This window comes from Rhinoderma darwinii, chromosome 5, assembly GCF_050947455.1.
Source record: "Rhinoderma darwinii isolate aRhiDar2 chromosome 5, aRhiDar2.hap1, whole genome shotgun sequence".
Classification (NCBI taxonomy): Eukaryota; Metazoa; Chordata; class Amphibia; order Anura; family Rhinodermatidae; genus Rhinoderma; species Rhinoderma darwinii.
Genome location: NC_134691.1, coordinates 213222525 through 213281948, shown reverse-complemented (window position 1 = coordinate 213281948; position 59424 = coordinate 213222525). Strand labels below are relative to the sequence as shown.

Here is a 59424-nt window from a genome sequence, read left to right as displayed (position 1 = left end):
GGCTGGGAGATGAGGAATTTTTTTTATACCTGGCGGATGTCCAGGCTGTATCACAGCGCACATCCACTTATTTAATTTTGTTTTTCACTGTGTGTTTGTCACGTTTGTCACAAGGATTTTGGGATGCGGTGCCCTTTTGGGACCCTCCTGAGGTCTAGGGGGAAAATGTGTGGCCTTCTGGTTCCTTTTTCCCCTGCAACCCGGCCTCCCTTCTTCGGAGGGGAGGTGCAACTAGGATGCAGGCTCCTAGGTGGACACTGGGGTGGCAGCCCAGGTAGAAGCCTAGGAGTGTGTTTGGGTCTCCCTAAGCTTCGGCGAGGGGGGACCATCGATCCTTGATCCTCTAGGCCTATGGTTTGGAGGGTCAGGGAATGGTTATGCGGGGCCTCTCTCTTTTAAGAGAAGGGCTGCGATAGACCGCATCCTTGTGCACTTTTTGTGTGGCACCTCTGCACTTTTTATGCGCTTGGGTGATAGAAAGCACGACTCGGGCTTTAAAAAAAAAAAAAATCTGTTCTTATCAGTCCTTGTAAGGATAGATAGCTCGGAGAACCACTGGGGGCTATAAACACTAGCTTAGCGATCCAAGAGCGTTCCAGACGAAGCCGGCGACGAACTGCGGAGAAGAACCACCGAAGACGAAGATCCAGAAGGGAGAAGCCGCCATCGGGGAAGAAGCTCCGGGAGATCGCTGCCGGGAAGAAGGAGAACTGCGACAGAGACCTTCGGAGAAGAGCCGCTGCTGAAGGGGATCTTTGAAGAAGCTCGGCCGCAGAAGAAGCTCGACGAGGAACCGCTGCGGAAGAAATTTCGTGGAAGAACCTCGGCCAGCAAGGAGAAGATTTGCATAGCTCCGCCCCCTTCGGGAAAGAGCTATCGAAGATCCTCCCCAAGCGACAGGAACAGCTGGAAGAAGCCATGGCCTCAACCAGCAACCCTGCCACCCAGAAGAAGAAGGCTGATGGACCAGGTGAGCCGGCCCAGGCCAGGACATCTCCTCCTGAAGCCTCCTCAAGCGAACAGGCCACCAGGAAGCCGAACCAGGCTGCTCCAACCCTGGAGCCCTGGATGAAGCAGACGGTGGCCCTGAAGCTGAAGGAGGTGGACGGGAGAGTGCCGGACATGACGGAAGAAGTGTTCTGCCAGAAGATGCTCCTGGACCAGGGCTTCGCTAAGCCGGAGACCATCAGCATCCAGGCCTTCATGACCGGGATGTTCTTCGTGACCTTCGCTTCGATCAACATCTGCAGAAGGTACTGGGAGATGGTGAAAGCGGCGAGGCCTGAATCCCCTTTCTCTCGCTTTGTGGGCAACTGCCCTGTCCAAAGAGAGGAAAGGCGGGTGACGGTCTCAATGCGGAACCCACACACCCCCGGCAAAGACATCACCACGCTCCTGAAGCGGTTCTGCACAGTGGTGAGGGAACCCACCCACATCCTGAACGGACTCGGCTTCTGGACTGGCAAGTGGTCGGTAATCGTCCGACTGAACAAGGATTCGAGCGCGGAAGACGGCCTCCAGCACCTGCCCCAGTCATTCTCGCTGGGCAACTCCTACGGCCTCATCTATTACCCGGACATGCCGCAGATCTGCAGGAGATGCAGCAAGAAGGGTCATTCGGTGAAGGACTGCAAGGAGGACGCCTGCAAGAACTGCCGGGTAACAGGACACGAGACCAAAGACTGCCCGAAACGGACAATGTGCAACCTCTGCGGACAAGCAGCCCACTCTTACAAGGACTGCCCGAAGAGGGATCGATCCTGGGCAACTGTAGCAGCAAAAGCTCCAGCCAGAGGGAACCCCGCCCCAGCCAGAGCTCCAGCGGCACAGAAGACCGGGAAAAAGAAGGATGGTAAGAAGACGACAGTCCCTCCCCCCCCTCTCCCGGCCCTCCCTCGCCCTACCCTTCCCACCCTCCCTCGCCCGGCCCTCCCCACCCCCCCGTCCCCAACCCCTGTCACCCCCACTGAGGCTCTCACCTTCTCCTACCCACCCATCTCAGTGGTCCTGTCACCTGCACCTCTCCCAACCCAGCCTCCCTTCTCCCCAGCTCCAGCAGCACTAACATCTTCCCCTCCAGCTGCTGGAGTCCTCTCCCTGGAGGATTTTCCCCCTCTTGTCTCCTCAGGTGCCATCCAGAGGAAGAGAAAGGTGAGGGACAGCCCAGCTGCTGAGTCCTCAAAGCGACAAGTCGTGGAAATCTGCGAAGATTCCCTTGCGCAGCAGGAGGAAATGGAGCAGATGGTGGAGGAACTCGTGTCTGAACCTGAGGTCATCGACTTCACAACAGACATCCAGGTGGCTACAATCCTGGAACAATTTTTGTCAGAGGGCCTGCTGGATCTTCCGGACCCGCCAGGCTCCAGAGAGGAGGATCCGCCCGACCGGACTGGTAACTAAGGTGTATCGTTTGCACTAACCTTCTTTATTCTCCCCCATGGCTGCTGAACTTAACATCTTTAGCCTCAATGTGAGGAGTGTTAGAGATAGGACTAGATGTCAGATGGTGCTAACTTTTCTTTCCAAGCAGTCGAGTGATGTATTTATGCTGCAGGAATGTACTCTCCCCTCTTCCAGGTCATACCATCATCTGGCCAGGCAGTGGACCCATGGCCCGTCCTACTGGTCTGGTGGGGGCGACTGTAAGTCTGCAGGGGTTGCCATCCTGATTAGGGGAAGCGTATTTACTGTTGACTCTGTCCAGGAGCTCGTCTGCGGCCGCTTGTTGGTCGTAGACGGTTCCTGGGCGGGAGAGCCGATTAGGCTCATCAACGTGTACGCTCCCCCTATGAAGGCTGAGCGCCTGGAACTATTCCAGACCCTGCGGACCCAGCTCGCCACCACTAGGGCAGTGGTGATGGCCGGGGACTTCAACTGCCCCATCGAAGAGGATGGACGAAGTTCCGGCACTTCAATCAAGCTGGATGTCAGTTCCAAACTGCTTATCGAGATGGTAACCGAAGCATCCCTGCAGGACGTGGTGGGCTCCATGGGGATCGGCTCTGTGAACTATTCATGGAGCCGACCCGATGGCTCACTTCGTTCTCGGATTGACTTTGTGTTCACCTCCCGGGCAGTCAAGCAGCATGGGCACTCCATGATCCCCTGCTTCTTCTCTGACCACAGGGCCATTCTCTTCCAGGGTGCCATCGGCCACGGTTTTCCTCCCGGCCCTGGCTCCTGGAAGCTGAATTGTGCCCTGCTGGAAAGAGAGGAGGTACTGGCGGAACTTAGAGACGCCTATATTGTTTGGAGGAATGATAAAGTTTTCTTTGACAAAACCTGTGACTGGTGGGAATATGTTAAAGTTGAATTTCGTTGTTTCTTTCAGGCAAAAAGTCGTCAACAGGCGTGTGAGAGGAAGAGAGACTTCAGAGAGATGCAGCGTCAGCTGCGATCCCTGCAAGACCTCCTTCAATGCGGCTGGGACGTCAGGAAGGAGCTGGAGGAAGCCAAAAAGGGCCTGAAAAGGCACTTTGAGGAGGAATCCAAGCGAATTGTCTTTCGTTCCAAGGTGGAGAACCTGGAGAAGGGTGAGAAATGTAACTCGTTCTTTTTCAGGAAACTCCATGCCGGCCACACGCCCCTGAAGGAACTCCGAGATGAGACCGGAAACATGCATTCTGGGAAGAAGGAGGTGATGGGAGTCGTCACAGACTACTACCGAAGCCTCTACTCCCGGAAAACCACTGACCCCGAAGCCGCCGATAAATTCCTGTCAGGTATCACTAATCATCTTGATCCTGCAGGTACGGAGGCTATGGATGTACCCCTGACGGTGGAGGAACTGCTCTCTGCCGCTAAATCCTTCAGACCCGGCAGGACCCCGGGCAGTGATGGTCTCCCAGCAGAGCTCTATGTAGCGCTGGGGGACTTGATCTGTCCGGACCTGCTGGAGCTCTATGAGGAGATGGTGGTGGAGGGTAGAATGCCACCGTCCTTGAGAGAAGGCATGATCACGATCTTGTATAAGCGGAAGGGGGAGAGATGTGACCTGAAAAACTGGCGTCCCATCTCTCTCCTGAACGTGGACTACAAGATCCTCGCCAAAGTATTGACCAACAGACTGAAGGTTGTCATCGGACAGATCATCGGATCGGACCAAACCTGCGGCATTCCTGGCCGTAGGGTGGCCGACAGTCTTGCCCTGGTGAGGGACACGGTGCATTACATGCAAAGCCGCCGTACACACGCGGCCCTGGTCAGTCTGGATCAGGAGAAGGCTTTTGACCGGGTCTCTCACGAATTCATGGGTAAGGCTCTGCGTAGGCTGCGGCTTGGCAGGTTGTTCTGTTTGTATGTTAACCTGATGTATTGCGACATTTACAGCTCGGTGCTGGTGAACGGCTGGAAGACTGACCCCTTTCCTGTATCGTCGGGGGTTAGACAAGGCTGTCCTCTTTCACCTCTCCTTTTTGTTTGTGTTATAGAGCTCTTCGCAGAGGCTATCCGGCAGAATGGAGAGATCAGAGGGATCACCGCACCAGGTCCAGGACACTTCGAGGTCAAATGCTCGCTGTACATGGACGACGTGACCGTCTTCTGCGCTGACCAGAGTTCGGTGACTGCACTCGTCCAGACCTGTGAGGAGTTCGGACGCGCTTCAGGGGCAAAAGTCAACTGCGGGAAGTCGGAAGCCATGCTCTTCGGAAAGTGGTACCTGCCTTCTCCTGCCTCCTTCCCGTTTACTATCAAGCCGGACTTCATCAAAATTCTGGGAGTCTGGTTCGGTAAGGAAGGTGCAGCCCTAAAGTCGTGGGAAGAACGCTTGGCCAAAGTCAACCAAAGGATCGGACTGTGGAGCCTCAGACAACTCACTATTGAGGGCAAAGCAATGGTCCTGCGTAACGAAGTCTTGCCTGTGCTACAATACACTGCACAGGCATGGCCCCCTCTTGCCACCGTCTCGAGGGCCATTACCAGGACTGTGTTTCGCTTCATCTGGGGCTCGAAAATGGACAGAGTAAAGCGGACTGTTATGTACAAGGAGCCCCGCAAAGGTGGGAAGGGTATACCCGACATTCCCACTCTGCTGCGGATCGCTTTTGTATGTGACTGTGTTCGTAGGACTCTGAGGACAGCAAACGGCTCTGCGGGCAAGGCCATGTCCCGCTACTTCCTCCTTCCCCTCTGGCGAGGTTTTGGCTGGGACAAGTGGGACAGCTCCTTCCCTTACAACTGGCACGCTCCCTGGTTCTACGGAGATGTCGTCCGGTTCGTGAGGGAGCATCAACTGGAGGGTCTTAAGCCCGACTTGTGGAAACCTAAGACGATCCACAAGCACATCAGAGCAAAGGACTCACTGGAGTCTGTTCCAGGGCTTCATGCCGACACGTTGGAGACTGTTTGGACTAACGTGTCATCTGGCAGGTTGACCAACGGGCACAAGGACATTTCATGGATGGCCATCCAGGGAGGACTGCCTCTTAGGTCATTCATGCATGCCCGCAACCTGTGCAAGACCCGGTACTGCCCCAGGTGCCCCTTCACGGAGGAAACATCTTTGCACATTTTCTGGCAGTGCCCCTTTGCACAGGGTCTGTTGAAAGCCTTGGAACATGAACTCAAGGACTCAGTACCCAGGAACAGACTGTCGTACCGCTCGGTACTTTATGGACTATTTCCTGGGAATACCACGGATGGAGCAATCCAGGAAGCCTGGCGCCTTATGAACTGCTTTAAGGACGCTATATGGTTTGCCAGGAACCGTCTGATTTTGCGGAGAGAGAGTGTGTCCGTCCAGGACTGCCGCAGGCTGATCCACAGCCTGCTCAGAGACTATTCCACCTGGGACAGCCCGGACGTCGATGAGGAAGAGGACTGATACTCCCCTTCCCCCCACTCTCCCTTCTTGTGTGTTGTCTTTCAATAAAGCTTCGGGCCTGTGATTTCCCCCTTCCCTATCCCCTCCTACCCACTCCCCTATCCCATCACTTGTCTGTAATGCTTTGTTGTTTGGCTTTAGTGAATGCAAGAATGTTAGTGTAGCATGTGGTGTAATGTATAGCATAGGCTAGCCTGTACTGTGTATTATACTGTCATGTTATGTTTGACGACTGTTATTATTTATTATTTGCTGCTTCATGGCTTGCGCTGCGTCGCAGTAATGTTTGTATGATGACGATTGATTGTCAATAAAGCATTTTTCAATCAAAAAATCTGTTCTTATCAGTCCTTGTAAGGATAGATAGCTCGGAGAACCACTGGGGGCTATAAACACTAGCTTAGCGATCCAAGAGCGTTCCAGACGAAGCCGGCGACGAACTGCGGAGAAGAACCAGCGAAGACGACGATCCAGAAGGGAGAAGCCGCCATCGGGGAAGAAGCTCCGGGAGATCGCTGCCGGGAAGAAGAAGGAGAACTTCGGAGAAGAGCCGCTGCTGAAGGGGATCTTCGAAGAAGCTCGGCCGCAGAAGAAGAAGCTCGACGAGGAACCGCTGCGGAAGAAATTTCGTGGAAGAACCTCGGCCAGCAAGGAGAAGATTTGCATAGCTCCGCCCCCTTCGGGAAAGAGCTATCGAAGATCCTCCCCAAGCGACAGGAACAGCTGGAAGAAGCCATGGCCTCAACCAGCAACCCTGCCACCCAGAAGGAGAAGGCTGATGGACCAGGTGAGCCGGCCCAGGCCAGGACATCTCCTCCTGAAGCCTCCTCAAGCCAACAGGCCACCAGGAAGCCGAACCAGGCTGCTCCAACCCTGGAGCCCTGGATGAAGCAGACGGTGGCCCTGAAGCTGAAGGAGGTGGACGGGAGAGTGCCGGACATGACGAAAGAAGTGTTCTGCCAGAAGATGCTCCTGGACCAGGGCTTCGCTAAGCCGGAGACCATCAGCATCCAGGCCTTCATGACCGGGATGTTCTTCGTGACCTTCGCTTCGATCAACATCTGCAGAAGGTACTGGGAGATGGTGAAAGCGGCGAGGCCTGAATCCCCTTTCTCTCGCTTTGTGGGCAACTGCCCTGTCCAAAGAGAGGAAAGGCGGGTGACGGTCTCAATGCGGAACCCACACACCCCCGGCAAAGACATCACCACGCTCCTGAAGCGGTTCTGCACAGTGGTGAGGGAACCCACCCACATCCTGAACGGACTCGGCTTCTGGACTGGCAAGTGGTCGGTAATCGTCCGACTGAACAAGGATTCGAGCGCGGAAGACGGCCTCCAGCACCTGCCCCAGTCATTCTCGCTGGGCAACTCCTACGGCCTCATCTATTACCCGGACATGCCGCAGATCTGCAGGAGATGCAGCAAGAAGGGTCATTCGGTGAAGGACTGCAAGGAGGACGCCTGCAAGAACTGCCGGGTAACAGGACACGAGACCAAAGACTGCCCGAAACGGACAATGTGCAACCTCTGCGGACAAGCAGCCCACTCTTACAAGGACTGCCCGAAGAGGGATCGATCCTGGGCAACTGTAGCAGCAAAAGCTCCAGCCAGAGGGAACCCCGCCCCAGCCAGAGCTCCAGCGGCACAGAAGACCGGGAAAAAGAAGGATGGTAAGAAGACGACAGTCCCTCCCCCCCCTCTCCCGGCCCTCCCTCGCCCTACCCTTCCCACCCTCCCTCGCCCGGCCCTCCCCACCCCCCCGTCCCCAACCCCTGTCACCCCCACTGAGGCTCTCACCTTCTCCTACCCACCCATCTCAGTGGTCCTGTCACCTGCACCTCTCCCAACCCAGCCTCCCTTCTCCCCAGCTCCAGCAGCACTAACATCTTCCCCTCCAGCTGCTGGAGTCCTCTCCCTGGAGGATTTTCCCCCTCTTGTCTCCTCAGGTGCCATCCAGAGGAAGAGAAAGGTGAGGGACAGCCCAGCTGCTGAGTCCTCAAAGCGACAAGTCGTGGAAATCTGCGAAGATTCCCTTGCGCAGCAGGAGGAAATGGAGCAGATGGTGGAGGAACTCGTGTCTGAACCCGAGGTCATCGAATTCACAACAGACATCCAGGTGGCTACAATCCTGGAACAATTTTTGTCAGAGGGCCTGCTGGATCTTCCGGACCCGCCAGGCTCCAGAGAGGAGGATCCGCCCGACCGGACTGGTAACTAAGGTGTATCGTTTGCACTAACCTTCTTTATTCTCCCCCATGGCTGCTAAACTTAACATCTTTAGCCTCAATGTGAGGAGTGTTAGAGATAGGACTAGATGTCAGATGGTGCTAACTTTTCTTTCCAAGCAGTCGAGTGATGTATTTATGCTGCAGGAATGTACTCTCCCCTCTTCCAGGTCATACCATCATCTGGCCAGGCAGTGGACCCATGGCCCGTCCTACTGGTCTGGTGGGGGCGACTGTAAGTCTGCAGGGGTTGCCATCCTGATTAGGGGAAGCGTATTTACTGTTGACTCTGTCCAGGAGCTCGTCTGCGGCCGCTTGTTGGTCGTAGACGGTTCCTGGGCGGGAGAGCCGATTAGGCTCATCAACGTGTACGCTCCCCCTATGAAGGCTGAGCGCCTGGAACTATTCCAGACCCTGCGGACCCAGCTCGCCACCACTAGGGCAGTGGTGATGGCCGGGGACTTCAACTGCCCCATCGAAGAGGATGGACGAAGTTCCGGCACTTCAATCAAGCTGGATGTCAGTTCCAAACTGCTTATCGAGATGGTAACCGAAGCATCCTTGCAGGACGTGGTGGGCTCCATGGGGATCGGCTCTGTGAACTATTCATGGAGCCGACCCGATGGCTCACTTCGTTCTCGGATTGACTTTGTGTTCACCTCCCGGGCAGTCAAGCAGCATGGGCACTCCATGGTCCCCTGCTTCTTCTCTGACCACAGGGCCATTCTCTTCCAGGGTGCCATCGGCCACGGTTTTCCTCCCGGCCCTGGCTCCTGGAAGCTGAATTGTGCCCTGCTGGAAAGAGAGGAGGTACTGGCGGAACTTAGAGACGCCTATATTGTTTGGAGGAATGATAAAGTTTTCTTTGACAAAACCTGTGACTGGTGGGAATATGTTAAAGTTGAATTTCGTTGTTTCTTTCAGGCAAAAAGTCGTCAACAGGCGTGTGAGAGGAAGAGAGACTTCAGAGAGATGCAGCGTCAGCTGCGATCCCTGCAAGACCTCCTTCAATGCGGCTGGGACGTCAGGAAGGAGCTGGAGGAAGCCAAAAAGGGCCTGAAAAGGCACTTTGAGGAGGAATCCAAGCGAATTGTCTTTCGTTCCAAGGTGGAGAACCTGGAGAAGGGTGAGAAATGTAACTCGTTCTTTTTCAGGAAACTCCAAGCCGGCCACACGCCCCTGAAGGAACTTCGAGATGAGACCGGAAACATGCATTCTGGGAAGAAGGAGGTGATGGGAGTCGTCACAGACTACTACCGAAGCCTCTACTCCCGGAAAACCACTGACCCCGAAGCCGCCGATAAATTCCTGTCAGGTATCACTAATCATCTTGATCCTGCAGGTACGGAGGCTATGGATGTACCCCTGACGGTGGAGGAACTGCTCTCTGCCGCTAAATCCTTCAGACCCGGCAGGACCCCGGGCAGTGATGGTCTCCCAGCAGAGCTCTATGTAGCGCTGGGGGACTTGATCTGTCCGGACCTGCTGGAGCTCTATGAGGAGATGGTGGTGGAGGGTAGAATGCCACCGTCCTTGAGAGAAGGCATGATCACGATCTTGTATAAGCGGAAGGGGGAGAGATGTGACCTGAAAAACTGGCGTCCCATCTCTCTCCTGAACGTGGACTACAAGATCCTCGCCAAAGTATTGGCCAACAGACTGAAGGTTGTCATCGGACAGATCATCGGATCGGACCAAACCTGCGGCATTCCTGGCCGTAGGGTGGCCGACAGTCTTGCCCTGGTGAGGGACACGGTGCATTACATGCAAAGCCGCCGTACACACGCGGCCCTGGTCAGTCTGGATCAGGAGAAGGCTTTTGACCGGGTCTCTCACGAATTCATGGGTAAGGCTCTGCGTAGGCTGCGGCTTGGCAGGTTGTTCTGTTTGTATGTTAACCTGATGTATTGCGACATTTACAGCTCGGTGCTGGTGAACGGCTGGAAGACTGACCCCTTTCCTGTATCGTCGGGGGTTAGACAAGGCTGTCCTCTTTCACCTCTCCTTTTTGTTTGTGTTATAGAGCTCTTCGCAGAGGCTATCCGGCAGAATGGAGAGATCAGAGGGATCACCGCACCAGGTCCAGGACACTTCGAGGTCAAATGCTCGCTGTACATGGACGACGTGACCGTCTTCTGCGCTGACCAGAGTTCGGTGACTGCACTCGTCCAGACCTGCGAGGAGTTCGGACGCGCTTCAGGGGCAAAAGTCAACTGCGGGAAGTCGGAAGCCATGCTCTTCGGAAAGTGGTACCTGCCTTCTCCTGCCTCCTTCCCGTTTACTATCAAGCCGGACTTCATCAAAATTCTGGGAGTCTGGTTCGGTAAGGAAGGTGCAGCCCTAAAGTCGTGGGAAGAACGCTTGGCCAAAGTCAACCAAAGGATCGGACTGTGGAGCCTCAGACAACTCACTATTGAGGGCAAAGCAATGGTCCTGCGTAACGAAGTCTTGCCTGTGCTACAATACACTGCACAGGCATGGCCCCCTCTTGCCACCGTCTCGAGGGCCATTACCAGGACTGTGTTTCGCTTCATCTGGGGCTCGAAAATGGACAGAGTAAAGCGGACTGTTATGTACAAGGAGCCCCGCAAAGGTGGGAAGGGTATACCCGACATTCCCACTCTGCTGCGGATCGCTTTTGTATGTGACTGTGTTCGTAGGACTCTGAGGACAGCAAACGGCTCTGCGGGCAAGGCCATGTCCCGCTACTTCCTCCTTCCCCTCTGGCGAGGTTTTGGCTGGGACAAGTGGGACAGCTCCTTCCCTTACAACTGGCACGCTCCCTGGTTCTACGGAGATGTCGTCCGGTTTGTGAGGGAGCATCAACTGGAGGGTCTTAAGCCCGACTTGTGGAAACCTAAGACGATCCACAAGCACATCAGAGCAAAGGACTCACTGGAGTCTGTTCCAGGGCTTCATGCCGACACGTTGGAGACTGTTTGGACTAACGTGTCATCTGGCAGGTTGACCAACGGGCACAAGGACATTTCATGGATGGCCATCCAGGGAGGACTGCCTCTTAGGTCATTCATGCATGCCCGCAACCTGTGCAAGACCCGGTACTGCCCCAGGTGCCCCTTCACGGAGGAAACATCTTTGCACATTTTCTGGCAGTGCCCCTTTGCACAGGGTCTGTTGAAAGCCTTGGAACATGAACTCAAGGACTCAGTACCCAGGAACAGACTGTCGTACCGCTCGGTACTTTATGGACTATTTCCTGGGAATACCACGGATGGAGCAATCCAGGAAGCCTGGCGCCTTATGAACTGCTTTAAGGACGCTATATGGTTTGCCAGGAACCGTCTGATTTTGCGGAGAGAGAGTGTGTCCGTCCAGGACTGCCGCAGGCTGATCCACAGCCTGCTCAGAGACTATTCCACCTGGGACAGCCCGGACGTCGATGAGGAAGAGGACTGATACTCCCCTTCCCCCCACTCTCCCTTCTTGTGTGTCGTCTTTCAATAAAGCTTCGGGCCTGTGATTTCCCCCTCCCCTATCCCCTCCTACCCACTCCCCTATCCCATCACTTGTCTGTAATGCTTTGTTGTCTGGCGTTAGTGAATGCAAGAATGTTAGTGTAGCATGTGGTGTAATGTATAGCATAGGCTAGCCTGTACTGTGTATTATACTGTCATGTTATGTTTGACGACTGTTATTATTTATTATTTGCTGCTTCATGGCTTGCGCTGCGTCGCAGTAATGTTTGTATGATGACGATTGATTGTCAATAAAGCAATTTTCAATCAAAAAATCTGTTCTTATCAGTTTAATATCTGATACGTCCCCTATCTGGGGACCATATATTAAATGGATTTTTAGAACAGGGAGATGGAAATAGAGCTTGCTCTGTCCACTCCACGCATTGACCTGGTATTGCAGTATTTCCAGGACCGGTGCACCCTTTCCTTATGTGTTGACTAAAATCAGATTCCAAAAGTGTTTTTTTGTGTTTGCCATTGTTTCTGTCTTTCTGATGGGATCTCCCCTTTTAATCCCATTATTTCAACACCTGTTGGACAATGCATTTGTACAGTCATGTGTGATAATGAGCTAATTTATTAAATGCAATTAATTAATACATTGCCACCTCTTGTTGTGTGTGTGTGTTCTGTGTTTCTGTGTTTCCGGCATTTCACATTGGAACAGCTCATTCACCTTCCTTGTCTTCTCTCCGCCCTCCCTCCTAGGTAAGTTAAAGAGCTGCACCTGAGCCAGCCACTGATTGATGCAGCACCACAGTCAAATAGTGGAGTGGAGTGGAGTAGGGGAACAGCAAACAGCCATTAAAGCAGCCAGCCGCCTACCCGCCACAATGGACCTACCTGTGTACACTAGATGGATGTGATGGAATGTACTGTCGTCCCTACATTTCAAGAAGAAGTAAGAATTGCAGTTGCAACAAACCCTTGCTTGCCTACAAAGAGAGCAGCAATTTGGATTTGTTACTTTGTTACCTGGAAGAATAACAAACTGTGCAAGGATGGAGGTTGTAGGAGCAAGGAGAAGTTGTCTGTAAAGTTGGTGGATGCCTATTTTCCATTTTGCAGTCCCTTGTCTCCCTCTTGTGGCCTCCTGGAGGCAACTAGCTGTGCAAAAAAAAGACAGCCTGGCGGCCGGCTGTTGCAGTGTTGCCCTCTCAGGCAACACTGAGTGACTGACTGAGCCGCACCGTCTTATATAAAGTTCAGACGGAACTTTGCACGTGTCATAGTGGAGCCCTCAGGATTCCAGAGCCAGCTTTCTGACATCATAATGGGGCCTCAGAGATAAAAGCCTGGGCCCAGGCAGTGTTGGTCAGTGCTGCTCAGCAGGCAGCACTGGACTGGACTGGATTACAGCTGATACAAGGTGTGAAGGAACAAGGGGTGGCTGTGGGCATGCACTTGCTGCCGCTGCCAGTGTTTATCTGCATGGCAGGAGGGCATTTGGGCGTTGCCAGGAAGGCGTTTTTATGTAGATTCCTCCTCTTTCAGCACTGCATTGTGGTGCAAGCAAAAGAAGCAAATCCTGTCTGGCTTCCTCTCCGGCCTTTATTCACCTCCCGCTTAGTAGCTGTAAATGTGTGTGAGCCTGCAGGGCCCCATGGAATTGCCTAGGAGTAGGCTGAATCAATCGCTGCAAGGGGTGAACAGCAGTATTAGGCAGGCTCGGTCAACGCCCGGCCCATTCGGGTTATCGCTTCTCGGCCTTTTGGCACGATCCCGTGTCAAGAGGAGGTCAGCATGTCATGCCCTTGGCCTTTTGGCATCGCCACTTCGGTGGCTTAAGCCAACTGCTGCTATAAGGGGGTAGGCTGGGTGATCAACTGTCGAGCGATCATGGGAGCTAGGCTTCGATACGCTGGGATCGGGGAAACCCGGATCAAGAATGGATTTGGCATTGACGTACCCTTGAACAAGAAGGACCTTTTTTCATTGAAACACCTGGTGAATGAAGTCATTTTCAAGACCCTCAACGTGAGTAGGAACGACATCCTTTGTCTTCAAGATCCCAGAGGTAATCGCTTCACTTTGGTTCTTAAAAGTTTGAATGCTTGTTACAACTTGTATGCCGCAATTAATGCTAACTTGCAAAACCCTGGGTTGGATGGACTTATCTTCACCGTTTTATATAACAACGATGTTCCACTGGTTGTTTTGATGTACAATCCTTATGTGATGGTGGATGATATTACTTCCTTCTTAAAGAAGTACTGCTCTTACGTCAGCTATTCTCACCAGGTGTTAAATGCTGAATCCCTCTGGACAGGGAAGCATAAATTCTTTGTGAGATTTGAGGAGGATCCTTCAGGGCCTCTGGGTGTGAAATACCCTCCTAGGAATTTTGCCATCGGCCGGGACAAAGGCTACTTATTTTTTCCCCAGCCTCCTGTGTTTTGCAGGAAATGTAAAAGATATGGCCATGTTCATGAAGATTGTACGCAAGAAGGTGTTACATGTAACAAATGTAATCAGGACGGTCACCTGGCCAAGGATTGCAAAAACCCAATTGTGTGTAACATGTGCAGCATTGTGGGTCATGCCTTTAAAGACTGTCCAGAGCGTGCTAAAAACAGAAGGGTTAGGACTCTGGCGGAAGTAGTTGCAGGTGAACCTGGCAGTATGAGGTCTAATGTGATTCAGGGCCCAGCTGCCCCGGGAACTGAGGAGTCAGTGCCTGCCCAGGTGTCTGATGGGACTCTCCCTGAGTTAAATCGGTCTGGAAATACGCTGGCTGATGAAATGGAGGTAGCACCTGTTGAGAAAGACCTGCCTCACCCCTCTGATGACCTGACTGGGTTAAGAGGTGATGGGGAGGTGGATGGTTCTTTATCCAAATCACCTGTCTTTTCCTGGGAAGGAATTCTGGTGGACCAACAAGGTGAAGGTGGTCAAGGGGACTTTTCAACTGCACTTGTGAGGCCTTCTGAGGAGGAGGAAGGAGGTTCATCTTCTAAGAGACTTCGCACCATGTTGTCTCCTCTGAGTGAAGATGGAGTGAGCCCGGATAGGGGAGTCTACCCCATTTCTCATTTTCCTGAGGACTTTCCTTTTTTAGGAGAAGACGTGGACAAAGCTATCTTTGTGTCCGGTTGTCAGCCACCAGGAGGTGTAGGCTGATTAAACAGTGGGGTATTGGTGGATATCTACGGAAAAAGATCAAAATATGGACCCCAAAATTACACTTAATGTCTTATCCTTGAATGTCAGGCAAATTACATCAAAGCCTAGACGTGCTGTTGTGCTGGACTATGTTAGGAATCTTGGGGCAGAGATCATATGCCTGCAAGAGTGTGGTATATCTGAGTCACTGGGGGAGGGGGATTGGCCATATGGGCAGTATGTCTGGTCAGGATCTACTTCCAATAAGAATGATGGGGTGGGGATCCTATTAGGAAATATGGGTATGGATCTGGAGAGTTATACAGTGGTGGAAACAGGTAGATGTGTAATTGCAGTGGTATGTTGCAGGGGAGTTAGGGTTAGGGTGGTGAATACTTATTGTCCTATAGATAGAGCAAAAAGGCTGGCGTTGTTGGAAAAGCTAAGTTTGTTCTTACCTGGAAGGATTCCTACCTTTTTTTTGGGAGACTTTAATTGTTCTTTTGATGGGGATGGTCTGGATGTAACTGGGAAAAAGCTTAACCAACTTATATCTGATTTTTCTTTTATAGATGCAGCCGAATTGTCATTGGGTAAACCACCACCGCCAACATATAAATCAGATAGAGGGGGTATTGAGTCAAGAATTGATCATATTTGCATATCTAAGGGTTTAGTGTGTAATAAGATGGTTCAGAATGAGGTACCTTTTTCAGACCATGTATGTTTACGGGTATGGGTGGAGGTAAGTAGTAAACTTTGTTTTGGGAAAGGGGTGTGGAAGTTGAATACTAGATTATTGGAGGATGTTGAAGTGATGGATGAGTTCAAACGAAAGTATGATGTGTGGAAGGGAGAAAAAGATAGTTTTGTGGATGTGCTTAAATGGTGGGATTGGATGAAAGGGCAGATTAAAAATTTTTTTGTGAGATGGGGATACAAGCAGGCTGCTAGGAAACGTAACCAGTATAAGGAATTGAATATTAGGATAGAATGGTTGCGGAAGATGGGTGAGAAGGGAATTGATTTGAGTGATTTGCTAGAGGAGGCAAGGAACGAGTTAAAGCAAGTTTTGGAAAGAAAGGGAAAGGAGATTATTTTTAGGTCTAAAGTGGAGTTCTTAGATAAAAATGAAAAATGCACAAGGTTTTTTTTCAAGAAAATGTGTGGTAAGAAAGATGATATGGATGAAATTGTTAATGCGAAGGGGGAGCGTATAGTGGGTATGGATGTGTTAAAAGTGGTGGAATCGTTTTATTCAGAACTATATGGCAAAAAGTGGATTGATATCGGGTTGATGGATGAAGTTTTGAATGGTTTGGAAAATGTTCTTAGAGAGGAGGATTGTGTGGGGTTGAATGAGGATGTAACGTCTGAAGAAGTAAAGAAAGTGATAATGAGTGCGGGGAAAAATAAAACACCTGGTAAAGATGGTATTCCTGTGGAATTTTATGTGAAGGCCTGGGAGATAATAGGGTTGGATTTGGTGGAAGTATGTAAGTTTATATGGGATAAGGGGGTTTTGTGTGAGTCTATGAAAGAGGGTGTGATTGTTTTGATTTATAAGAAAGGGGATAAGAAGTGTTTGGGTAATTGGAGACCGATTTCACTGCTGAATGTGGATTATAAATGTTTTAGTAAAATTTTGGCTAATCGTATGCGTGAGGTGGTAGGAAAGGTTGTGGGTGAAGACCAAGTCTGTGCTGTGCCAGGTAGGAGTATGTCTGATAATTTGGTTTTGCTGAGAGATTTGATTGGGGACTGTATGAGTAGGAAACAGAAGTGTATGATGCTTGCGTTAGATTTCGAAAAGGCGTTTGATAGAGTGTCGCATGTGTTTATGTTTGCTGTACTTGTTAGGATGGGCTTCCCAGTGAGGTTTTTGGAAGGTGTGAAGTGTTTGTATAGGGATGTGTCAAGTGAAGTGTTGGTGAATGGTAATTTAAGTTCAAAAGTATGTGTGAGATCTGGGGTAAGACAGGGGTGTCCTATGTCCCCAGTTTTGTTTATTTGTGTGATCGAAAGTTTGATGTGTTTGGTAAGAAAAGATAAAGTGGTGAAAGGTTTTTTGATCCCAGGGAGTGGAGGTAAATACGTTAAAATTCTGGGTTATATGGATGATGTTGTGGTTATGAGTGATTGTATGGCTGGGTTGAATAGAGCAAAATTATGGTTGGATTTTTTTTGTGGGGCATCAGCTTTTAAGGTGAATTGGGATAAGTGTGTCTTTAAGTGCTTTGGGGATAGGAGGGTAAGTATGGAGGGAGTGAGGAATGAAGTGGGTGCAGTAAAAGTGTTGGGGATACAGTTTAATGAGGACTTGAGAGGGAATGAGAGTTGGGATGAATGTGGCAAGAGGATTGAGAAGAAATTGAATTTTTGGAGACTTAGAGACCTGACTTTATCAGGGAAGGTGTTGATAATTAAGACAGTGATTTTGCCTATTTTGGTTTTTGTGGCTAGTATTTTTCCCTCCGCTAGTAGGAAAATCAAAAAGTCAGAGAAAATGGTGTTTACCTTTCTGTGGGGAAGTCAAATGGAAAAGTTGAAGCGTGAGTATGTTTATAAGTCTTGTGAGAATGGAGGTTTGGATTTTCCGAATGTGGAGGTCTTTCTTGGGTTAAATTATATTAAAACAGTGGTGGGGCTCTTGGGGAAAGGAAATAAGAGTGCGTATATGGTAAGGTATATGGCCGGTTGGATGCTTTATGGGTTAAATTGGTTTAAGAGAGACGCTACTGTGCCTGTTGCTTATGTATGTCCGGTATGGTATGTTGTGATTGAAAGGTTCATTAGGAAATATGATTTGATTGCAGTGCCTATGGGTGGGTTTCTGGATAAGAAGGCTGTGCTAAAAAGATTGTGTGTGAATGAGGTTGTGTGTAACATTGTGGGTTTGCGAGGAGAGGATGTTGTGGATACTTGGAAGAAGTTAGGCGTGAGAGGTATGTCCAATAGACAAAAGGACATAGTGTGGATGGCGTTGCATGATATATTGCCTGTTAGAGATGTGCAGAGGAGGAGAATGCTAGTTAGATTTGAGGTGTGTCCAAGGGTTGGGTGTAATTCACGGGAGACTGTTAGGCATCTTTTTTGGGACTGCAATTATTCGTATGAGGTATGGAGGAGGATGGGTGGCGTCTGTAAGGAGTTAGCTGGGGTGAAGTTTGTGGATTGGAAGGTTGCGATGTTTGCTATAGGGGCTTGTAACAGAGTAAGTGATAGGATCTTATGGTTGATTATGGTGTGTATAATGGAAAGCTTATGGGATGTACGTAATTTAGGTGTTTTCAAACATAAGTGGGTACCCATTGGTGAGTGTGTGAGGATGGTTTTGTCAAGACTATACGTAGTCTATCGTTGGGATAGTCAGTGCGGTGGTGGTATAGACGCAGAGGGGATATGGAAATTTAAGAAGTGGAGAAGGTTGGTGAAATATAGCTAATTGATAAGATTTATTCCTGTTTTATTTTTGTTCTTCACAATCCTTTCTGTGTCTTGATTATTATTGTTTGGAATAAAATAGCCATGATGATGTACGACTAAGGCAACTAAAAAAAAAAAAAAAAAAAAAAAAAAATCTGTTCTTATCAGTTTAATATCTGATACGTCCCCTATCTGGGGACCATATATTAAATGGATTTTTAGAACAGGGAGATGGAAATAGAGCTTGCTCTGTCCACTCCACGCATTGACCTGGTATTGCAGTATTTCCAGGACCGGTGCACCCTTTCCTTATGTGTTGACTAAAATCAGATTCCAAAAGTGTTTTTTCTCTTTGCCATTGTTTCTGTCTTTCTGAAGGGATCTCCCCTTTTAATCCCATTATTTCAACACCTGTTGGACAATGCATGAGTGATAATGAGCTCATTGATTAAATGCAATTAATGAATAGATTGCCACCTCTTGTTTTGTGTCGTCTGTGTGTCTGTGTTTCCGGCATTTCACATTGGAACAGCTCATTCACCTTCCTTGTCTTCTCTCCGCCCTCCCTTTTAGGTAAGTTAAAGAGCTGCACCTGAGCCAGCCACTGATTGATTGATTGATTGATTGATTGATTGATTGATTGATTGATTGATTGATTGATTGATTGATTGATGCAGCACAACAGTCAAATAGTGGAGTGGAGTAGGGGAACAGCAAACAGCCAATAAAGCAGCCCGCCCGCTCGCCTGCCCGCCACAATGGACCTACCTGTGTACACTAGATGGATGTGATGGAATGTACTGTCGTCCCTACATTTCAAGAAGAAGTAAGAATTGCAGTTGCAACAAAGCCTTGCTTGCCTACAAAGAGAGCAGCAATTTGGATTTGTTACTATGTTACCTAGAAGAATAACAAACTGTGCAAGGATGGAGGTTGTAGGAGCAAGGAGAACAAGTTGTCTGTAAAGTTGGTGGATGCCTATTTTCCATTTTGCAGTCCCTTGTCTCCCTCTTGTGGCCTCCTGGAGGCAAATAAATGTGCAAAAAAAAGACAGCCTGGCGGCCGGCTGTTGCAGTGTTGCCCTCTCAGGCAACACTGAGTGACTGACTGAGCCTCACCGTCTTATATAAAGTTCAGACGGAACTTTGCACGTGTCATAGTGGAGCCCTCAGGATTCCAGAGCCAGCTTTCTGACATCATAATGGGGCCTCAGAGATAAAAGCCTGGGCCCAGGCAGTGTTGGTCAGTGCTGCTCAGCAGGCAGCACCGGACTGGACTGGATTAAAGCTGATACAAGGTGTGAAGGAACAAGGGGTGGCTGTGGGCATGCACTTGCTGCCGCTGCCAGTGTTTATCTGCATGGCAGGAGGGCATTTGGGCGTTGCCAGGAAGGCGTTTTTATGTAGATTCCTCCTCTTTCAGCACTGCATTGTGGTGCAAGCAAAAGAAGCAAATCCTGTGTAGCTTCCTCTCCGGCCTTTATTCACCTCCCGCTTAGTAGCTGTAAATGTGTATGAGCCTGCAGGGCCCCATGGAATTGCCTAGGAGTAGGCTGAATCAATCGCTGCAAGGGGTGAACAGCAGTATTAGGCAGGCTCGGTCAACGCCCGGCCCATTCGGGTTATCGCTTCTCGGCCTTTTGGCTAAGCTCAAGTGGTTTAGCTGGGAGGTCCGTCTGAGTGTTCGCCCTTGGCCTTGTGGCATCGCTGGTCCGCCAGCTTAAGCCACCTGCTGCTTTAGGGGGTGATCCAGGAGACAGGGAAGGCGATCGGAGGACGAGGAGGATTATGGCTGGACCGCCTAATGCACCAAATACAGTTCGGCTGTTTATCGCAGAGGAGAAGAGGACGTCGTATGGAATTTTGCATGTGCAACAGAAGGTGTTGGAAGGAATTCTGGGAATGGCACACGAATCGATCTTCTGTCTTCAGTCCTTTCCCCAGCAAGGATTCTTTGATGCAAGTTTTTCCACCGTGAGTGAAATGAGGACCTGCTACCTCCGGAGTCAGGAGAACCTTTCCCATCCAGAGCTGCAGGGAATTGATTTTGTCCCTTGTGAGACCAAGAAAAAGAGGATCCCGGTGGTAATCCACATGTACAATCCTTTTGTTGAGGATGAGGAGATCCAGGCATTTTTGGGTCGTTATTGTGCCTATGTCTCTGGTGTGGAGAAAAGGAAGAACATTCTTGGGACTTTTAATGGTATGAGGAGGGTTTGGGTGGAGCTGCGTCCAGACCCAAATGGGCATGATGGTCTGTGCCACCCTCCCCAGAATTTTGCTATTGGGAACAACAGAGGTTTCCTTCACTACCCTGGCCAGCCGGATTTTTGTAGGGTGTGCTACGCCTTTGGCCACACCCGGGAGAATTGTACCACTGGACAGGTATGCAGAAACTGTTACAAGCCTGGACATGAGACTGCCAATTGCGAGGAGGCACGTAAGTGTCACTTCTGCGGATCTGTGGAACACCTGGCCAGGCGGTGCCCTAAGGTGTATGGAGAGGTACAGAGGTCCTATGCCGGGGTCGTGAGAGGTGAGATTGCTGCCTCCGGTCCAACAGCGCCGCCTGTGATGGAGCCGGAGGTTCATGAGGCGGCTGTTGTGGAGGATGTTCCTGTTGCGGTGATGACGGAAGCTGTTGCAGTTCCGGACCTGTTGGTCGCTGAAGGGGAGGAGGCTCAAGCTCCATCTGAGTCCTCTGGAGATCCGGGGGAGATGCAGGTTGATAAATCCTCTCTGAAGCGCAAGGAACCAGAGAGCGTAGTTTCAACGCCATTGAGTGAGCGCATTGAGGAATTTTCCAGTCCGGGTGGGGGAGGGGGAGATTCATCGGCTGCGGTGGACTCTGACTCTTCTACCTCTTCTTTTGGGGCTGGCTACCTTGAGAGCGGTACTGTTACCAAGTTGGCGAAAACCATTCACTTCACAAGAGGTGTAGTGGGGAATAAGAAGGAGAATGTGGCTCGTACTGCTGCGGATGGGACTCCGACGAAACATAGAGGAAGGGGTGCTTTAAAGAAGTCGTGAGGCCCTGTGTTTGAATTGTTTTGACTTTCATTTATAAATAATGCATTTTGTTATAGGTTCCTTAAATGTCCGGAGTATCAGGACTGCAACAAGAAGAGCTGCAACTTTTGATTTTCTGTCAAATTATCATTTTGATGTTTTATGTTTGCAGGAGTGTTGTTTGCTGGAGGAACCTATAAATGCTACCTGGGCCTTGGGTCCTGCAATTTGGTCAGGATCCCAGGAAAGAAACGGGGGGGTGGGAATATTATTTAAAAGTAATGATTTTGTTGTGAAGAAGGTAATTCACATAGTTCAGGGGAGGGTTTTATTAGTTAATTTTGAGTATAGAGGTGCCTCTTATAAAGTTATTAATGTCTATGCTCCGACTGGACGGAGAGAAAGAGCGGAGATGTTTGAGAAATTATATTTTTTCTTGGGGGGGAGGGAAAATTGTTTCCTTCTGGGAGACTTTAATTGTACAGTGAATGCAGGGGATAGGAGTAATGTTGGAGGGGGAGGTGATAGTGGGGTGGATAGTACTGGGAAACAATTAAATGAAATTGTGAGTTTATTTGAACTTAAGGATTGTTTTCGTGAAAAAAATAATGGTTCTTTTGGTTATACGTATTTTAGTAATACTGGAAATATATCGTCACGAATTGATTTTATTTTTTGTTCTAGGTCATTAACTGTTATGGACTTTAAAAGGAGGAGGATGCCGTTCACGGATCATGCGTGGATCGAATGTGTGGTTAAAAGTAACAGTACGTATGAATTTGGTAGGGGTGTATGGAAATTAAATGTGACATTGTTGGATGATGAATGTGTTCGGGAGCAATATAGGAGATTGTTTGGGATGTGGCAATCAAAGAAAGGGGAGTTTTTTAGTGTGATTGACTGGTGGGAATGGGTTAAAAGGGAAACAAAAAGGTTTTTTGTAAAAAAAGGGTGTGAAAGAGGAAGGAAGGAAATGGAGGAGTATGAGAGATGGCAAAAAAGATTGGAGTATTTGTATGAACTTAGACGGGTGGGTATGAATGTTGAAGGTGAGATTGAAGAAGCGCGTGATTATGTTAAAAGATGTTTGGAGGAAAAAGGTAAGAAAATTATTGCACAAGCTAGAGTGGAAGTAAGGGAAAAAGATGAGAAATGCACAAAGTTTTTCTTTAAAAAAGCTTTTAATAAAAAAACTGGAATGGTGAGTGTGTTGAGAGAGGATGGTGTAGAAGTGTTTGGTAAAAATGAGATTCTGGATGAAGTATGGAAGTTTTATACGGATTTGTTTACTGAGAAGAAGCGTGATTGTTCATTAGAGCGTGAATGTTTGGGGTATGTGGATAAACAGTTGGATGAGATTGATCAGAGTTTTTTGAGTGAGGACATAAGGAAGAGTGAAGTAGAGGATGCAATGAATGGTATGAAGAAGGGGAAAGTAGCAGGGAGTGATGGTTTGCCTGTAGAATTTTATTGTGTATTTTGGGATATGATTGGTGATTATGTATGGGAAGTTTGTAAGGAAGTTTTGGAGAGAGGTAGGTTGTCAAAAAGTATGAGTGAAAGTGTGACTGTTCTTTTGTTTAAGAAGGGGGAGAAAAAGAGTTTAAAAAATTGGAGGCCGATAGCGCTCTTAAATTGCGATTACAAGATTATATCTAAGATTATTGCTAATAGGTTGAGAAGTGTGATTGACTGTATGGTTGGTGAAGAACAAATGTGTGCAGTGCCTGACAGGAGGATTTCTGAATGTTTGCTGGGTTTGAGAGATGTGTTGTGGGACTGTAAGGATAGGAAACAAGGTGTGGCTGTGATTACGGTTGATTTTGAGAAGGCGTATGATAGAGTTGTGCATGATTTTATGTTCAAGATTTTGAGGAAAATGGGTGTACCGGAGAGAATGGTTGGATGGATTCAGTGTTTATACAGAGATATAGGGAGTAGAATCCAGGTGAATGGTTTTCTGAGCGAGAAGGTGAGGATTATGTCAGGAGTTCGTCAAGGGTGTCCATTGTCACCAATTTTATTTGTTTGTGTGATTGAACCGTTGTTGGGTATGTTTAGGCGGGACAAGGTAATGCGGGGTGTAGAAATCCCTGGCAGTAAGGGGAGAGATGTGCGTGTGATTGGTTATATGGATGATGTCACGGTTGTGTGTAAATGTATGGCTGCTGTTAAGCGGGCTAAGTTGCTGATTGAATGTTTTTGTATGATGAGTGGGTTTAAGTTGAATGTGGATAAAAGTGGTTGTAAGTTTTTTGATGAATGGAAGGAAAATGACTTGTGTGGATGGCCAGTGAGACAAGGTGGGGTGGAAGTTCTGGGGGTGATTTTTGACAATGATTTGTATGGGAAAGAGAGTTGGGGGAGAGTTTTAGAACGGGTGAAAAATAAAACAAATTTTTGGTCTTTAAGGACTTTATCGATTGATGGGAGAGTTTTGGTGATTAAATCTGTGATTATTCCAATTTTGTTGTATATTAATTATGTTTTTCCTCCGCCTGACAGATGTCTGGCGAGAATCATCCGAGTAATTTTTTTGTTCCTTTGGAACTCAAAGATGGAGAAATTGAAGCGAGAGAAAGTGGTGAAGAGAAGAGTGAATGGTGGAAAAGGTCTGATGAATATTGAATGTTTTCTGGCGGTGAAGTATGTAAGTTTTTGTATGTCGATCAGTAAGAAGGAAAGTGTGTATGGTTGTATGGTGAAGTATTTGGCTGGAAGGGTGTTACTGAGATATAAATTAATGGTAAGGGATTTGAGGGAGCCAACAAGTTTTGGTACTCCATGGTTTTATATGAGGATTGATAGGTGCATTAGGAGGAACCACTTAGAGAATGTGACAGTGAATGATTGGTGTGAGAGCAAGAAAGTGATGAAAGTTTTGGAGTCAAGAGAGATGGTTGAATGTGTGGCTGGTTTGACTGAGAATGAGAGTAAAGCAGTGTGGAAGAATGTGCAAAGTAAAGAGTTAGTAAACAGGCAAAAGGATCTTGCTTGGATGACTGTGCATAGGTGTTTACCTACGCGCGAGTTTCAACGGAGAAGAAGGTTGGTAAACAGTGAGAACTGCCCCAGGGCAGGATGTGGTAGGTGTGAGAATTATGTTCATTTACTGTGGGAGTGTGAGTATGCTAAGAATGTATGGAAAGGGATGGGTAAATTGATTAAAGGTATAACTGGGGTTGAATTATTGACGTTTAATATGATGATGTTTGGGTTGTGTGGTGTGAATAGAGAGAAAGCTAGGTTGTTGTGGTTGATTGTAAATTGCGTAAAAGAAGTGTTGTGGGATGTCAGGAATATCTTAGTTTTTAAGCAAAAGGACGTTGAAGTGTATGAGTGTTTGGGCATGATCCGTGGACGTTTATTTCTGTATGTGTTATGTGACCGAAAAAGACTTGGCAGTGATGCCGAAGGAGTCTGGAAATACAAAAAATGGCGGTCATGGCTTATTAATTGAATTTAATGTGTTTTTTTTCTTTTCTTATAAGAATGGGTTTTTTTTGTTTTTTTGGGGAGGATACAATGTATTTGTGTTTGTATTTTTGAATATTTCTCTTTTAAAATGATGGATGTGTCTTTGAATATTTTGTTTTTGTACTTTTCATGACAAATGTATGAAATGTAATCTGACTTTATTTTCAATAAAAATTAAAAAAAAAAAAATAAAAATCTGTTCTTATCAGTTTAATATCTGATACGTCCCCTATCTGGGGACCATATATTAAATGGATTTTTAGAACAGGGAGATGGAAATAGAGCTTGCTCTGTCCACTCCACGCATTGACCTGGTATTGCAGTATTTCCAGGACCGGTGCACCCTTTCCTTATGTGTTGACTAAAATCAGATTCCAAAAGTGTTTTTTCTCTTTGCCATTGTTTCTGTCTTTCTGAAGGGATCTCCCCTTTTAATCCCATTATTTCAACACCTGTTGGACAATGCATGAGTGATAATGAGCTCATTGATTAAATGCAATTAATGAATAGATTGCCACCTCTTGTTTTGTGTCGTCTGTGTGTCTGTGTTTCCGGCATTTCACATTGGAACAGCTCATTCACCTTCCTTGTCTTCTCTCCGCCCTCCCTTTTAGGTAAGTTAAAGAGCTGCACCTGAGCCAGCCACTGATTGATTGATTGATTGATTGATTGATTGATTGATTGATTGATTGATTGATGCAGCACAACAGTCAAATAGTGGAGTGGAGTAGGGGAACAGCAAACAGCCAATAAAGCAGCCTGCCCGCTCGCCTGCCCGCCACAATGGACCTACCTGTGTACACTAGATGGATGTGATGGAATGTACTGTCGTCCCTACATTTCAAGAAGAAGTAAGAATTGCAGTTGCAACAAAGCCTTGCTTGCCTACAAAGAGAGCAGCAATTTGGATTTGTTACTATGTTACCTAGAAGAATAACAAACTGTGCAAGGATGGAGGTTGTAGGAGCAAGGAGAACAAGTTGTCTGTAAAGTTGGTGGATGCCTATTTTCCATTTTGCAGTCCCTTGTCTCCCTCTTGTGGCCTCCTGGAGGCAAATAAATGTGCAAAAAAAAGACAGCCTGGCGGCCGGCTGTTGCAGTGTTGCCCTCTCAGGCAACACTGAGTGACTGACTGAGCCTCACCGTCTTATATAAAGTTCAGACGGAACTTTGCACGTGTCATAGTGGAGCCCTCAGGATTCCAGAGCCAGCTTTCTGACATCATAATGGGGCCTCAGAGATAAAAGCCTGGGCCCAGGCAGTGTTGGTCAGTGCTGCTCAGCAGGCAGCACCGGACTGGACTGGATTAAAGCTGATACAAGGTGTGAAGGAACAAGGGGTGGCTGTGGGCATGCACTTGCTGCCGCTGCCAGTGTTTATCTGCATGGCAGGAGGGCATTTGGGCGTTGCCAGGAAGGCGTTTTTATGTAGATTCCTCCTCTTTCAGCACTGCATTGTGGTGCAAGCAAAAGAAGCAAATCCTGTGTAGCTTCCTCTCCGGCCTTTATTCACCTCCCGCTTAGTAGCTGTAAATGTGTGTGAGCCTGCAGGGCCCCATGGAATTGCCTAGGAGTAGGCTGAATCAATCGCTGCAAGGGGTGAACAGCAGTATTAGGCAGGCTCGGTCAACGCCCGGCCCATTCGGGTTATCGCTTCTCGGCCTTTTGGCTAAGATCAAGTGTAGTACTTTAGGGTATTGCCTTGTTTCTTGGTCAGGAGGTGCCCTGGTACCCTTTTCCTTGGCCTGGGGGGATCGTTTCTCTTAGGAGAGACTTCACCCCTCTGCTGCTATTGGGGAGGAGGATTAGTCCAGGGCAACGGGGAGCGATCACTTGCCTGGCATCTAGGTGCTGAAGGTACTATCTTTGGATTTCTTTGGATATCGTTGGCTTTTGTTGCGGCAGGATGGAGGAAGTCCCTGACTACATGCGTACTCGGAATGCTGTTCGTTTTACGATGGAGGAATCTGGAGGACAAAGCAGAGACTTGGAATTCCTAACGAAGGTACTCTTGCTTGATCTTTTCCAGTTGGAGAGACAATGGATATTGTCTGTAATGGACTATCCAAGAAGAGGATGTTTCGATGTCACTTTTTGTACAGAGGACATTTATCTGGATTTTCTGGACACTTTAAAGAAGAAGAAGCAGGATCCAAGACTGGTTGGTGTGATTGTAACACCGCACTTTGCTCCTAGCAAAAAGTTGGTCATTGTTAAAATGTTTTCCCCCTATGTGTGTAAAGACGATATTATATGCTTTCTCACTAAGTTCTGTGAGGAGGTGGTGGAGAAGGGTAAGGTCTTTAATCCCTTTGGATTCTGGACAGGTAAATGGAAATTCCTGTGTAAATTTAAGGCAGTTGGAGAGGCTGGAAACTTATTGCTTCCTCCAGCACGCTTTAAAATTGGCAGTGCAAGTGGGAATCTCTACTTTTTTGGAATGGGGATTTTTTGCCACAATTGTAAAGAGTATGGGCATGAGAAGGAGAATTGTGGAAAAATAATTTGTACCAAATGTTTTAAGGAAGGTCATAAGTATAATGATTGTGAGAAGGGCAAAGTGTGTAACATGTGTAGAGAAGAAGGGCATGTGTTTAAAAATTGTCCAAAAAAAAGTAAAAGTGAAGCAAAGGAGGAGAGTAAGAAGACCGTTAAAAGAAAGGAAGAGAAAGTTACCCCACAAAAAGAGGATAAACCACAGAAAAAGGGAGGAGCGGGGAAAAGTGTTGAGGTTAAAAAAAGTGATGAAACAAAAAGGAGGAAAATTGTGGAACAAAATGTAGTTTCAGATGAAGATAGAGCAGAAAGAGATAAACTAGTGAAAGACGTGGAGGGATTAAGAGATAAAATTAATTTTGAGAAGGTTCGGAGGCGGGTACGAACCTGTTTAAGAGGGAATATACCAGATTTTCTGGAGAGATATAAAGTACGAACCTGGTTGGCATGTATTGTAAATTTGGAATGGGACGGTCAAGATCTTCGAGAACATCTTGTGGATATGCTTGGTGTAATCGCTGTAAGAAACGGTTTGTTTTATTAATTTTACTTTAAAAAAAAAAAAAAAAAAGAGAGAGAAATAAAAATTATATTTGGTTTTTTCATAATGATGATCAAGTCTTTAAATTTGAAGTTTAAAATTTAACTCGAGACGGATCTGAGTGGAAACCTTAAAAAAAAAAAAAAAAAAAAAAAAAAAAATCTGTTCTTATCAGTCCTTGTAAGGATAGATAGCTCGGAGAACCACTGGGGGCTATAAACACTAGCTTAGCGATCCAAGAGCGTTCCAGACGAAGCCGGCGACGAACTGCGGAGAAGAACCACCGAAGACGAAGATCCAGAAGGGAGAAGCCGCCATCGGGGAAGAAGCTCCGGGAGATCGCTGCCGGGAAGAAGGAGAACTGCGACAGAGACCTTCGGAGAAGAGCCGCTGCTGAAGGGGATCTTTGAAGAAGCTCGGCCGCAGAAGAAGCTCGACGAGGAACCGCTGCGGAAGAAATTTCGTGGAAGAACCTCGGCCAGCAAGGAGAAGATTTGCATAGCTCCGCCCCCTTCGGGAAAGAGCTATCGAAGATCCTCCCCAAGCGACAGGAACAGCTGGAAGAAGCCATGGCCTCAACCAGCAACCCTGCCACCCAGAAGAAGAAGGCTGATGGACCAGGTGAGCCGACCCAGGCCAGGACATCTCCTCCTGAAGCCTCCTCAAGCCAACAGGCCACCAGGAAGCCGAACCAGGCTGCTCCAACCCTGGAGCCCTGGATGAAGCAGACGGTGGCCCTGAAGCTGAAGGAGGTGGACGGGAGAGTGCCGGACATGACGGAAGAAGTGTTCTGCCAGAAGATGCTCCTGGACCAGGGCTTCGCTAAGCCGGAGACCATCAGCATCCAGGCCTTCATGACCGGGATGTTCTTCGTGACCTTCGCTTCGATCAACATCTGCAGAAGGTACTGGGAGATGGTGAAAGCGGCGAGGCCTGAATCCCCTTTCTCTCGCTTTGTGGGCAACTGCCCTGTCCAAAGAGAGGAAAGGCGGGTGACGGTCTCAATGCGGAACCCACACACCCCCGGCAAAGACATCACCACGCTCCTGAAGCGGTTCTGCACAGTGGTGAGGGAACCCACCCACATCCTGAACGGACTCGGCTTCTGGACTGGCAAGTGGTCGGTAATCGTCCGACTGAACAAGGATTCGAGCGCGGAAGACGGCCTCCAGCACCTGCCCCAGTCATTCTCGCTGGGCAACTCCTACGGCCTCATCTACTACCCGGACATGCCGCAGATCTGCAGGAGATGCAGCAAGAAGGGTCATTCGGTGAAGGACTGCAAGGAGGACGCCTGCAAGAACTGCCGGGTAACAGGACACGAGACCAAAGACTGCCCGAAACGGACAATGTGCAACCTCTGCGGACAAGCAGCCCACTCCTACAAGGACTGCCCGAAGAGGGATCGATCCTGGGCAACTGTAGCGGCGAAAGCTCCGGCCAGAGGGAACCCCGCCCCAACCAGAGCTCCAGCGGCGCAGAAGACCGGGAATAAGAAGGATGGTAAGAAGACGACAGTCCCTCCCCCCCGCCTCCCGGCCCTCCCTCGCCCTACCCTTCCCACCCTCCCTCGCCCGGCCCTCCCCACCCCCCCGTCCCCAACCCCTGTCACCCCCACTGAGGCTCTCACCTTCTCCTACCCACCCATCTCAGTGGTCCTGTCACCTGCACCTCTCCCAACCCAGCCTCCCTTCTCCCCAGCTCCAGCAGCACTAACATCTTCCCCTCCAGCTGCTGGAGTCCTCTCCCTGGAGGATTTTCCCCCTCTTGTCTCCTCAGGTGCCATCCAGAGGAAGAGAAAGGTGAGGGACAGCCCAGCTGCTGAGTCCTCAAAGCGACAAGTCGTGGAAATCTGCGAAGATTCCCTTGCGCAGCAGGAGGAAATGGAGCAGATGGTGGAGGAACTCGTGTCTGAACCTGAGGTCATCGACTTCACAACAGACATCCAGGTGGCTACAATCCTGGAACAATTTTTGTCAGAGGGCCTGCTGGATCTTTCGGACCAGCCAGGAGAGGAGGATCCGCCCGACCGGACTGGTAACTAAGGTGTATCGTTTGCACTAACCTTCTTTATTCTCCCCCATGGCTGCTAAACTTAACATCTTTAGCCTCAATGTGAGGAGTGTTAGAGATAGGACTAGATGTCAGATGGTGCTAACTTTTCTTTCCAAGCAGTCGAGTGATGTATTTATGCTGCAGGAATGTACTCTCCCCTCTTCCAGGTCATACCATCATCTGGCCAGGCAGTGGACCCATGGCCCGTCCTACTGGTCTGGTGGGGGCGACTGTAAGTCTGCAGGGGTTGCCATCCTGATTAGGGGAAGCGTATTTACTGTTGACTCTGTCCAGGAGCTCGCCTGCGGCCGCTTGTTGGTCGTAGACGGTTCCTGGGCAGGAGAGCCGATTAGGCTCATCAACGTGTACGCTCCCCCTATGAAGGCTGAGCGCCTGGAACTATTCCAGACCCTGCGGACCCAGCTCGCCACCACTAGGGCAGTGGTGATGGCCGGGGACTTCAACTACCCCATCGAAGAGGATGGACGAAGTTCCGGCACTTCAATCAAACTGGATGTCAGTTCCAAACTGCTTATCGAGATGGTAACCGAAGCATCCTTGCAGGACGTTGTGGGCTCCATGGGGATCGGCTCTGTGAACTATTCATGGAGCCGACCCGATGGCTCACTTCGTTCTCGGATTGACTTTGTGTTCACCTCCCGGGCAGTCAAGCAGCATGGGCACTCCATGGTCCCCTGCTTCTTCTCTGACCACAGGGCCATTCTCTTCCAGGGTGCCATCGGCCACGGTTTTCCTCCCGGCCCTGGCTCCTGGAAGCTGAATTGTGCCCTGCTGGAAAGAGAGGAGGTACTGGCGGAACTTAGAGACGCCTATATTGTTTGGAGGAATGATAAAGTTTTCTTTGACAAAACCTGTGACTGGTGGGAATATGTTAAAGTTGAATTTCGTTGTTTCTTTCAGGCAAAAAGTCGTCAACAGGCGTGTGAGAGGAAGAGAGACTTCAGAGAGATGCAGCGTCAGCTTCGATCCCTGCAAGACCTCCTTCAATGCGGCTGGGACGTCAGGAAGGAGCTGGAGGAAGCCAAAAAGGGCCTGAAAAGGCACTTTGAGGAGGAATCCAAGCGAATTGTCTTTCGTTCCAAGGTGGAGAACCTGGAGAAGGGTGAGAAATGTAACTCGTTCTTTTTCAGGAAACTCCATGCCGGCCACACGCCCCTGAAGGAACTCCGAGATGAGACCGGAAACATGCATTCTGGGAAGAAGGAGGTGATGGGAGTCGTCACAGACTACTACCGAAGCCTCTACTCCCGGAAAACCACTGACCCCGAAGCCGCCGATAAATTCCTGTCAGGTATCACTAATCATCTTGATCCTGCAGGTACGGAGGCTATGGATGTACCCTTGACGGTGGAGGAACTGCTCTCTGCCGCTAAATCCTTCAGACCCGGCAGGACCCCGGGCAGTGATGGTCTCCCAGCAGAGCTCTATGTAGCGCTGGGGGACTTGATCTGTCCGGACCTGCTGGAGCTCTATGAGGAGATGGTGGTGGAGGGTAGAATGCCACCGTCCTTGAGAGAAGGCATGATCACGATCTTGTATAAGCGGAAGGGGGAGAGATGTGACCTGAAAAACTGGCGTCCCATCTCTCTCCTGAACGTGGACTACAAGATCCTCGCCAAAGTATTGACCAACAGACTGAAGGTTGTCATCGGACAGATCATCGGATCGGACCAAACCTGCGGCATTCCTGGCCGTAGGGTGGCCGACAGTCTTGCCCTGGTGAGGGACACGGTGCATTACATGCAAAGCCGCCGTACACACGCGGCCCTGGTCAGTCTGGATCAGGAGAAGGCTTTTGACCGGGTCTCTCACGAATTCATGGGTAAGGCTCTGCGTAGGCTGCGGCTTGGCAGGTTGTTCTGTTTGTATGTTAACCTGATGTATTGCGACATTTACAGCTCGGTGCTGGTGAACGGCTGGAAGACTGACCCCTTTCCTGTATCGTCGGGGGTTAGACAAGGCTGTCCTCTTTCACCTCTCCTTTTTGTTTGTGTTATAGAGCTCTTCGCAGAGGCTATCCGGCAGAATGGAGAGATCAGAGGGATCACCGCACCAGGTCCAGGACACTTCGAGGTCAAATGCTCGCTGTACATGGACGACGTGACCGTCTTCTGCGCTGACCAGAGTTCGGTGACTGCACTCGTCCAGACCTGCGAGGAGTTCGGACGCACTTCAGGGGCAAAAGTCAACTGCGGGAAGTCGGAAGCCATGCTCTTCGGAAAGTGGTACCTGCCTTCTCCTGCCTCCTTCCCGTTTACTATCAAGCCGGACTTCATCAAAATTCTGGGAGTCTGGTTCGGTAAGGAAGGTGCAGCCCTAAAGTCGTGGGAAGAACGCTTGGCCAAAGTCAACCAAAGGATCGGACTGTGGAGCCTCAGACAACTCACTATTGAGGGCAAAACAATGGTCCTGCGTAACGAAGTCTTGCCTGTGCTACAATACACTGCACAGGCATGGCCCCCTCTTGCCACCGTCTCGAGGGCCATTACCAGGACTGTGTTTCGCTTCATCTGGGGCTCGAAAATGGACAGAGTAAAGCGGACTGTTATGTACAAGGAGCCCCGCAAAGGTGGGAAGGGTATACCCGACATTCCCACTCTGCTGCGGATCGCTTTTGTATGTGACTGTGTTCGTAGGACTCTGAGGACAGCAAACGGCTCTGCGGGCAAGGCCATGTCCCGCTACTTCCTCCTTCCCCTCTGGCGAGGTTTTGGCTGGGACAAGTGGGACAGCTCCTTCCCTTACAACTGGCACGCTCCCTGGTTCTACGGAGATGTCGTCCGGTTTGTGAGGGAGCATCAACTGGAGGGTCTTAAGCCCGACTTGTGGAAACCTAAGACGATCCACAAGCACATCAGAGCAAAGGACTCACTGGAGTCTGTTCCAGGGCTTCATGCCGACACGTTGGAGACTGTTTGGACTAACGTGTCATCTGGCAGGTTGACCAACGGGCACAAGGACATTTCATGGATGGCCATCCAGGGAGGACTGCCTCTTAGGTCATTCATGCATGCCCGCAACCTGTGCAAGACCCGGTACTGCCCCAGGTGCCCCTTCACGGAGGAAACATCTTTGCACATTTTCTGGCAGTGCCCCTTTGCACAGGGTCTGTTGAAAGCCTTGGAACATGAACTCAAGGACTCAGTACCCAGGAACAGACTGTCGTACCGCTCGGTACTTTATGGACTATTTCCTGGGAATACCACGGATGGAGCAATCCAGGAAGCCTGGCGCCTTATGAACTGCTTTAAGGACGCTATATGGTTTGCCAGGAACCGTCTGATTTTGCGGAGAGAGAGTGTGTCCGTCCAGGACTGCCGCAGGCTGATCCACAGCCTGCTCAGAGACTATTCCACCTGGGACAGCCCGGACGTCGATGAGGAAGAGGACTGATACTCCCCTTCCCCCCACTCTCCCTTCTTGTGTGTTGTCTTTCAATAAAGCTTCGGGCCTGTGATTTCCCCCTTCCCTATCCCCTCCTACCCACTCCCCTATCCCATCACTTGTCTGTAATGCTTTGTTGTTTGGCGTTAGTGAATGCAAGAATGTTAGTGTAGCATGTGGTGTAATGTATAGCATAGGCTAGCCTGTACTGTGTATTATACTGTCATGTTATGTTTGACGACTGTTATTATTTATTATTTGCTGCTTCATGGCTTGCGCTGCGTCGCAGTAATGTTTGTATGATGACGATTGATTGTCAATAAAGCAATTTTCAATCAAAAAATCTGTTCTTATCAGTTTAATATCTGATACGTCCCCTATCTGGGGACCATATATTAAATGGATTTTTAGAACAGGGAGATGGAAATAGAGCTTGCTCTGTCCACTCCACGCATTGACCTGGTATTGCAGTATTTCCAGGACCGGTGCACCCTTTCCTTATGTGTTGACTAAAATCAGATTCCAAAAGTGTTTTTTCTCTTTGCCATTGTTTCTGTCTTTCTGAAGGGATCTCCCCTTTTAATCCCATTATTTCAACACCTGTTGGACAATGCATGAGTGATAATGAGCTCATTGATTAAATGCAATTAATGAATAGATTGCCACCTCTTGTTTTGTGTCGTCTGTGTGTCTGTGTTTCCGGCATTTCACATTGGAACAGCTCATTCACCTTCCTTGTCTTCTCTCCGCCCTCCCTTTTAGGTAAGTTAAAGAGCTGCACCTGAGCCAGCCACTGATTGATTGATTGATTGATTGATTGATTGATTGATTGATTGATGCAGCACAACAGTCAAATAGTGGAGTGGAGTAGGGGAACAGCAAACAGCCAATAAAGCAGCCCGCCCGCTCGCCTGCCCGCCACAATGGACCTACCTGTGTACACTAGATGGATGTGATGGAATGTACTGTCGTCCCTACATTTCAAGAAGAAGTAAGAATTGCAGTTGCAACAAAGCCTTGCTTGCCTACAAAGAGAGCAGCAATTTGGATTTGTTACTATGTTACCTAGAAGAATAACAAACTGTGCAAGGATGGAGGTTGTAGGAGCAAGGAGAACAAGTTGTCTGTAAAGTTGGTGGATGCCTATTTTCCATTTTGCAGTCCCTTGTCTCCCTCTTGTGGCCTCCTGGAGGCAAATAAATGTGCAAAAAAAAGACAGCCTGGCGGCCGGCTGTTGCAGTGTTGCCCTCTCAGGCAACACTGAGTGACTGACTGAGCCTCACCGTCTTATATAAAGTTCAGACGGAACTTTGCACGTGTCATAGTGGAGCCCTCAGGATTCCAGAGCCAGCTTTCTGACATCATAATGGGGCCTCAGAGATAAAAGCCTGGGCCCAGGCAGTGTTGGTCAGTGCTGCTCAGCAGGCAGCACCGGACTGGACTGGATTAAAGCTGATACAAGGTGTGAAGGAACAAGGGGTGGCTGTGGGCATGCACTTGCTGCCGCTGCCAGTGTTTATCTGCATGGCAGGAGGGCATTTGGGCGTTGCCAGGAAGGCGTTTTTATGTAGATTCCTCCTCTTTCAGCACTGCATTGTGGTGCAAGCAAAAGAAGCAAATCCTGTGTAGCTTCCTCTCCGGCCTTTATTCACCTCCCGCTTAGTAGCTGTAAATGTGTGTGAGCCTGCAGGGCCCCATGGAATTGCCTAGGAGTAGGCTGAATCAATCGCTGCAAGGGGTGAACAGCAGTATTAGGCAGGCTCGGTCAACGCCCGGCCCATTCGGGTTATCGCTTCTCGGCCTTTTGGCTAAGATCAAGTGTAGTACCTGCTCAAGCTGAGGTTAGTAATCATCCCTGCCGGTGGTTGATGGGCCATCGTAGGGGGATGACAGAACGCCGAGGTGAGGGCAGGGAACCACAACGGTCATCGCTCTGGTGTACGCATTTGGTTTAAAGGTACCATTTGTAGGTGACCAGGCGACCGCCGGATCGAGGTCAGGAGGTCGGGTAGTATGAAAGCCCGAGTTGCTATGTGCCCCAGGGCTGGTGACCCTGGGGTGCCCTAACTCACTGGGGGTGGGATCCCACTGAGTGAAGGCACACTTGCACGCACTCTTCTTTCACACTTCTAAGCACACACCTTTTTTCTCCCGGCCTTCTGGCTGGGAGATGAGGAATTTTTTATACCTGGCGGATGTCCAGGCTGTATCACAGCGCACATCCACTTATTTAATTTTGTTTTTCACTGTGTGTTTGTCACGTTTGTCACAAGGATTTTGGGATGCGGTGCCCTTTTGGGACCCTCCTGAGGTCTAGGGGGAAAATGTGTGGCCTTCTGGTTCCTTTTTCCCCTGCAACCCGGCCTCCCTTCTTCGGAGGGGAGGTGCAACTAGGATGCAGGCTCCTAGGTGGACACTGGGGTGGCAGCCCAGGTAGAAGCCTAGGAGTGTGTTTGGGTCTCCCTAAGCCTCGGCGAGGGGGGACCATCGATCCTTGATCCTCTAGGCCTATGGTTTGGAGGGTCAGGGAATGGTTATGCGGGGCCTCTCTCTTTTAAGAGAAGGGCTGCGATAGACCGCATCCTTGTGCACTTTTTGTGTGGCACCTCTGCACTTTTTATGCACTTGGGTGATAGAAAGCACGACTCGGGCTTTCAATAAAAAATAAAATAAAAAAATCTGTTCTTATCAGTTTAATATCTGATACGTCCCCTATCTGGGGACCATATATTAAATGGATTTTTAGAACAGGGAGATGGAAATAGAGCTTGCTCTGTCCACTCCACGCATTGACCTGGTATTGCAGTATTTCCAGGACCGGTGCACCCTTTCCTTATGTGTTGACTAAAATCAGATTCCAAAAGTGTTTTTTCTCTTTGCCATTGTTTCTGTCTTTCTGAAGGGATCTCCCCTTTTAATCCCATTATTTCAACACCTGTTGGACAATGCATGAGTGATAATGAGCTCATTGATTAAATGCAATTAATGAATAGATTGCCACCTCTTGTTTTGTGTCGTCTGTGTGTCTGTGTTTCCGGCATTTCACATTGGAACAGCTCATTCACCTTCCTTGTCTTCTCTCCGCCCTCCCTTTTAGGTAAGTTAAAGAGCTGCACCTGAGCCAGCCACTGATTGATTGATTGATTGATTGATTGATTGATTGATTGATTGATGCAGCACAACAGTCAAATAGTGGAGTGGAGTAGGGGAACAGCAAACAGCCAATAAAGCAGCCCGCCCGCTCGCCTGCCCGCCACAATGGACCTACCTGTGTACACTAGATGGATGTGATGGAATGTACTGTCGTCCCTACATTTCAAGAAGAAGTAAGAATTGCAGTTGCAACAAAGCCTTGCTTGCCTACAAAGAGAGCAGCAATTTGGATTTGTTACTATGTTACCTAGAAGAATAACAAACTGTGCAAGGATGGAGGTTGTAGGAGCAAGGAGAACAAGTTGTCTGTAAAGTTGGTGGATGCCTATTTTCCATTTTGCAGTCCCTTGTCTCCCTCTTGTGGCCTCCTGGAGGCAAATAAATGTGCAAAAAAAAGACAGCCTGGCGGCCGGCTGTTGCAGTGTTGCCCTCTCAGGCAACACTGAGTGACTGACTGAGCCTCACCGTCTTATATAAAGTTCAGACGGAACTTTGCACGTGTCATAGTGGAGCCCTCAGGATTCCAGAGCCAGCTTTCTGACATCATAATGGGGCCTCAGAGATAAAAGCCTGGGCCCAGGCAGTGTTGGTCAGTGCTGCTCAGCAGGCAGCACCGGACTGGACTGGATTAAAGCTGATACAAGGTGTGAAGGAACAAGGGGTGGCTGTGGGCATGCACTTGCTGCCGCTGCCAGTGTTTATCTGCATGGCAGGAGGGCATTTGGGCGTTGCCAGGAAGGCGTTTTTATGTAGATTCCTCCTCTTTCAGCACTGCATTGTGGTGCAAGCAAAAGAAGCAAATCCTGTGTAGCTTCCTCTCCGGCCTTTATTCACCTCCCGCTTAGTAGCTGTAAATGTGTGTGAGCCTGCAGGGCCCCATGGAATTGCCTAGGAGTAGGCTGAATCAATCGCTGCAAGGGGTGAACAGCAGTATTAGGCAGGCTCGGTCAACGCCCGGCCCATTCGGGTTATCGCTTCTCGGCCTTTTGGCTCAGATCAGGTTTATTGCCTGGTCTGGGCCGGGGGTTCGGTCTTTCGTGGAGTCCTCTCCGACGTTTTTGGGAGCGATCATCGTGCCGTTGGGCATTCCTCATCAAGATGGCAGCTGTGCGGAATACAATTCGTTTTGTGGTGAATGAGCAGAGGAGAGAAGAAGTGGATACTGGGCACATCATTGAGAACATCCTTCTGGACCTGGCTGGAGTCACATTGGTAGAGGTATTCTGTATCCAAGCTTTCAGCAATATTGCTACGTATGACGTATCCTTTTTTGAGGCCGCCTACTGTCTAAATGTTTTTCAGTTGCTCAAGGAGAAACATATGCATGAGGCTTTAAAATCTATTGAAGTGCTACCTCTTTTCTCAGCAGTGGAGAAATGTATTACCATCCACATGTATAACCCATTTCTGGATAGAAGGCTGGTCAGGGCCTTTTTAGCTCACTACTGTACCCATGTTAGAGGAGGTGTGGAGCAGAAGAACCTATGGGGAGTTTTTAATGGTGATATCAAGTACTGGGTCAGGCTGAAACCTGACTCCAGCTGTATTGGAGGAGTGATGAATCCTCCCGCTAATTTTTCCATTGGTGGGAACAAGGGATATCTTTACTACCAAGATATGCCATCATTTTGCAGATCATGTTTTTCCTACGGGCATACTAAAGATGCATGTAAAGGCAAGGTTTGCAGAAATTGCAAGGAAACAGGACATGAGGTTAGTGCATGCATTTCCCCATCCAGGTGTGATATTTGTGGTTTGCCTGGTCATACCTGTAGAAAATGCCCAAAGGTGTTTCCCTTCTTAGGGCAAGAGAGAAGGACATGGGGCAGACAGGTGAGAACAACAAGTTCCCTTGCTGCCTCTTCTGATGTAATTTCAGAGCCTGCTGGCAGTGTTTCTGTGGCTGCTTCTCAGGACCCTGGGAAAGCTGGATTAGGAGAGGTTCTAACCTCACATACTGACAGCATGGAGTTGGGTGTGGTCCCTCCTGCAGAGCCAACTGTTGATGAGACACCTGTGGTTATACCTATGGAAGGTGAAGACACAGCGCCACCTAGTGGGTGTGCATACCCTGATAATGGTGCAAGTATGCAAATTTTGTCTTTCTCTAGCCCAGAGTCAAAAACGGAAGACTCAGCTAAAGTGGAGTGGTCAATATCGGAGGAGGACGAGAAGGAGGCCAGGATGCCTAGTGCCACTAGTGCGGAAATTTTCCACAAAGTTGTCTCAAAAAGGGGGAAATCTGGAAAGGCGGTGAAGAGACTGAAGATAGGTTTGTTGGAAGATTCTGCTCATGCAAATCCTTTCTCATTGCTGGACAGTGACTCTAGTTGTAGCCCTAAGTCATCTGAGGTGGCCTCAGAAGTACCCAGCTCTCCTGGGGAAGGTTTCCTCAGTGAAGTCAATGTGGCAAATCTGGAAAGAGCAATGTATTTCCCTGGGACGTGATATGTTCTGGCTATTTCATGGCTTGCTTTTCCACTAACCATACTATGCCCGCATGTCTTTGAGATTAAAGATTGTCTCACAAAATGTACGGGTGTTCTCCTCTGCTCACAAGCGTGCTGCAGTCCTGGACTTTTTGGCCTCTAAGGGCAGTGACATTGTTTGCGTACAAGAATGTGGTTTATCAAAAATGCCTAGGAAAGAAGAATGGAAGTTTGGGGAAGCAATTTGGTCCTTTTCTTCCACAAATAGGAATGATGGAATTGGTATTCTCTTCAAAAATAATGAGTTTGTCATCAAACAGACTCAAATCATTCAGGAAGGAAGATGTGTCTGTGTGTTACTATCCTATAAGGGATGGCAGTTTAGGCTTATCAATATCTATGGCCATGCTGTGAAATCTGATAGGTTGGCACTTTTTGATAGTTTAAAATTTTTTCTACATGGTAAAGTTCCTGTTATTATTGTCGGTGATATTAACTGTATCCTGGAGAAGCAGGCCCGAGCTGGATCCACAGAGTCTAATGTGGACGCTACCGGAAGTTTGTGGAATCAAATTTTGCAGGACTTTGCTTTGCAGGACGCTGTCACCAGGAAACCAGGTCCATTTACGTACCATGCCGATGACGGAAGAACGGATTCTCGTCTGGATTTTTTCTTTTTTTCTACTTCAGCAATGAAATGTGTAGATTATGCGCAGGAGAGAGTGTGGTTTTCAGATCACGAGTGTTTGTTGGGGGTTTTTGTTATAAATAATTTCTTTTATGGTAGAGGGGTATGGAAGATGAATGTTAGTTTTCTGAGTGATGAAAGGGTAAAAACTAGGTTTGGGAAAAAATATGGGTTTTGGGTTAGGAAGAAAAGTTCTTTCTCTAATGTGTGTGAATGGTGGGTATGGGTGAAAAAAAAGATTGGTGGGTTTTTTAGACAGATAGGGTATAGAAGAGCGAGAAGGAAAAGATTGCAATATTCACGCTTTAATATGCGGATGACGTTCCTTCAACAATGTAAAAATTTGGGTATGGATGTAAGACACGATTTGGAAAAAACAAAAAAAGATATTAAGGAGTGGTTCCGAGAGAAAGGGAAAGAAATTATATTTAGGTCTAAGGTGGAGGTTAGAGATAATCACGAGAAGTGCACTAGATTTTTCTTTAAAAAAATGTGTGGTGGGAAAAGTGGTATGAATGTGTTATTGGATAAGGATGATAAAGAGGTGTTTGGTAAGGATGTGATTGATGTGGTGTCTGATTTTTATAAACAACTGTATGATGTGAAGAAGTGTGATATGGGTGACGATGATGAGTTTTTGGATATTGTGTGTAATTTTGTTCCTGAAAGTGAATGTGCGTTTTTGCTTGGTGAGATTATGGATGGTGAAGTAAAGGATGTGGTGGGAAGTATGGCCAAAAATAAGTCTCCAGGGATCGATGGAATACCAGCTGATTTCTATGGGAAATATTGGGATATAATTGGGAAGGATGTTATTGATGTTATGAGAGTGTTGTTTTCTGGGACGAATATGTGTGATGTGATGAAGAAGGGTATGGTAGTTCTGTTGCATAAAAAAGGAGATAAGAGACGGTTAGAAAACTGGCGACCAATTACTTTGCTGAATACGGATTATAAAATTTTTGCCAAGCTGATTGCGAATCGTATGAGAGATGTGATTGGGTGTGTAATTGATGAGGATCAGGTATGTGCGGTACCGAAAAGGAAATTGCATGAGAACGTGGCGTTGGTGCGGGACATGCTTGAGGATTGTAAGGGTCGGAATAAGAAGGTGATTGTGTGTGCGTTAGATTTTGAGAAAGCGTTTGATCGTGTGGCGCATGTGTTTTTGTTCAAAGTGTTAGAGAGAATGGGTTTTCCGGTTCAGTTTGTGAGTTTGTTGAAGAAATTATACGCGAATGCAAAGAGTTGTGTGCAGGTGAATGGGTTTTTTTCAGAATCATTTAGTATTATGTCTGGTGTGCGACAGGGTTGTCCGTTGTCTCCCATCCTTTTTATTTGTGCGATTGAACCATTGTTGCAAATGATTAGAAATGATAAGGTTGTGAAAGGTTTGGTGGTGCCCGGGTGTGATGGAAAGCGTGTGAAAGCTTTGGGATATATGGATGATATTTGTGTATTGTGTGATTCAGTGTATGATATGTCCAGAGTGAAGTTGATTGTAAATATGTTTTGTATTGCGTCTGCTTTTAAAATAAATTGGGGTAAGAGCAAATTTAAAATTTTTTTCAGTAATGAGCGAGTGTGTGATTCTGATATGGAACAGGTGAATGGTGTGAGAATTTTGGGTATTGTGTTTGATGATGAGCTGAAAGGGAAAGAAAGTTGGGATGAGTTAGGTGGTAGGATTGTGCGAAAGTTGGAAATGTGGAGAATGAGGGATCTTTCTTTTTCGGGGAAGGTTTTAATTGTCAAAAGTATTATTCTACCTATGATTTTATATGTTGCTCTGGTTTTTCCTCCTGCTGTTGCTATGTTAAAAAAAGTGAATAGAGTTTTGTTCCTTTTTCTATGGGGGAGCGGGATTGAGAAGGCAAGGAGAGAAATTCTAATGAAAAGCAGACGTAATGGAGGCCTTGATTTCCCAAATTTGGAGATTTTCATTGGAATCAATTGTGTACGTTTTTTTGTAGAGCTTTTATTTAAGGAATCCAAGGCTTCCAGAATGTCTAAGTATCTAGCTGGAACGGTGATTCAGCGTCTAAGTTGGGAAAAACGAAATTTATGTAAACCAATTGCTTTCCAGTGCACGGGGTGGTATTTGTATGTAGAAAAATTTATCAAAAAGTTCCAGCTAGAGGATGTAAGAATGGAGAGATTTTTGAGAGAAAAGAATGTTGTGAGAAGTATGTGTATGAATAATGTGATGTGTTCTGTAAATGGTTTGAATTCGATGGAGTCTAAGTCTGTGTGGAAGAAGATTGTTACGTATGATGTGTCAAATAAGCAGAAAGATTTGTTATGGATGTCGGTACATGGAGTGTTGCCTGTAAGGAGTGTTCAGAAAAGAAGAGGTTTGGTTGCGTCTGAAAGGTGTCCGAGAGAAGGTTGTGGGGATGATGAGGATGTGAGTCATGTGTTTTGGTCGTGTAAGCATGCAAAGGATGTTTGGAAAAAGTTGAGTGGGTTGTGTGAAGAATTGACTGGTTTGAAGGTTTTGACGTATGAAATTGTCTTGTTTGGTTTGTGTAGTTTGGGTAGTGAAAAGGATAGAGTGTTGTGGATTTTTCTGACTTGTGTGAAAGAAGTATTGTGGAATACGAGGAATTTGAATGTGTATAAAAGAGAAGTATTTGAGATGGAGGATGTGGTTAGTATGGTATTGGCTAAATTGTATTTTTATTATAAATGGGATCTAGAAAGAGGTATGGATGCGGAAGGGATATGGCGAATGTTAAAATGGAGGTATTTAGTTTGAGGAATTTTGTTTGATTTATCTTGTATTTGATGGAAAAATAAAATAATGAACCAGAGTGATGAGATTTTTTGAAAAATAGAGAGGTGGTTTGAACAACTACAGTTCTCGGTTTTATTCAAAAAAACCTGAATGGTTTAATAAAAAAAAAAAAAAATAAAAAAAAAAAAAAAAAAAATCTGTTCTTATCAGTTTAATATCTGATACGTCCCCTATCTGGGGACCATATATTAAATGGATTTTTAGAACAGGGAGATGGAGATAGAGCTTGCTCTGTCCACTCCACGCATTGACCTGGTATTGCAGTATTTCCAGGACCGGTGCACCCTTTCCTTATGTGTTGACTAAAATCAGATTCCAAAAGTGTTTTTTCTCTTTGCCATTGTTTCTGTCTTTCTGAAGGGATCTCCCCTTTTAATCCCATTATTTCAACACCTGTTGGACAATGCATGAGTGATAATGAGCTCATTGATTAAATGCAATTAATGAATAGATTGCCACCTCTTGTTTTGTGTCGTCTGTGTGTCTGTGTTTCCGGCATTTCACATTGGAACAGCTCATTCACCTTCCTTGTCTTCTCTCCGCCCTCCCTTTTAGGTAAGTTAAAGAGCTGCACCTGAGCCAGCCACTGATTGATTGATTGATTGATTGATTGATTGATTGATTGATGCAGCACAACAGTCAAATAGTGGAGTGGAGTAGGGGAACAGCAAACAGCCAATAAAGCAGCCCGCCCGCTCGCCTGCCCGCCACAATGGACCTACCTGTGTACACTAGATGGATGTGATGGAATGTACTGTCGTCCCTACATTTCAAGAAGAAGTAAGAATTGCAGTTGCAACAAAGCCTTGCTTGCCTACAAAGAGAGCAGCAATTTGGATTTGTTACTATGTTACCTAGAAGAATAACAAACTGTGCAAGGATGGAGGTTGTAGGAGCAAGGAGAACAAGTTGTCTGTAAAGTTGGTGGATGCCTATTTTCCATTTTGCAGTCCCTTGTCTCCCTCTTGTGGCCTCCTGGAGGCAAATAAATGTGCAAAAAAAAGACAGCCTGGCGGCCGGCTGTTGCAGTGTTGCCCTCTCAGGCAACACTGAGTGACTGACTGAGCCTCACCGTCTTATATAAAGTTCAGACGGAACTTTGCACGTGTCATAGTGGAGCCCTCAGGATTCCAGAGCCAGCTTTCTGACATCATAATGGGGCCTCAGAGATAAAAGCCTGGGCCCAGGCAGTGTTGGTCAGTGCTGCTCAGCAGGCAGCACCGGACTGGACTGGATTAAAGCTGATACAAGGTGTGAAGGAACAAGGGGTGGCTGTGGGCATGCACTTGCTGCCGCTGCCAGTGTTTATCTGCATGGCAGGAGGGCATTTGGGCGTTGCCAGGAAGGCGTTTTTATGTAGATTCCTCCTCTTTCAGCACTGCATTGTGGTGCAAGCAAAAGAAGCAAATCCTGTGTAGCTTCCTCTCCGGCCTTTATTCACCTCCAGCTTAGTAGCTGTAAATGTGTGTGAGCCTGCAGGGCCCCATGGAATTGCCTAGGAGTAGGCTGAATCAATCGCTGCAAGGGGTGAACAGCAGTATTAGGCAGGCTCGGTCAACGCCCGGCCCATTCGGGTTATCGCTTCTCGGCCTTCTGGCTGAGATCAAGTGTAGTTCTGATTACTTGTAGTCAGTGCTGCCTGGTCTTGGTTAGGAGGTGCTCAGGTACCCTCTCTCTCGGCCTCGGGGGATCGTCCAGGTTCGCCTGGACTTCACCCCCGTGCTGCTATTTGGGAGAGAGGCTTAGTCCTGAGCAACGAGTTGCGATCCACATATCCCCCGTGTAGGCTTCGGCCGAAAAGGGGAAAAGCTGCGTAGACGTTACGTCACCAACGGGTGGCGTAACTTTCCTTGAAAACCCCTCACCATGGACGAAAGTCCTGGTGAGATACCGGCGTATGCCCGGATAAAGAATACAATCCGTGTAATTGTATCAGAAGAGAAGGCGACGACCTGCGGCCTGAAGTTCTTGGTGGAGACCGTGCTTGTTGGCATTTTCAACATTCAGAAGCGGGAGATATTGGCGGTACAAGACTATCCTAGGAGAAGAACATACGACATAACTTTTGTACAGAATGGAGTGTTCCAAGATCTGCTGGCGGCATACATGGTAAAAAACGATCCGAGACTGGACGGTATTGAATTTTACGAACATGTGTTGGACATCACTAAGATGATTGTGATAAAAATGTACTGCCCGTTTGCTGATTTAAAAGATGTGATGTCCTTTTTATCCCCCTATTTCAAAAGTGTAAAATGTATTGGCAAAATAATGAACGAAGTTGGAGTTTGGACGTCAAAGTGGAGATTTTTAGTAACTTGTTATAGAGATGCCAATACAGCAGGGGGGATAATGTTGCCGCCAGCACGCTTTAAATTAGGTGATATGGCAGGAGATCTTTTTTATACAGGAATGCCTCCATTCTGTAGAAAATGTCAAAAGTACGGTCACACCAAAGAGTTCTGCGAAAGCACCTGTAGGAACTGTGGCAGCTCTGAGCACGAGGCCAAAACTTGCCCTCTGGGGAAAAGGTGTCGTTTTTGCAGCCGAGTTGGTCATCTATATGCTACTTGTCCCCACAGATCGGAATAACCCGAGGTCCGGCCGAGGCGTCCAGAGCAGCCAGCAGGCCAGATCGCCCCCGCACAAGGAGAGGAACCAAGAGGTGAAGAGGCAGATGACATGGACACCTCCAGCAGACCCCCCCAAACAGGTGACCCAAAGGAGCAAAGGCGGTTTAAGAGAAGAGCCAGTGATCAGCGGACGAAAAAGCCCCCTCAGGAAACGGAGGAGATGGGTAGTTCGGATGAAGCTGATCCGCCTGGGCCGCAGGAGGTGCTGGGTCAGCCTGTACCTGAGGCAGAGGACCCGGGCGGAGCGGCAGCAAGGACTAAAAGGCGTAGGGCGTACTCAGAGGTGGCAGCGGGGGTGCCGATGGGAGTACCTGCTAGAGCGAAAGCAGGGAAACCAGTTGACGCGCCCCCGGAAGCACCAGCTGAAGGTCTCCCCCCTTCTCGCCAGTTGGGGGAGACAAGCATAGCTGCCTCTGAGGTGACAGAAGTCCCGGAAACGGCCGCGAGTGCGTTTCCTGCCCCTATCGTAGGGGAGGAGGCTGCCATACAATATGCTCCAGAAACCTTGCCCGTGGAGTCCATCTGGGACCCATTTGCGATAAGTGCCTCAGGTATGGCGGGGGGTCAGCTGTCTGACATGAGTTCCTCTCCAATCTCCTCAAGTTATACAGTCGGTTTGAAGTCGGAGGGCGATGAGAGCTCGAGTGAGGTCTCTGGTAACGCCGAGGACTGCTGAGGCCACCTCGGGTAAGATTACATAAGACTGTCTCTTTTCCCTTTTCCTCATGGCAGAGTTAGGTGGCATTTCCTTAAATGTTAGGAGCGTGCATTCCAAGACGAGAAGAGCTGCCCTGTTTGATTATCTTTCTATTTTTTCCGCCACCGTTTTTTTCCTACAGGAATGCTGTATCCCACATCGCACGAACTACAACAAATATAAGGAAGACTGGAGACTCGGACCTTCAGTGTGGTCCGGGTCTAACGATTCCAGAGCCGCAGGTGTCGCCATTTTATTTAAAGGGAACGTTTTAATTGACAGTTTTAATGAAATTTTACCAGGTAGAATTTTATTGGTCAAAGCTTTTATAGACGGTATTAGATGGCAGTTTTTAAATTTTTATGGGTCCTCGGACAAGAATGAAAGAGCTAGAATGCTAGAGATTTTACCCCTTTTTTTAAACGATTCAGAGCCACTTGTTTTAGCGGGTGATTTTAATTGTATTTTAAAGGGGGAACGCCGGTTCTCTAACTCAGTAAGCAGGAATTATGACAAAACCTCCTCATTATTAAAAGATATAGTTACTGATTTTAAACTTACTGATGTTTTTAAGAAATGTAACAGCAATTTATCTGCAGAGGCCGGCGTCACCTGGAGCAATGTGAACTGTAGCTCCAGGATCGATTTTATATTCTGCTCTTATCAAGTACTGCCTTTTAAATGTGATCTTAATCCCAATGTTTTATCTGATCATAAATTATTGTATTTTAAAGTTAAAAATGATATTGGGAAAAATACTGTCAAAAAAGCCTGGAAAATGAACGTTTCCCTTTTAGATGATCCGCAAATTTTATCTGATTTTATTACCTTTTATAAGGGCTGCAGACGGGTAAGACATCCAAATATGTCCATAGTCTCATGGTGGGAGAAAATAAAAATAAAAATAAGAGACTTTTTCATAAAAATCGGAAGGAGAAAAGCAAAAGAAAAACAGGATTTTTTTGCTAATTTGAATACCCGGCTGCAGACCCAATACAAGTTCAGAGAACAGGGTATGCAGGTGGAGGAGGAGATTATGGAGATTAGGAAGGAGATCTCCCAGTGCCTGGAGCAGAGAGGTAAGGAAATTGTCTTTCGCTCAAAAATGAAACACCTCGAGGAAAATGAGACCTGCTCCAGGTACTTTTTTAAGAAAATTAATGATAAGCATACCCTGTTAGACAATGTTGATGGAGATACAAACACTGACAATATTTTAAAAAAGGTACACAGATTTTATGCGGATCTTTTTAATATAAAGCTTGTTAATGTTGATTTGATGAACGACTCATTGAAGGAGGTTGACGCTGTTTTAAATCCTGTCTCCAAAGATTTTTTATTACAGGATATTACGGAACAGGAGATTTTAGATACCATCAAGAGTTTTAAAACAGGTAAAGTCCCTGGCCCTGATGGTATACCCATAGAGTTTTATGTCACATTTTATGGAGTTTTAAAAGAGGATCTCTATTCCCTTTTTACTCAAGTTTTTAGAACAAAAGCCCTCCCGGGGTCCTGGAAGAAAGGTGAGGTGTCCCTGCTTTATAAAAAGGGGGACAAAACAGATATTAAAAACTGGAGGCCTATCACCTTACTAAACGCAGACTATAAAATAATGGCCAAGATTTGCGCGAATAGACTAAAGGCTGTTATAGAGAAAATCGTCCACTCCAACCAAGTCTGTGGGATACCTGGGAGGAGCATATGGGACAATTTAAACCTTTTAAAAGATGCTATTGGTGATACGAAGGAGAGAAAAGGCAGATTGGCGGTTTTATCCATAGATTTCGAGAAAGCCTTTGATAGAGTATCACATTTTTATCTTTTTAAGGTTTTAGAAAAGATGGGTATACCAGAAGGTTTTTTACAGTCTCTGAAGGCCTTTTATGAAAATTGTACGAGCAAGATTTTAGTAAAGGGTTTTAAGACACAGGACGTCCTTTTAAACTCCGGAGTGAAGCAGGGGTGTCCCTTGTCCCCACTACTTTTTATATGTGCGATCGAGCCTCTACTCTGCAGATTGAGGAATGACAGGCAGATATGTGGAGTCCCCCTGCCGGGCGGGGGGGGACTAGAGGCAAAAGTGGTGGGGTACATGGATGATGTCGCGGTCCTGTGCAGGGACGCCCCGTCACTGCAAAAAGCATTACAACAGATATACCAATTTTGCTGCTCCTCCGGTTTTAAAGTCAATTTTAATAAAAGTAATATTTTAAATATTGGCAATATGATTTTACAGGACATTCCAGTCCCTGTGTCGGAGTCTGTACAGATTTTAGGGGTCTCCTTCAATGAGTCAAACAATGGTTTTATCAGTTGGGACTTGGTGGCACAAAAAGTTAATAAGAAAATTTGTTTATGGAATCTTAGAAAACTGACAATGGAGGGAAAAATTTTAATCACAAAAATGGTGATTTTACCAATTTTATTATATCTAAGTATGGTTTTCCCTCCCCCTGATATTTTATTAAAAAAGATTACCAAGGCATGTTTTACATTTTTATGGAATTCTAGGATGGAGAAGCTCAGGAGAGAAAAAGTGATGTTACCAAAGCTAATGGGTGGTAAAGATTTTCCAAATATAAAAGCATTTCTTTTAATCCATTTTTTTACACTGTGTCTTAATACTGTTTTTAAGGAACACTACTGGTCTTATTTTATCCGTTTTAACACTGGCTATTTTATGAGGAGGTACGGATGGTTCTCTACGGTTTTAAGCTCGCCATATGCTTTTAACCTGCCAGACCAGTATAAGATTTTAGAAAAAATAGTGAACCTTTTTAACCTAAAAGACAAAAGAATAGAAGATGTAAAAAATAGTAAATATGTTTTAAAGGAAATAAAAGAAAATGTTTTAATAGCCCCCATTAGCAATTTTAATGAAAACAAATGCAAAATTATCTGGAGCATGGTTAATGCTAAATTCATTTTTAATTCACAGAAGGATCTGGCCTGGAGCTGCGCCCACGAGTGTCTTCCATGCCGGGCATTCCAGCATCGAAGGGGACTGACCAACTCGGCTGCGTGTCCAAGGGGAGGATGCCGCGATGACGAGACAGTCTTACATCTCTTTTGGCAATGTTATTTTTCACAACTAATATGGACAAAAATCCTCCCCTTGATGAAGAAGATAACCGGAATAAAAAGAATTACAAGTGAAGGCGTATTTTACGGATGTCTGGAGTGCCCAACAAGGACTCAGAAAATTATGGCATGGAAGATTACTAACTGCGTTAAAGCAGCTCTGTGGGCGGCCAGGAATATTCTTTTATTCAAACATGAAATTTTATCTGTGAATGATATTTTAGGAATTTGTTTTTATGAAATGCACAAGTATTATCTTTTAGACAAAAAATTCTCTCCTGTTTTAAGTAGAAAATGGTTTTTTAGCGAATGGAATTCTATAATATGATGCCACCAAGTGCCCTTTTATAAATTGTATGATTTTAATCTGACAATTTGTATTTATTTTTTAACCATTGTTGTAAAATGTGAATCCCTGTAAAAATGTTGAAAAATGTTAATTTATTGTAAAACCTGAAAAATTTTAAATAAACGGTTACCCCCAAAGTTGGGGTAGTCAACTTAAAAAAAATCTGTTCTTATCAGTTTAATATCTGATACGTCCCCTATCTGGGGACCATATATTAAATGGATTTTTAGAACAGGGAGATGGAAATAGAGCTTGCTCTGTCCACTCCACGCATTGACCTGGTATTGCAGTATTTCCAGGACCGGTGCACCCTTTCCTTATGTGTTGACTAAAATCAGATTCCAAAAGTGTTTTTTCTCTTTGCCATTGTTTCTGTCTTTCTGAAGGGATCTCCCCTTTTAATCCCATTATTTCAACACCTGTTGGACAATGCATGAGTGATAATGAGCTCATTGATTAAATGCAATTAATGAATAGATTGCCACCTCTTGTTTTGTGTCGTCTGTGTGTCTGTGTTTCCGGCATTTCACATTGGAACAGCTCATTCACCTTCCTTGTCTTCTCTCCGCCCTCCCTTTTAGGTAAGTTAAAGAGCTGCACCTGAGCCAGCCACTGATTGATTGATTGATTGATTGATTGATTGATGCAGCACAACAGTCAAATAGTGGAGTGGAGTAGGGGAACAGCAAACAGCCAATAAAGCAGCCCGCCCGCTCGCCTGCCCGCCACAATGGACCTACCTGTGTACACTAGATGGATGTGATGGAATGTACTGTCGTCCCTATGCAGCATCCCAGAAGATACCCTTCTGGTTCCCTGTTATTTGTATGTCATGCATTCGATGTGTTTTACATGTCTTTATTATTTTTCACACAGTGTGCTGTTCACCAGCTGAAGAGAAGGATGAAGGTATCAGTGGGGAGCCACTAGAGGGTGCATTGTACATCTAGCATTGTTTGAAAAGGGGGTGGAGCCTGGCTACAGCCCGAGAGCCTCACTCTGACTCTGTCTCACAGTCTACACAGAGGAGTCGGGTCGTGTCTGTGAGGAGACAGACATGTCTGCTAGCTGCTCTGACACAGCAGATTAATACAATCCTTTCAACTGGCAACAGGTCTCAGCACCTGCAGCCCAATGCAAGAGGAGGAACAGTAAGGAGATTGTAACCAGCATATCATCTCTATCATCACCACAGCAAGTATTATTTAGCTGAAAAGCTGTCTGTCTGTTTCTGAGGAGAAGTCTATATAATATTGGGCCTCAGAACTCCTGCTGGCGCTGTTACCGGTTCTGCCGCACGCCACAATTAATATAAGAAGTGTCTATCAAGTCACTCAACTACAACCCTCATCACTGAGAAAAGTGAGTTCATTTATTACACACGCTGCTGGAAAAGTGAATGATTTCTAGATATAGCTGGACAATTGAAACCCTCATTGGTCACCCACTGGTCCCTTCTTCCCCTCAACTGTTGAAGTGGACAGAAGATAACGTGCCTCCATTTTGGAAGACTGTATAAAGTTCTTCAGTAAACGTGAGTTATTCAAATCCCCTGTGTCGTCTGGTCCCTGCACTGCATAACATCAAGGGCACCCCACATACCACCTTGCCAGGCGCACACATACTACTACCACCATCACGGGAGTTGCTACGGGGGAAAAGACTATTACCACCATCATCCATAGTGCAGCCCCCCTGTCACTGTGCCAGCCCGAGAAGGAGCGAGGGAGGAGAGGTAGAGATTCCTACAGATACCTCAGGCCATACACCGTGCACTTCACTACTGCTCCCATCCTCCTGGGAAGCTCTTCCTCGTGGTTGCTGCATATGAACGTTGGCGTCACGAACAGGATACGTTTAAATCTCATGTGGGCCCCAAACCAGAGAGACTTTGTCCCAAAGCCCTGGTCCCCACCGTACAAAGCTGCAACCGCAGCTGCAAGAGACTATTTCAGCCCCAAAAGGGGTTAAAATCACTGTTTCCCGGCAGTTCCAGCCCAAAAGGGGTTAATCCGCCATTTTACCTCACAAACTGCTGCGTCACAGTTCCATTTACCCGCTCCAGACAGGTTAACCTGCGGCGCCAGTCTAGCGCCACCATCTGGATGATTATAGGAACTCACAATATCCAGCACAGGCAAGAGGGAACGGCCGAAAACTGCTAGGCGCCGCCATCTTGGAGGAGTGAAGCCTCTGCACGGCACCTCCACCGCGGATCCCCTGCAACCAGCAACTCTCCCAAAAACATCACAGGAGAGCAACGGAACAGCCCGGTAACAAAGTACAGCCCAGAGGGAAGCAACAGCATACCATCGGTGAGTCCCGATTCAATTGGCCATCAAGTTAACCCCTGCTGTACCACCACCGGTGCCCAATAAAAAGCCAGGGAGCATCCTGGACATCACTCCGGACCCAATAAAAAGTCCGGGAGCACCTTTAACAAGACCCCCGACTCAGTTAAAAGTCCGGGAGCGCCAATAATAGACATTGGAAAAATTTAAAGGGACAGTAACAATGTCGGACTCAAGTGACACGGAAGAGCCCGGTCTCAGCACGGTCACTACACCGGCCATGACAGAAAGAACAACACCTGCTGCAGCACCCTGCATCATGCCGCTGTCCATGCCCTACTATGCAGGGGCCCCATGGCTGCCCCACTACAAAGGTGAACCACACACCTTAAAAGACTTTAGAAAAAAAATGCTTGCCATGTTCCGCCTCTACCCCATTCCAGAAGAACAGAAGGTAGAGATTTTAATGGGACAACTACAAGATGTGGCCCTAAAAGAAGTGGAGTCCTGGCCACGTATCCAAAAGAAGGCTGTGGATCAGATCCTGGTCCAGCTACGTACCACCTTTGAGCCCAAATCCATCTCTGAGCTCAGGATGAGGTTCATGGACAGAGTTCAGCAACCAGGTGAGACACTCCGAAATTTTGCTCTTTCCTTACAGGAGACCATGAGGGCCATGATACAAGCCGACCCCCATGAGGCTGAAAAAGCAGACAGAATCCTGAGGGAGCAGTTCATTGAAGGAGTCGCCTCAGATTCCATGAGTCATCAACTACAAATGATGTCCGTCCAGAACCCTGACAGCACCTTCCATGAGTTTAAAGAACTGGCCATAGAGGTACTAGAAAGAAGGCCCAGAAGAAGAACAGTCAGGGCTACCACCCCTCTTAAAGAGGCAGAAGAGGAACCTGCCCCAGTAGCACCACATCCAACACCTTGCAAGCCCATCACCTACCAGGCTACACAGGTTCAAATCACAGCTGGAGGAGATCAGTACCAAGATCAACTGAAACTCATTGCCAAAAGCCTGGAGCAAGTCTGCCAACGACTGGAGAATCTAGAAGCCAGCTCTCCAGTAAAATGTGAGCTGCCAACATCTAGAGACAGTTATCCAAATAGTCCTAGCAAGGGCTACCGCAATAGTCCCAACAAAACGTCGACAGATCGCTTTGATGAACATGGGAGACCTGCCTGCAGACACTGCCATAAGATAGGTCACCAAGAACGTCAATGCTGGGCGTTAAACGGACGTCTCCCGAGGCAGAGGACCATTCCTCGGGAGGAGAAATAATAGGTCCCAAAGATCCAAAATGGCTGCCACGGTTTGTCGGACCTCGTCCAGAAGTTACCATCCGCATCAATGGAGTACCATTTGCTGCCCTCCTGGATACGGGATCCCAAGTGACAACCATCCAGCAGGCCGCCTTTGAACAACACTGGAGTAGCGAGATCCTGATGCAACCTCCAGAAGCCTGGTTAGACGTCATCGCTACCAACGGCCAGTCCCTACCTCTGCACGGGTACTGGGAGCCTACTGTCCAAGTGGGAGGAGTGCACTTACCTCAGCAAGGAGTCCTCGTGATCAAAGTTAAAGATCAAGGACAACCCACAGTAATTCTGGGAATGAACATCCTAAAGCACTGCTATGGAGAAATGCTAGAGGCCCTACGACAATCCGTCCCCACGGCTTCCCAGGCTGCCCAGAAGGTAATACACAAGACCATCCGTGTACTGGCTGCCCAACAGCGATTCACCAACGCCAGAGGAGAGATCTGCAGAGCTCGCATCAAGGACCACCATCCAGTAACCCTAAAACCTGGCACAGAAACACTGCTATGGTGTCGGGCCCGTTCAGGCCTACAAGGACTTGACTACCAAGCCCTAGTGGAACCAATACCACTAGATGAACATCCAATGGTTATGGCTGCCCGAAGTTTAGTGACTGTGGTCGAAGGGAAAGTACCCATCCGTCTTCTCAACTTAGGAGACCATTCAGTAACCCTGAGGAAGTACTACCCTGTAGCACAGCTGTCCCAACTCAGTGTGCAAGACCTGGTGGACATTCCAACTGTCACCGCTAAACAGGCTGCACAGCAACTAAAGACGTCAGAAGAAGCACCAGTAACACCCTGGTGGGGAGAAATCCATGTGGGAACTGCAACAACACCTGCCTACCAGATCCAAGGAGTACTTGAAGTGGCTCAGGATAGCCATGAAGCCTTCAGTAAGCATCCTCTGGACTATGGGAGAGCAAAAGACATTGAGCACACTATTCCCACTGGTACTCATCCTCCCATTAAGGAAAGACACAGGCCTATACCACCTGCCCTATACCAAGACGTGAAGCACATGGTCCACGACATGAAAGAGGCCAAAGTCATCCAAGAAAGTCACAGCCCCTGGGCTGCACCACTAGTTCTTGTCAGGAAGAAAGATGGCAACCTTCGCTTCTGTGTGGATTACAGAAAAATTAATAACATTACCCACAAGGATGCCTATCCTCTTCCAAGGATTGAAGAATCTCTGACAGCCCTGGGATCAGCTGCCTACTTCTCTACACTGGATCTCACAAGTGGTTACTGGCAAGTACCAATGTCTCCAGCTGATAGGGAGAAGACAGCCTTCACCACCTCAATGGGCTTATTCGAGTTCAATTGCATGCCCTTCGGACTGTGCAATGCTCCTGGAACATTCCAAAGGCTGATGGAAAGATGCCTAGGTCACAGGAACTTTGAGACTGTGCTCCTATACCTGGATGACGTCATAGTCTACTCCAAGTCCTATGAAGATCATCTCAAGCATCTAGCTGAAGTGTTCCAGGTCCTAACCAAAAATGGCTTAAAAATCAAACCATCCAAGTGTCACCTCCTCCAACCTCAAGTCCAGTACTTGGGACATATAGTGAGCGCAGAAGGCATAAAGCCAGATCCTGAGAAGATAGCTGCTGTCCACAGTTGGCCTACACCTACCACTGTGAAGGAAGTAAGAAGCTTTCTCGGATTTGCCGGGTACTACCGGAGATTCATTCCTCATTTTGCCCGCATCGCTGAACCGCTACAAGAACTCTTGAGGGGGCACCCTAAAGAACACTTGAAGAGGAGAATTCCCATTAACTGGAAAGAAGAACAAGAAATTGCCTTCCAGTTACTAAAAAGATTATTGACTGAACCACCCATTCTGGGCTACCCAGATTACAGCCTGCCCTTCCATCTTTACACAGATGCAAGCAACCAAGGACTTGGTGCAGTGCTGGCCCAACAACAAGGAGACAAAGAAAGAGTGATCGCCTATGCAAGTAGAGCACTCAAAGGAGCTGAAAGAAACGATCAGAACTATAGTTCCTTCAAGCTGGAGTTCCTTGCATTGGTCTGGGCCGTCACAGAGAAGTTTAAGGACTACCTTGCCGCTTCTTCCTTCACTGTCTTCACAGATAACAACCCGCTAGCACACCTGAACACCGCAAGGCTGGGAGCCTTAGAACAGAGATGGGCTTCACGATTAGCAAATTACAACTTCGTGGTCAAATACAGAACAGGCAAGTCCAACATCAATGCGGATGCCTTGTCCCGCCTGCCTACAGGAGAAGACCCGGAGAATCCTGATGATGACAACCACAAAGAGGAAGTAGAGATGCCTGCATTCTACAACCGCTTTGCAGATCCTGATGCTATCAACAACAAAACCCAGGTACATTGTTCTTCCCAACAGGCCAAGAAGCAGTCACCAGAACAAGAACAATGGGCCCTGTTGCAAGCTGAGAGCAGAGTGATTGGAGATATCCTAGACTACCTGGATACCAAAAAAATACCCATTAGAATCCGCCGAGGCAACACAGACCCAGAACTACTTCGCCTTTGGAGACAAAGGAAACGTCTCTTTGAAGAGAATGGTCTGCTTCTGAGGAGAGTGCTGGATCCCATCACCAGTAATCGGCTGCACCAAATTGTCATCCCAAGGAGAGATGCCAAAGTTGTCCTTGAGGCATACCACAACAAGTCTGGACACTTTGGAGTTCAAAAGACAGAAGCTACAATTCGCAGAAGATTCTATTGGATCGGAATTAGAGGTGATGTCGAGAAATGGTGTCAAGAATGTACTGCTTGTGCCTTAGCAAGAGGAGAGAAGCCAAACCAAAAGGCCCCTCTGCATCCTATCGTGAGTCATCGACCGCTGGAGATCGTGGCCATCGACCATGTGAAAATGGAGCCAAGTAGAACAGGATACACCTATGCCATGACCATCATCGACCATTACACCAAATTCACAGTCGCAGTACCAGTAAAGGACTTGACAGCAAAGACCACCGCTGCAGTCTTCCTAAAAACTTTCCTTCTACCCTATGGCTGTCCTGAGAAGATCTTGACAGATAGAGGTTCTGCATTTGAATCCCAACTATTTCAGGAACTTTGTCAGCTGTACAACTGTAAGAAACTAAGAACAACCGCTTACCATCCCCAAGGAAATGGGTTGTGTGAGAAGATGAACCAGATTCTGATTGAGATGCTCAGAACTTTACCGCCTCATCAGAGAGCTGTCTGGCCAAATCATTTGCCTGAGTTGGTGTACATCTACAACAACACTATGCAAGCCTCCACAGGTTACACCCCATACTTCCTATTGTTCGGAAGACAAGGAAAGCTGCCTTCAGACATTTCATTGAATGTGTCCGTTCCAGATGACTTGAACCCTCTACCAACCACAGAGTGGGTGAGTGAACACCAAAGACGCATGGCTGATGCAAATGAAATTGTTGAAGCTAGGATGGAAGAAGCGAGAAAGAAGCAACAACATGATTATGACCAACATGCTAATGCTAAACCCTTTCAAGTTGGAGACCTTGTCTGGTTGAAAAACTTTCAAAGAACCAGCAAATTGGACACTAAGTGGGAAAGAATCCCTTATACCATCAAGGCTGTCCCATACCAAGGAACAGATATCTATGAGATCCAAAGAGATGGTAAACAACCGCAAATTGTCCACCGTAACAGGCTTGAACTGTGCCTACTAGATCAACAGTTGCCTACCATTGAACAGGAAATATCAATTGAAGAACCAGTTGCAATTGATCTACCAGAAGTAACTGAAGCTATTGAAGCAACAACTACTGAGTCCTCAACTCAAGAGCAACACTTGGACATAAAGAACCCACTGAGTTGGTGGTTTACCCCAATTTTGTCATTCCTTGCACCTGATCCTACACCTACAGTGTCTACAACTCACACAGAGGACAGATCACATCATGTACCTGCTGTTGTTGTACCTGAACCTGTCAGGAGATCAGAGAGAACCACTAAAGGAGTGAAACCAGTTCGCTATAGGGATTGAATATAATTGCAAGTAGGGAACAAGAAAGACTCTTATGTTCTAGAGCCCCTTCTTCATTTCTTCATTTATTCCTATCCAAGTTAGGCCGAAGCCTACCAACCCTTGTTACGTTCAAGAGGGAATATCCCCATAGACTCTGACGTACCAGAGCCCCTCATATCCTAAGTGCCATAAACTGTTGGACACTGCCGCTCATCTTGACTTGAGACTTCTGCCCCTCATCTTCCAACTGTTACAGAAGAAATCTTCGCCCCTATTCCCCCTTCGAGAGTCAAGAATACAGGAATACAATGTTATTAAGATGTTTGCATTTCATGTTAACCCTTTTTACATCTTTTAGGCTGTTCATATCCAAGAAAACGACGAGGACGTCTTGTCTTAAGTCCGGGAGTATGCAGCATCCCAGAAGATACCCTTCTGGTTCCCTGTTATTTGTATGTCATGCATTCGATGTGTTTTACATGTCTTTATTATTTTTCACACAGTGTGCTGTTCACCAGCTGAAGAGAAGGATGAAGGTATCAGTGGGGAGCCACTAGAGGGTGCATTGTACATCTAGCATTGTTTGAAAAGGGGGTGGAGCCTGGCTACAGCCCGAGAGCCTCACTCTGACTCTGTCTCACAGTCTACACAGAGGAGTCGGGTCGTGTCTGTGAGGAGACAGACATGTCTGCTAGCTGCTCTGACACAGCAGATTAATACAATCCTTTCAACTGGCAACAGGTCTCAGCACCTGCAGCCCAATGCAAGAGGAGGAACAGTAAGGAGATTGTAACCAGCATATCATCTCTATCATCACCACAGCAAGTATTATTTAGCTGAAAAGCTGTCTGTCTGTTTCTGAGGAGAAGTCTATATAATATTGGGCCTCAGAACTCCTGCTGGCGCTGTTACCGGTTCTGCCGCACGCCACAATTAATATAAGAAGTGTCTATCAAGTCACTCAACTACAACCCTCATCACTGAGAAAAGTGAGTTCATTTATTACACACGCTGCTGGAAAAGTGAATGATTTCTAGATATAGCTGGACAATTGAAACCCTCATTGGTCACCCACTGGTCCCTTCTTCCCCTCAACTGTTGAAGTGGACAGAAGATAACGTGCCTCCATTTTGGAAGACTGTATAAAGTTCTTCAGTAAACGTGAGTTATTCAAATCCCCTGTGTCGTCTGGTCCCTGCACTGCATAACATCAAGGGCACCCCACATACCACCTTGCCAGGCGCACACATACTACTACCACCATCACGGGAGTTGCTACGGGGGAAAAGACTATTACCACCATCATCCATAGTGCAGCCCCCCTGTCACTGTGCCAGCCCGAGAAGGAGCGAGGGAGGAGAGGTAGAGATTCCTACAGATACCTCAGGCCATACACCGTGCACTTCACTACTGCTCCCATCCTCCTGGGAAGCTCTTCCTCGTGGTTGCTGCACCTACATTTCAAGAAGAAGTAAGAATTGCAGTTGCAACAAAGCCTTGCTTGCCTACAAAGAGAGCAGCAATTTGGATTTGTTACTATGTTACCTAGAAGAATAACAAACTGTGCAAGGATGGAGGTTGTAGGAGCAAGGAGAACAAGTTGTCTGTAAAGTTGGTGGATGCCTATTTTCCATTTTGCAGTCCCTTGTCTCCCTCTTGTGGCCTCCTGGAGGCAAATAAATGTGCAAAAAAAAGACAGCCTGGCGGCCGGCTGTTGCAGTGTTGCCCTCTCAGGCAACACTGAGTGACTGACTGAGCCTCACCGTCTTATATAAAGTTCAGACGGAACTTTGCACGTGTCATAGTGGAGCCCTCAGGATTCCAGAGCCAGCTTTCTGACATCATAATGGGGCCTCAGAGATAAAAGCCTGGGCCCAGGCAGTGTTGGTCAGTGCTGCTCAGCAGGCAGCACCGGACTGGACTGGATTAAAGCTGATACAAGGTGTGAAGGAACAAGGGGTGGCTGTGGGCATGCACTTGCTGCCGCTGCCAGTGTTTATCTGCATGGCAGGAGGGCATTTGGACGTTGCCAGGAAGGCGTTTTTATGTAGATTCCTCCTCTTTCAGCACTGCATTGTGGTGCAAGCAAAAGAAGCAAATCCTGTGTAGCTTCCTCTCCGGCCTTTATTCACCTCCCGCTTAGTAGCTGTAAATGTGTGTGAGCCTGCAGGGCCCCATGGAATTGCCTAGGAGTAGGCTGAATCAATCGCTGCAAGGGGTGAACAGCAGTATTAGGCAGGCTCGGTCAACGCCCGGCCCATTCGGGTTATCGCTTCTCGGCCTTTTGGCTAAGACCAAGTGTATTTATACAGGAGGTTTTTAGTCAGAAGGTGCTCAGGTACCCTCTCTCTCGGCCTCGGGGGATCGTCCAGGTTCGCCTGGACTTCACCCCCGTGCTGCTATTTGGGAGAGAGGCTTAGTCCTGAGCAACGAGTTGCGATCCCCCCAGCCCCTTGGTCTCTGTACGTCAAGGGGCGCAGCGAAAGCTGCGCGGTTCGACCTGGCCACGCTAATGGCAGGCGAACCCGATGCGGTGCCGGTATACGCCCGGCTGCGAAACTCTGCTAGAGTCATCTTGGCAGAGGGTGGAGGCGGTCCACGAGGTGTCAAGTTCCTCGTATACGAAATCCTCGAGAAGTTGCTGGCGGTCCGCAAGCATGAAATTTTGGCGATCCAGGATTACCCAAGGCGTGGAGTTTTTGACATAACTTTTGTTGGAGAAGGTATCCTCCGTGATGCTATGGACAAAGCTGAGAGGGAAAAAGTTCAACTCACGTCTTTGGGAGTCCAGGTAATAGAGCATGCTTTTGAGGTAACCAAACTCGTGGTGATTAAGATGTATTCCCCATATGTGAAGGACCAGGAAGTGGCAGCATTCTTAGCTGCCTACTTCAAGAACATCAAGCTTATGGGGAGAGTTATGAACGAGTGCGGTGTGTGGACCGTCAAGTGGAAGTACT

At 47.6% G+C, this 59424-nt stretch overlaps 5 non-coding genes and 4 pseudogenes across 5 annotated transcripts; all 9 read left to right on the top strand.

Moving 5' to 3' along the window:
- Positions 1-11764: 11764 nt before the first annotated feature.
- Positions 11765-11952, top strand: LOC142653800 (U2 spliceosomal RNA). The gene has a single exon (XR_012848665.1). It is a non-coding gene; the product is annotated as a U2 spliceosomal RNA (small nuclear RNA).
- Positions 11953-18133: 6181 nt separating this feature from the next.
- On the top strand, positions 18134-18362 carry LOC142654205 (U2 spliceosomal RNA; annotated as a pseudogene).
- Positions 18363-24696: 6334 nt separating this feature from the next.
- Positions 24697-24888, top strand: LOC142653936 (U2 spliceosomal RNA). The gene has a single exon (XR_012848773.1). It is a non-coding gene; the product is annotated as a U2 spliceosomal RNA (small nuclear RNA).
- Positions 24889-26188: 1300 nt separating this feature from the next.
- Positions 26189-26299, top strand: LOC142654623 (U2 spliceosomal RNA; annotated as a pseudogene).
- A 7045-nt stretch (positions 26300-33344) lies between these two features.
- On the top strand, positions 33345-33532 carry LOC142653799 (U2 spliceosomal RNA). The gene has a single exon (XR_012848664.1). It is a non-coding gene; the product is annotated as a U2 spliceosomal RNA (small nuclear RNA).
- A 1292-nt stretch (positions 33533-34824) lies between these two features.
- LOC142654664 (U2 spliceosomal RNA) lies at positions 34825-34894 on the top strand (annotated as a pseudogene).
- A 787-nt stretch (positions 34895-35681) lies between these two features.
- LOC142654059 (U2 spliceosomal RNA) lies at positions 35682-35867 on the top strand. Its single transcript, XR_012848853.1, has one exon. It is a non-coding gene; the product is annotated as a U2 spliceosomal RNA (small nuclear RNA).
- Positions 35868-42193: 6326 nt separating this feature from the next.
- On the top strand, positions 42194-42392 carry LOC142654296 (U2 spliceosomal RNA). Its single transcript, XR_012848984.1, has one exon. It is a non-coding gene; the product is annotated as a U2 spliceosomal RNA (small nuclear RNA).
- A 6608-nt stretch (positions 42393-49000) lies between these two features.
- Positions 49001-49181, top strand: LOC142654094 (U2 spliceosomal RNA; annotated as a pseudogene).
- The last annotated feature ends 10243 nt before the right edge of the window (positions 49182-59424 follow it).